The following is a 56,198-nucleotide window of genomic DNA, read 5'->3' as shown; positions in this document are numbered from 1 at the left end:
ACTTTCAAAACGTTTACTTAAGTGTCATAACTTTCAAAAATCGTTCACTTGAGTGCCATGTTAACGTGGACGCCTGAAAAACTGATGTGGTACGCCGGAAAGCTAACGTGGCTCTCCGGAAAAATGACGTGGCAAGCCGGAAAGTTGACGTGGCAAGCCAGAAAAGTTACTATAAGACTCAAGTGAATGATTTTTAAAAATTATGACACTCAAGTGAACGTTTTGCAAGTTATGACACTTAAGTGAATGTCGTACACAAGTTATGGCACTCACAGTGTACTTATCCCGTCAAAGGTCATTCACCACAATGAAATGGTTCAAGAACAATCGGAAGCAATTATGACTTTTATCGACTTAATAATAATAATAATAATAATAATAATAATAAAAATAATAATAATAATAATAAATGTTTGAACAGGACAATATAAACTCCCCTCTCTCCCTTTTCTCCTCACGAGATTTTTAAAAATTTGTCCACCTGAATTGTCCAATCAGCCATGAATTGGAGTTATCTATTTCCAACCGATTCCGAAAATCTAAAACCGATTCCCGAACCTGTTTTTCGGATGGTATGGTCCGGTTCCCGGATAGAACCGATCTAGTTGCACTCCCCTAAAATGGAGATACCACCATGGTGGTTAGCATAATGACAATGGCTTACGTCTAAGTGGTTCGGACTCCTCTCGTCACAAGGCTTATTCTCAAGTTACTACTCGCTCTTAGGAAGTCGTGGTTCCACCATGCTGCGACAATGGCCTAAAAATTAACGGCGGGTGATTTCAAGGCCGGTCCAGATTGTTAGGAACGAGCAGCAAAAATCCGATACCTTCATTTGGAGAGATTGCCAAGACATACCCCAAGTCGGATCCCTTAATTCGGGTATCATTCTGTATCAACTTATCTCAAGTTGAATCTCCATTAACGCCCAACTTCATCGTAGGGGCCGTGTTGCTACACCGCAATGTCCACCTGCTTAGAAAGGTATCCTTTTGCATCGGCTTATCTCAAGTTGAATCTCTATCGACTAACTTCATCTCTACGAGACCGCTCTGCTACATTACAATGCCCACATTTCTATAAACTGAAGAAGTGGATCAAATTCCTTCCTTGAGAAATTTGCAAAGTACCGAAGTTGATTGAGGGTTCCCCAATCAATCATTGACTTTGATACCATGTGTTGGGAGCGCGCAGCAAAAGGCCAATACCTTTACTTGGGGAGATCGCCAAGAGCGAGCTCAAGTTCAAGCCTGTCAACATATCCAGTTAGAACCACCTTCACTCAAAAGCTTAAGCCAATAATTTATGAGCCAACTAGGATACATTAACTGCTCTACACCATATCGATTCTTCAATGTGGAATTTTTCAAACACAACTCACACACACATGCATTCTAACACATATTTCACTTGAAATCCGAAACATACCCGTTGGAATTGATTTTTCAATTTTTGAAATGGAACTTACCCTTTCATAGGTTCTAGGGTCTAGCCAGGTTCCACCTGTATTCTCAATTAAACGATTGTAGTGAACCATCTTCTCCAATGACGATAATTTGCTACTATAATTCACTAGCCACAATTCATATTTAGACACATGAATAATATAAAATATTATCAAAATAAAAGTCTCAATAATATATATTACATGAAGTGGATGCTCAAACTAGTAATTTCATATTACAAACTTATTTTCCGATGTCATGGAATACTGCAGGATTATTTGAAGATATAGAATAAGAAAAATACAAAGATTTGTTCTAGGTTCCAGATAGACATAGAACCTGCTAGTTGAAACCTTTCCCCAATTTTTGGAATGTGGAACTTACATTGCATATCCTAGCTAGAACTTGAAACCAGACCGGTTTCCATAGATGGGGTTCAATTTTCGATTCTATCCTGAAATGATGTTCATTCCTATTAAAAATTTCTCTATCTTTACTCCCACTAGCATCGTGATGAGGCGGTGAAAATAAGACCGCTCAAACCGAGCGATAGTTATGCCTCTCACCGAGCACTCTATCGTCGAGGAGAGTAGAGCGGAGATATTATTAGAAAGTTTTGTCAGCTATACCCGGCAGAACCTTCCTGTCGAACAGTTGGATTTTTGTTAATGTTATCAAACGTAAGATTGACGATGGAGACAAAGACAAAACCCTACTCAAAAGACCTTTTTTTTTTTTATATTAGGCCTTCCTTGATTCTAACGTTGTCTCCAACGTTTTATGGAGGACCCCTTCTCACAGATATAGAGGGAAAGAAAATGGAACACCAATAAAAAAAAACAAAGACAATAATAATATAAATGCTAAAAAAAAAGGAAAAGAAAGGAACCTACCAAAGAGATCATACATTATAATTTCCATAGGAGACACGATGGGTTTCGTGTTGGCCCGTGGAAAATTGTGCGGGGTCCATAGCAACCGACCATTCATTTTTGTCCGGCTATGATTGGATCACACTGACAACTTTGCTATCTCGGCTTAATGATTGGGCCCACCCATTCATCGATGTAATTATTACAATAATACGATTCTAGCCAAGTCGATTCGAAACCTTAACGATTAGTACTGTGTGAGCGGTTCAATTTTACTCGAGAATCGGGTCGATTGCTCGAAATAGATATGGTTCCCGATTCCAAATTTTTGGAACTTGTACTGTGTCAATAGGTTTCGGGTTTTGGATATTAAATCCACCCCCACGAATCGATTAGGATTTGTTTTATCAAGTTGGAAGAAGATTATTTGTCTTTCTTAAATGAGCTTAACTTTCGTGTTACTCTATAATTCTATTTGTTTTGTATAGATATTTTACTTTGAGATACTTTGTTACTCATACTATTTTATTGTAACTAATATTTGTCATCTTTTTTTCATTATTTAAAATGAAAAGGAAGAAGAAGAAGAAGAAGAAGTTGGTTCAAGGTAGACTCTGGAACCGGACCAGACAAACAGGATAGGTTCCTAGGTCGGTTTTAAGACGAACATGGTAGGTTTCAAGTACCAAAAATTGAGAACCGCTTCTAACAACGTAGGTTTTAGGTTTCAGGTTGAAACCTACTCACCCAAGAGCCGATCACCCTTATTAACGACACTTAGTACATGAGTAGCTAATCTCCCAAATTGCAATTCATTAGAATATGATTTGGTGCATATATATCGATCCGAGTAAGTCAATGTCCCATACATTTATCTACAGGATCATGTAATTTACTATACATATTATAAAGTTATGATAAATGAAATCACACATAGAGTTTGGAACTAATTTTTTAGTGTAATCTTCTTTGAAGATTTTAAATACTTCATCCAATCGTAGGACTCGATTCTCAATTCATAAATTTAAAGTTTCGTTTATGACTCAATTTAGCAATTATGTGAGACACTTAAATAGTTAAACTAGCAACAACGACCCGCGCACTGCATGATATCATCCCTCAACTTTTTTTCTATAATGGGAACTTAAAAATTGAAATAGTCAGTGCTATAGAAATATCAAAGTATGCAAGCGTTCATTTACTTGCTTGCCTAGCAAATTTCAAATAAAGTATCTTTGTTCATAAAATGGTTTTGGTGGAGACATGTTCTCATTTTCTTGTTTCAAGTGAAGATACTATTCAATATCAGTGCAAATAAACATGTCACATTAGAGTTGTGACAAATCTCCTCATTAATCATCGTCAAGATGTGACAATACAATTTACATTCCAAGAGGGAAAAGTGTTAAAAAAAGTCATAACATATTACATTGGTACAAATTCAGTCCTAAATCTTTTACATTGATGTCAATTCAGTCCTAAACATTTTGCATTTATATTAATTGAGTCAATTCATCCATTTTTGGCTGAAACTCCGCCGACGTAGACATCGGTTGTTATGCATAGCATAGCTAGCTCTAACGTGGATATTTTTTGATATTTTAAATAATTTTTAATAAATATTTTGGTTTTTCTAAGAATGATCTTTTTTTTTTGCTAAAGATAAATGATTTGAAAAATTATTTTTCTAAGAATGATCATTTGTCTCGTTACAAATAATTAGTCAGTCAAAATAATTTGAAAAATATTTTCCTAAAACAATTGCTTGTATTGCTTACAATAATTAGCCAATCTTAACTTTCAATTTTTTTTTTGTCTTAGACAAAGGGAAAAGTGTCAAAAAAAATCCTAAACCTATTGCAATGGTGTCAATTCAATTCTAAACCTTTTTTTGGTGTCAATTCAGTCCTAAACCTTTTAGAATTGTGCCAATTCAGTCATAAACTTTTTATTAGTACCAATTGAGTCCTTAGTCTTTTGGATTAATGCCAATTCAGTCCTAAGACTATTTGTATTTGTACAAATTGAGTCAATTCGGTCAATTTTAATCGAAAATCACTGGCGTGGATGTCAATTGTTCTATGTGGAACGGCCGGCGCCGACGTGAAATTTTTAAATTTTTTTAAATATTTATATAATTTTTTTAAAAATATTATGAAATTAGTAAAAATTATTTTAAATAATTTAAATAATATTTGAAAAATTTCCACATTAGTATCGGCCGTGCCACGTAGGACAATGGATATCTATGTTAGTGATTTCGAGTCAAAATTGATTGGATTCACTCAATTTGTACAAATACAAAACGTCTTAGGACTAAATTGGCACCAATTCACAAGGTTCAAGACTCAATTGGTACCAATAAAAGGTTTAGGACTGAATTGACACCGATGTAAAAGGTTTAGGACTCGATTGGCACTAAAAAAAGATTTATGATTGAATTGACACTAATGTAATAAGTTGAGAACATTTTTGACACTTTTCTCCTTAAATGGAGAAGACAGCTCGTTTGTGTCTATAGTAAGTAGAGGTTTCTCCTTTGCGTATAGACTAGGTTAACATATGTTTCCATAATATAAATAGTAGATTGGACATAGACTTACCCTATTTACTCATGTTCCATTTATCCGACAATGACGGGCTTCAATAGGGTTTTAGATTTGAAAAATGTCAACCACCCGATGAACGCATCTAGTTCTAAAGTATTTCGCATGTTACGAATCGTATATGAGCAAGAAGGCTATTCTAATAAGTTGTTTTGATGGATTTAATAAATTTTAGGACTTTGATGGAGAACGATTTGAAGGAGTAAATAGTGACTCACTTTTTTTTTTTACTTTAATTATCTTATTCAAAATAATAAAGTTTTGAATTTTGTATTGATCTCACTTAATTTTAATCTTGTATTAGAGTAACCATTTCCCACAATATAAATATAATTATTTTCTTTTGTCTTTAATCATGTAAGCCATGGAAAGTTCAGAGTACATAACAAGTTTTAACTTACACCTCAATTGAATCGTAAAATACCCCATAATGTTCTGAAGATAATTAATATGTGCATTGGTTGGGTAGAACCAGTTTGTAGATGCACAAGCTGATATGTAGATGGAATCTGAAATAAGAACGTCAGTAGCCTAGTAACGCTCTGCTTCTACAGAAGATGAATAAGGTTTTGGATACGGAGAATGTCTGAGTTTGGATGAACTTCTGTAGAAGGAAAACAAACCGTAGAACGAGGGTTTAGGGTTTGGAGGGACCTAGTGAAGGTGAACAGCTGAATAGAAAGCCAGAAAACATCAACATACTTGGAGGGACCGGTCAAGGTGAACAGTCTATTCAGCTTGAAGCATGGAAAGACTAACAAAACCTTCCGCAAAAGTAGCTCCGGCTATTGGCAGCGTAGAAGACGTGATACGTGCTTCTACATCTGCTAGATTAGAAGGCCCAGACTTTTTTTGCCATTTGATTTGAGTTCAAAAGCTTTGGAATCTGCAGAAGGATTACCAGTGAATTCGAGCCTCGTAGAAAGCTGCTAGTCCGAGAGAATGAACCTGGGTTAAGTGGAAGGCTGAACTATTAAGTATCTATATTTGCAGCATCTTCTATCTTTTTAACTCATTCATCATCTACTTGATGAGAGCTACTCCATTTGCATAAATGTTTTTCTTTTGCAAAAGGGCATCCGCAAGTTGTTTAAGGACAAAAAGTTTAATTTTCTTCGAACAACTAATTTTCACCCTTACTTTTGATGATTGTGTTAGCTATTTTCAGTTGGTATCATAGCAGATTAATGAAGTATCTATTGAGATGTTGTCGTGGAGGACACTAGCTAGTTTATCGGGTGCCGCGCCATCGATTCGCCAAAAAAATCGACTTAATTTGATTCGAAGCGAATCAATTATAAAAAATCAGGAGCTTAGTCTGAGTGAAAGTAGTCAAAAGTTTAGTAAGTTGATTGTATATGCCATCAAAGTTCAATGACCATATGATACAAGTTGTCAGTAGATTATGTAGATCCTTTTTCCTCATACGTTAAGTTTAGTTTGCTATTGCTAAAGACTAGAGATGTCTCCGACAAAAAAAAAAAAATTAATAGGGATGTCTCGTTATTTAAATTAAGCTTCGTTTGTTTCACAAAAATAAATAATTTGAAAATAAAAGCTGAACGCACAACTTAAAATCTTTCTTTCCCACCCTTCTCAAAATCACTTTGAGCCCTAATCTTCATATCTCTTCTAGGTTTCCAAAATAGAAAACCCTTCGGCTCGGGTCGCGATTCGATTTAGTTGAACTATTCATCCTATCGACTTAGTTAGGTTTGGATTTTCAAAAAACTTAAACCGAACCGAATCATTGGCACCCCTTGTAAATATGATTTCTTTATCAAGCCATTTTAGAGCACATCAAGCAACTCTCTCTCTCTCTCTCTCTCTCTTTTCTCTTGACAAAATCATATCCATCTCTGTCTCTATGTGAACTCTTCATTTCTTCTGGAGCCATCATATATAAACCTTCCTCTCTCTCTCTCTCTCTCTCTCTCTCTCTCTCTGCGAACTATGAACTCCATATGACAGGAATCACCTTCATCATCATCGTCACTTCATCGCCTGCCCTTCTCATATCATAGCAAGTTAGCAACTATCATGTCCTTCCCAAAACACCACCTCTCTCCCGACGACCTCTCTTCCCACCTCCACCACCACAACCACTTTCCCCACCAACCGCCGCCGCCACATCCCCACGAACCCTCCCCAACCACCAGCTCCTCCTCCGCCCCCAACTGGCTCAACGCCGCCCTCCTCCACAACCCCACGGCCAACTTCCTCAACCTCCACACCTCCACCCACTCCTCCTCCCACGTCATGACCGGCGTCATCGCGCCTCCCCACGACCCGGCGGGAGGGGAAAGGCGCGGGGACGACGGCGCCGCTGCATTGGAGGACTGGCGAGACGCCAAGCACAAGGCCGAGATCGTGGGCCACCCTCTGTACGAGCAGCTCCTGTCGGCTCACGTGGCCTGCCTCCGGATTGCGACGCCGGTCGACCAGCTTCCCAGGATCGACTCGCAGCTCGCCCAGTCGGCTCAGGTTGTGGCTAAGTACTCGGCTCTCGGTGCTGCTGCCGGCCACGACGGGGTTGGGGACGACAAGGAGCTTGACCAATTCTTGGTAATTTCGCTCAAAAGTAATTACAAATGCAGCGATGATTCTAATATCTGAATTTCCTTTTTCTGTTTGACTATCTTTTCGGAGACAAAATCTGGACGCGGTCAATCTATGCAGAACCTACACTTCCAAACTTTTCAGAATACAGAAATCTCAGGAGTGCTTCTGGAGAAATCACTTTTACTATCAGAATCATTATCCATAGCTCTCTGTTGAAACTGATGACTGTGATTAGATATGGCATACATGAAAAAGATCATTTTTTTAATATTACCCAGAAATGGTCTCTCAAATAACAATCATGGGCAAATTTTTTCCAAGTTCCTGGAGTGTTTTTCTTGATGATAGCTTGTTTTTTTTGCCTGGGTTTTGTGTCTGTGTTCTTTGAGTTTGGCATGTGACCGGGTCAATTCAACTGACCAGGTACGAATCATACTGATGAACCAGAAGAGACAATAAATGCGTTTGCGTCTGCGTCTGCGTCTGCGTCTGTCTCTTTGGGTCTCTGGGTCCGTCTGTCTCAGACCATTTTTTTTTTTTTGGTGCAGTAAAAGTACTTCTTTCATACACAATTATTTTCTGACATGAGGGTTCTTCAATTTTGGGCTTATTTGCTTCCCGGTGTTTCTGTCATGGAAATTTCTGACGCTCACTTGTCTCCCTCATTTTTTTCTCTTTTTCTCTTTTTCTTGTGTTTTGTAGTTTCTTTCACTTGGAAATGGTAGTTGGCAGTTAATCTTGCACGTCTGGTTTAGGTGAATTATATGAATCGTAGGCACCGACAGTTTTGTTTCCCTCTCTCTCTCTCTCTCTCTCGCTCTCGCTCTCTCTTTAGCGTATCAAGAAGGAAAGATCTTGTGGATGATGGGTCTTTTCTAGTGATGGTTGGGGAACAAGTGGCTCTGTTGGGTCGTTGCTTGAAATAAGAATGATTGGGATTGAATAAGGATGTAACAGAGACCGTAACATAAAGCATAAAGCATCGGGCCTAATACGAAGGAAAAAAAAAACACCTTAAACTTTAGTTTTTGTCTTAATTCTACCCTTTGCCTCGTAAAAAGCTTTCAACTTTATGTCCAATACTAATTCGTAAAAATAGCCTCTTTCTACCTTTTAGCACTCGCCAAACGCATGATCTGTTTCTATTCAAAGCGTTTCGTTACATCTATAATAGCCTCCGTCTCTCCAGTAGAATACTTGGGATTGGAAGTTCGTGCTTTGAGTTGCGTAAGGGTGAGAAACTGTTGCCGTGTGCCTGAATCCGTTCGTAGAAACTTCCGGGAATGATCTTTCTCATTCGACCGAGAAAGCCCGAAGGAATTGTCCGCTTCCTGTTCCTGAATTTTCATGAGATGTGAACGCTGTAGAGGATACATGACACTGACAACTGCATCTACCAAATCCTCCTAATGCTTCACAAAACTTGATCTCTGGATGAGCATCTGTATGTGTTTGTATATAAGGGTTCTAGGAAACAAAGCAACAGGTTCATGATTACAGTTGATGGAATAGGACAAATCTGTGTATGAAACTGTCACAATTTTCTTCTTTTTAATGCAAGCAATGGCCGAAACTAAGTTCTTTTCCAATACAGGTCGACATTATTGATCATTTTGTTCTCAATATTGCAGACGCATTACGTCCTCTTGCTCTGTTCTTTTAGAGAGCAGCTACAGCAACATGTCCGAGTCCACGCCATGGAAGCAGTAATGGCTTGCTGGGAGATTGAGCAGTCCCTGCAGAGCTTAACAGGTGATGTTCTTCTTCCAGGACTTGTATTTTACTCTGTTTTTCTCATCATTCTGGGTCTCAGCGAGCATGATGACTATTCTTGCCAAGGTAAATGGGCTGTTTATTGCTAGTATTTGCTCGGTTAAAAGAAGATTAGCAACGTTGCAATCTTCATTTCCCCTAAGATAATCTTTAGCAGAGGGAAGGATTTAACGCACACATTCTAATGATGTCTAGTCCCGTGATCGCGAATCAGGTTAGCATCATCATGTTCTGACATTGCTGACATGCCTTATCCCAGGAGTTGCACCCGGTCAAGGAACCGGTGCGACTATGTCCGATGACGAAGATGACCAGATAGATGGCGATCCAAACCTATTTGATGGAAGTTTGGATGGTCCAGACAGCATGGGATTCGGCCCTCTCATTCCAACGGAGACAGAGCGATCGTTAATGGAACGCGTGAGGCAAGAATTGAAGCACGAGTTGAAACAGGTAAACAGTAGGGATCCTGAAATTCCTCTATGTTACCTACGGATGCTTGATCGTAAATCTTTGTATTCTTTCATTTTCCCTACAGGGGTACAAGGAGAAAATAGTCGATATTAGAGAGGAAATTTTGCGCAAGAGGAGAGCGGGAAAGCTTCCAGGGGATACTACGTCCATCCTAAAAGGCTGGTGGCAGTCGCACGCTAAATGGCCATATCCTACGGTACGCTCTATGTTGAGCATACCTAATAATCGTGCTAATCATACATTATTTTGCTGAAATGGAAACAGTGTAACGCGAAAGCAAGAGGTAATTAAATGGCGCGACAGTAATTATGGTTGTGTTCTAATCATCGGACAGTCTCAGCGTCTTCGCTGCTCTGTGAAAAAAAAAAGCATTATTTTGTCATTCCAAAACGTTGATGTTAAACTAGAATGATGTGAAAAGAGACCAAGAAAGTTGGAACTGAAGAAACTGGAACCTGTGAAAGATTGTTGCAAGTGATTTGTAGGTTACTTTCTAAATGCTTCTATGTAAATGCTTAATCTGGCTCTTTGGAAGAATGTAATTCTGTTTAGGGACTTGACAGGAGGAAGACAAGGTGAAGCTGGTACAGGAAACCGGTTTGCATTTGAAGCAGATAAACAATTGGTTCATCAACCAGAGGAAAAGGAACTGGCACAGCAACTCTTCATCACCGTCTGTCTCGAAAAGCAAGCGCAAAAGGTCACCAGACATTACCTCATCAATGCGGATCTTCCTTGACATTCCATTACATGGCATGCTAAGTTTGTAAAAACTACTGCAGGTGAAAGCAGCAGCTATTGATCCCTTGATGCGGACTTGAGCAAGAGAGCAACGATCAAGTTCTGACAGACGATATTTGGCGCTTCACCAGAACGGTTACTTAAAAGAGTTAATTCAAGGAAAATTGGCTAGCGGCCTCATACAAATCTTCATCAAACAGGAACATTTGGAAGACGACTTTGACTCTAGGAAAAGGAAAATATGTTAGCGAAGAGGACGGTTCTCGCCTCGTGACAGGAATTCTGAAGGCACTCAATTGACCATAGACGTGATCGTGATCATTGAGGGGGTATTGAGCTAGGAACTACACGTTTAGAACTAGAAGTAATTTCAGACGGTTTGATGGTATCTACTGCTCGTCTATTTTACTTTTTGTGAATATATGGGCATGGTTAGCTATTCATGTACAGTCGGTATACTGATCTCTGCATAGTTCCTCTCCATTCTGCATGCTGGTTACATTTGTAGCTTTTCTTGGCTCTCCAATGTAGTCTAGATTTACTGTAAGAGGAACATACAGTTGTGTACTGTTAGTTCACTGGGTTTGTATTGCTACTGGAGACAATGCCTGAGTATGGTTATAGACACGACCATTTGTGTGAAAAACAATACGGTATTACAACCCTCAAAGATCGTCGCCGGCTCTTGTGATGATTTAGCCGCTTCATATCATGGTTACACATTTCGTTCATCCTGCATTGATTGTGCATTATGCTGACTGCAGCAGAAAAGTTCTATTCATGTCACTCTCATCTTCATACACGTGAGAATAACGCATCGTGTTTCCCCTCCTATGTAACGAAAAACAACTTCACTGCCATGGCAACTTCTGTCTGTCATGAACTCCTAAACATAAGAGTGATCACCTCTAGCGTGGCTTATGTCACGTGCGAAGTTCTGTTTCTTGACAAACCATGCTCTGAATAGAAGGAAATGGTCATGGGGTCGGTCCAAATGCAACCTAGGAGTTACCTATTTGAGCTTGTCTGTAGGGAATCCAGAAAAGAAAAAAAGGCTGTACTTTACAATAATCGCCAGAAATTTCCTCAGATTTTCTTCGAGATGACCTATGACAAAGTATTGGGTATTTGCTTCAGCCGGCCATTTCCGAGTCTGCCGATGCTCATTGGCAGGATGAATCTGAGAAAGAATGGTGCATTAGAAAAGTCGGACATTGGAATTTTCCGATGCAACTTGGGCAATATAAAAACATTGATTCATTTGAACCGCCCTTCTGTCCTGGTCTTGCGAAACAATTTTCTAATGAACTGCTTGATGATTTCTCCGTTATTTCGTATGTCTCCATCTATCTGTTTTGCAATTATATTTCGCTATTCCCATCATTGGCTTCTTGGCATGCATATGATACACGCTATTATACAATCTAAGCAATCATCTGATGCACACCTTCAGGATCTCGTAACGTTCGCCCCACCTACTCCCAATTCTTGAACTGGATAACTGCAGTTCCCAGTTTTTATATTTCTGCTCTTAGATATCTTTACACAGCTAGATGGGGTTTTTTTTTTTTTCCGGTCAAGGTAACATTTCATTTATATTCGCAAAAAAATAAGAGTCAAACAAACCAGATAGTTCTCAAATAGTTTTAAAACCGAACAAACTCCAGATAACAAGACAAATTATCATAATATAGATAAAAGGTCACATGATCAAAGAGCAAATCTCTGACTTCTTTAAATCAAAATTGTTGGATTAAACAGCTCGGTGGTTTACACAGTGGATAACTTTTTCCTCAACTCATCTTGAAGTCCAAGATTTGAGACCTTGACCTCTCCTGTCCAGAAAAGGGAGATGTGCTGGTAAAATTTAACAGATATGAATTGATGTGAGTGAAGAAGACAATGGTTTCTCATCAAATGTACTGCTTCTTATAAGTTACTGTAGATTCCCATCTAACTTGGAGCTTAAAAACCACATCTTCGACAAAGAAGAGGAAGCATGGATATCTTAGGAGCGACCTATGCCTGAAATTACAACACAAGCCGAGCCAACATTCCGATGGCCCTTGGCAATTCTGTTACGTGAGTTCCACGAACGTCCGAAATCCTCAAATTCTGCAAATTCCCAATGCTTTCAGGTAACTCCGCAATTGACGTCCTTGCTAGATGCAGTTCAGTCAATGATGCCAACTTCCCAATCGAATGGGGGATTTTTCTCAACGAGCAGCATCCTCGTAATAGCAAGCGCTGAAGAGATATGAGCGTGCTTATAGAGTCCGGAAGTTGAGCAAGTTTATTGGATTTCGTTAGGTCAAGGAGAGACAAAGATGCTAGATCGCCCATGGAGCTGGGTATACGGGCTAATGATGCACAATAAGAGGCATCAAGAGTCTCGATGTTCTTTAGAAAACCAATGATTCAGGTAATTCTTCAATCCCTATCTGAGATAGGTCCAACTGAGTTAACGAGACAAGGGAGCCCAAGGATTCTTGAAGTTCAGCAAGTTCTTCACAAAACAAGGCGCGCAAAGTCTCTAGCTTCATTAGACAACCTCTTGCAATGGGAATCTCTTGTATAGCAGTTTGATCTAAGAGAAGCTCTCTCAATTCTTCCATTTTACCTATTGTTGCCGGTAGCTCCTGGAGTCTCCAACATCTCCTGATGTTCAACGAGATGAGAGTCTTGATATCCCCAATAAAAGGATGAATCTCTTTCAAATCCCAACATTCTTCAAGAATCAAAATCTCCAAGCTTTCGAAACCGGACAAGTTGGAAATTCTTCTTAAAGAATGACAATGCGAAAGGTTGAGAACTTTGAGCCCGGTTGCCATCTAAAAGAAAGAGAGGATACCTCAGTGAGATTGGACCACTGCAAAGTGTGATTTTCCACTACTCCTTCATAGTTATCTCATTTATTCTAAATGTTTCTTTTAGCACTGTTTGGCTACCATCCCTTGTAGAAAGAATGTTAGGGATGTACAAGTGCTAACTGTATCTATTTTTGGACAACATTTCAAAGAAGAAACTCATCTAATAATTACAAGTTATGGCTATGCCGTTCTTTACTGACTAGACATAAGCAAATTTTATTATCAGAAAGAAGATAACGAATTCAAATGGGAGACAGATGCATTCATTGGGCGCCATGTGTTCCTTCAATACAAAGAGGAACGGCAAGTTAACTATGAGAAACAGTTTTTAGATGTTACATGTACAAGATTAGAAAAATGTTATGTCAACAAAATTCCATTGGAAGGATGTTAAGCATGACTGGCTGTCATGATATCATGAATTTAAGCTATTAAGGGGCAGAAGCTTCTGGTCAATTAGGTGCCTACGACAACAGGTGATTATTTTACAAGAGAAATGCCTCGTCGACATCTTATCTTGAGTGGGCTCCATCCTCCCCAATCCTCTGAAATCCCACTCCACAACAGGTCGAGCACAACTAATTTCTTCACATGAAAGTTGGCCGCCGTGAAATCCGAAGGACAATCCTCCCACTGAAGCCATCTTGAGGAAGCAAGTTCTGAAAATCTCCGGTGAGATTTGCACCGTTCGCGTGAAGGAACCTCAAGTTGGTCAGTTCCTTAAATTGTTCAGCTGTTCATCTTCTTCCCCTACCATATTTGCCGAGACGAAGGGCCTTAATGTTTCTAGTGCCCTGCAACTAGGAAATGTCGTGGAATGTAAGTTTTGAGTGATGAGATGTCACCCATGGATCGTTTGTTATATGACAAAATAGCCCATAAGAAAGATAGTTAATCATCACAAATGAATGGAGGTCTCAGTGATCATAGCAAACAATTCATAAGTAGTCAAAACTCATTTAAATATAAAAAGAAAGAAAAGACCTCCCAAGAAATCAAAAGAAGAATCCAAACATCAAACATGTGCATCAACAAGATATGTCAGTTTTTCTCTGAAAGTGTCCCGTAAACATTATGTTTGTGTAGTTCATTGTTGCATTTGAAGTTACCAAAAGGCTTTGACCCAAAAAAAAAAAAAAAAAAGACAGTTAACAAAAGGAGAGCATCCTCATCGTAATAGAATACCAGATAAAGATATATATTGGTCATCAAAAACAAAGAAATTGCTCCTATTATGTCCTAAAATCAGGCAAGAACTTTAATTAATTTGAAAGAGCACTTTTGCTAGTTCAAGAAGCAAGTTTTTGGGGACTGAGGACTATCAATATATTACTGTTTCAAACAAGAAAAGCATATTCGCTGACTAAGATAAGTAGAGAAATCTCTTACCTTGTTGCTATCAAGCACATACATAGCTTCCTTATAAATCCATAATCTGCTACGCTTTTGAGGCTTCTTTTGATTTTCTAGACGAACAATTTCTCTTCCAAGATCTCTCAATTGACCATGCATCATTAAATTGCCATATCCATCAATTTTAATCAAGGACATAAGACTCAACACTTCAATCCCCTTTCCCGGGAAAAAACCGCAAGCATCCCACATATAAGTCGGACTTTCTTTAGATGAACCAATAAACAAGCATGCAACATCCAAAAATATCTGTTGTTCATCATAATCCAATGCTTCGTAACTTATCATCAACTTCGCTTGCACTTTCTTATCCGGCACTTTGTTTAATTTCTTTTATGTGTCTTTCCACACTTCTTTTCTCTTTCCACATAAAAATGAGCCTATAACTTCAAGAGCCAATAGAAGCCCCCTAGTAGTAAGTACGACATCACGAGATATATCCACATAACTATTCTACGGAAAATCCTTTCGAAATACATGTCTACTAAATAAAATCAATGATTGATCCAAGAGCAACTCGCTGAGCTGGAACATGTAGCCTGCTCTAGCCTCGTCAAGAATACTCTTATTTCTAGTTGTTATGACGATTATACTTCCAGCTTTAAACCAGCTATCGTCTTTGGCCAAAGCATTCAAGTGAGTACTATCATCCATATCATCGAGAAGAATAAGGACTTTCTTGCTTGTAAATAAAGATTTGATGACACTGATTCCCTCTTCGACGTTAGACACATCATATGAACTTCTTAAATGAGCTGCTTTTGTAAGCATTCCATACCCTTGCACTAAGATGTTTCTCGAATATTTGGCACAAAGCTAAAATGTTTGAAATGGCTGGAAAGATTGTTATACAAGACTCTTGCAAAAGTTGTCTTAACGATTCCGCCCATTCCATAAATTCTGATAATCCGTGTATCATCAAATTTAGCATCTATCAAGCTCATAATCTCTTCCACACGATCATCTCTTCCAACCAACTCTTGGGGAACAATTAATTGAAAAGTTCTTTTCAACTCGCTTATAACTTTTCTGACAACAACTTTAACCAACGCCCCTTCATGCATGTCTAAGAACTGAATTTCAGTAGATGATGGCAATATTTAAATTATTTTCCCTAGCAAGATCTAGTTATGAGAAATTAAACAATGTCTTAGTGGAGAATAATGTACCCGTTATCAACTTTCTCTGATTCCCATCCTTTTAAGGAACTTACTTCTTTGAGCCCATACTATTTGCCCTCTACTTCTCTTGTACTTCGACATCTGAGCCAGCTTCCGACCAAAAAAAAAAAAAAAAACATCTGAGCCAGCTCATGAAGGCACCAGTTGCTGGAAGTGTAGTCCTTAGAGATAATAGGGATCGAGATCTTAGACTCTGTAATACTACAGAGAAGCTCCGGACCGATCTCCTCACCAACACGGAGCTCGTTGTCATCTCTGAAATGCCCGCATCGATGAGGCTAATATAAAGATAATTAGTGAAGCCTTTGCGAGTGTCCTTCCCTTTAAAGCTCAAGAACACTTCGTAGTCATTTCCTTTGGGCTTTTCGGTTCTGCCTTCTTCACCACCCACATGTGGAGAGGTCGTAGAGGAAGACGCCCCGTACATCGAATCTTTTGAATGAGCGGGTTCTTTTCTAAAAAGGGTCGATGGAGCAGAGCCTCGAAAGGAGAAATGTGGAACCTAAGATCGGGAAATTGCAGAAATGTCTCTCAGAACTCCGTTTGGAGCTCATCAGAAGAAAATGGAGCAATTTGTGCCTACGGTGCGGGCTTGAATTTGAAATATGCTGAGTTCTGGCCATCCACCGGTCCAAGACTCTTCATGCTGATCGAACCGCTGCGATGCAAGCTGCATGGAAAGGTCAATGGTCAATTATTGCACGAGTAATTTCCGCGGCATATTTTCTCGAGGATTTGGATCGTCTAACAATGGAATTTCCGTGACATGCGTGACATTACTCAAATCAAGCCGTCCAAATAAAAATGGACGGCCTGATTTGAGCCACGTCATATGTTGAAAGGAAGGGGAAAAAATGTGGGCCGGAATTTTTTTGGGATTTGGAAAATTTTGAATCTCAAATGTGGCTCAAATCAGGTTGTCCATTTTCATTTGGACAGCCTAATTTAAGTAATGTCACGCATGTCACCGAAATCGCAATGTTAGGCAATCCGGATCCCTCAAAGGTGGGTGGAACCTAAGGAGGTGCTTCTTGGCTTGCTTTTTCTGTTACTGGAAAAATAGAAAAGAAAGCTATCAAATATCTGCAAGACATTTGATTAAGATTTTTAACTAAGGAAGCTTAATTATTTTCAACCCACAATCAGATTTTCTTTTTTCTCAAAAGAAATTCCTCTAGAAATGTCTCTCAGAAAGAATTCCTCCAAAATAATCTCCTCAAACTAGATTTCTCCGTGCCACGTCATGCCCAAAGATTTATCCAGTCATCACCCTCTCACTCGAGTCGCTTTTATCTCTCTCCTTAAAATTAATCGAGTTTAACAATTTCCGTAAATTCAATTCTTTCCATTCCACAATTAAAAATTTACCGGTTCTCCACATTCAAATAATAGTTCGCTGGTACATTTTTCCTTTTGATTTTGTTTCTTGTTGGAATTTTTATTTCATATCTGGAAAAGAAAAGAAAAAAAATTATAAAAGTTTCCACGTCGGTGTCGGCAATGCCATGTAGGATGGCCAGCGCACATGTCATCAATTTTCTGGTAAATTGGCTGAATGGATTCAATTGATAAAATGTGAAAATGTTTAGGACTGAATTTGCACAATTGCAAAAAATTTATGACTGAATTAGCACAACGAAAAAGGTTTAGTAAATCTAAGTCAATTTTCCTACCGCATCCAATATCGGGTCTTGTTACGTTTATAATATAGGTAAGGTATCCTCTAACCCTAGTTTATTGTTCTTGATCAATTGATTTTTATCTTTATTTTTCACTGACTCAATAGGACCCAAAGGCCCATTAGTTGTCCTAGCTAGAAAAACAAAATTATTAAGCACTTTGTTTTACAGCGTGATTTGCTAAAAAATGTTTATCTTTTCCAATGACTTTAATTCCCGAAATCACATCCATAGGACCAATATCTTTAAAGTCAAAACAACTTCAAATGAAACATTTAGGGGGTGAATGATAACCATTACTGTTTCGAAATAGATTTACGGTTAGAAATAGTTTTTTCTATTTCTGTTTCTGGATGAGTTTCTGAGTAAAAAAATGTGTTTGATAACGATATAAAATTTCTACTTTTGAAAAATGTATCGGTGGCGGCGACGGCGGCGGCGGCGGCCAGCGGGGGGGCGGGTGGTGGTCGGCGGTGGTGGATATTAGAAAAAAAGTGAGATTTCTATTTCTATTTCTCGGAGAAGTAGAAAATTATTGTTTCTCATTTCTTCTTCAAATCTATTTCTGAAACAACTTTTTGTTTCAAAAATAGAAAAATAGAATTGCGTTACCAAACGAATTTCTGTTCCCGAAATAGGTTCGGAACAAAAATTTTGTTTCTGAAACGTTTTCATGCACCCTCTCAGCCTCCTCACATCAAAGTTCGATCAAGATATGAGTATTTCATCATCGTAAAAAGTAAAAATAACACAACCATTAGTTGTGGCTTTTGGGAAAACACAATCTTCAGCTTCATTAGTTCTAATGCCAATTTTTTTTTAATCTCTCCCTTGAACTTTTTGTCCTATTGTATAGGTTTTTATTTAAGTCCATTCAAAGAGTTTACCTTTTGGACCAATTTCTTATAGCCATCTTGTTGATGAATATGAATTTCTTCATCTAAATTGTTATTTCAAAAGGCAGTTTTAACGTCCTTGACGAATTAACAAATTATATTGAAGACAAAGCCATCATTGTTCTAAATTGTTGTAACCCTTGTTATTGGAGAATAAACATCAAAGTAACCAAGCCCTCATCTTTCTGAAAAATTGTCCAAGAAATTATAAACTTATTGCACTTTTGTCAATTCGGTCATATGCATTTTAATTGTACTAATTTATTCCTATATCTTTTCATGTTTTGTCAATTGAGTCCATCCGGCCAATTTTGACTGAAAATCACCGACGTAGACTATATATATTCTTTTTGAATATTTTTATTATTTCTTTCCTTTTTCCTTTTTTTTTTAAAAAAAATTTATGCCAACGTCGATTGGGTCACATAGGATGATTGGTATCCGTGTTACCGATTTCCAGTCAAAATTGGCTAAATGGAACCAATTGGCAAAATATGAAAAGGCTTAAGACTCAATTAGCACAATGAAAAGATTTAGAATTTTTCAGACAATTTTTCTTCTTCTTTTTTTTACTTCTTTTAGCCACTAATATTGACTTATCTACGTACGGCCGGTTTTAATTTATTCGTTAACACCCATTTAGAGCCTATAGTTCTAGTGTTTGGAGGAAGATTAGCTAATGACCATGTATTAGTTTTCTTTTTTTTTTTTGGGAAGAGAGGAAAGGGGGGGGGATGGGATACCATGTATTGGTTTGCTTAATAGATTTTATCTCAACATCCATTGCCATTCTCCACATATGTTCATCCAGTCTAGACTCGGCATAATTATAACACTTTGGATCATCTTCTACATCAATAACATAAATGGTCCAAAGACTTCTCTTATTCTTTCTATTGTTAAATGCTAAACATCTGTCGCCAACTAAATTTGCTTAATAAGTTGATGTGCAAAATTCCTCTTAAGTGATTAGATGCTTAAATAACTTTGAATTCCAACGTTAGAAAACTGTCAAGTTCAGAAGAGCAATAAACTAACCAATAGATAAGAGCTAAAACACAAGATAGACTACTAGATAATTTCAAATTATCGGTCACAAGATAAATCAAACTGACCAATAATACTTCAGAAAAAGTGAATTTTGTTTACATTTGATGAATATGCGTTGTGCGTCCAATCGACACCCAGCTATGTTCCTTAACCGCCCAAAACTCTAGAAGGAAAAAAGTTATTTCGGGGTTTGAAATGTTTAAAGTAGCTGACATTGACATATTTATGTTTTGGTAATATGCAAGCGGCCAATATTTAGGTAATTAAAAACTATGTCATGGTCGACGGCAAGGATCGTGACTATTTAGGGCCGTGCTTGGGCATGGGCTGAACCTCCGGACTTAACCACCCAAGGCCAAATCCAATTGTTGGACCAAGGTCGGCCCATTGGGGAGTATGGGCCTGACCGGGCCTCGGTACATAACATGACACTGGGCGCCACATTAGGGGCCATGCCTGGGAACGTGCCCAAGTGTGCCGTGCCAGCCCCTAGATCTAGGTTGGCCCATTATTGGCCCATGGGCTGACCTGGCCGTGCTTGGGAACGGGGCCAAGTGTGCCGGGTCGTGCCATGTGGACCAGTGGATCTAGGTTGGCCCATTACACGCATGGGCCTGAGTGGGCCTAGGCATAGAACATGACACGGGTCCTGCCGTGCCAACATTGAATCTCGATTGGCCCATTATGGCCCATAGGCCTGGCTGGGCTTTAGGCACAGAACATGACACGGCCCGGCAGCTTAGGGGCCGTGCCTGGGAATGGGGCGAAGTATGCCGGGCTGTGCGGTGCCCACCCTTGGAAGTTGGATCTAGGTTGGCCCATTAGGGCGCATGGGCCTGACCAGGCCTAGGCACAGAACATGACCCGGCCCGCCATCTTAGGCCATGCCTGGGAACGGGCCCACAAAGTGCCGGGTCCTGCCGTTCCGGGTTCGGCACGGGCCACTACCCATCCCTACCCACACAAGAAAAAGGAAGTTGCGTCCACGTAATCCATAAAGAAAAATTCATTCGATCCGAAGGCAAAGTTTTACTTCTTGTCGCGGTTCGCACTTCATTGACGCGACGCTGACTAGGCTCTCGGCTAAAATGCTCGCAACGCACAACACGTTAGAACAAAAAAGCGAAAGCAAGAGGGAGACGATGACGACATATCGAATCAGATTTCTCCATTAATTTTAGATCTCGGAATCTACAGTTTGTACGGGCACTGCGGATCAAAATGAAAAAGGATCTTTTTAGAGAAGAGGACTTCAGCTGCACGCTACGACCTCCCTCGGCATCTTCGCCGGCAGCAACCGATCCGGCGACACCGGCAGCCTCGCCGAGAAGTTCCTCTCCGGGAACTCCTCGTCCGACTCCCGGCTCCGGTCGTCCTCGAAGTTGAGCGCGTAGCTCATCGGATCGTACCCGAACTCTGGGGCCGCGACGTGGCCCTGCCTCCGGCACCGCCCGATCCGGGCGATGAGGCTCCGGCACTTGTACCGGATCTCCGGCAGCGGGAGCTCCTGGGCCGTCGAGAGCAGCCACGAGCGGGGCGACCGAGTAGCCCTGCGGCGGTTGCCGTCGTCGTCGCAGCCTGAGGCGGCGGCCTCCTGGTAGACGGCGGCGTCGCCGTCGTGGAAGCAGCAGAAGAGGAGGCAAGGGGAGGATGATCTGAGCTTGTGATTGAACAACATTCTGGGCGCGAGAGAGAGAGAGAGAGCGCGATGGACTCGGAGTCTTTGGTCTGGTGTGTGCAAGAGAGTGAAGAGAGTGAATTGGGGATGAGGTGATGAAGAAGATGGAGAAGAGGATGATGGGAGGGGTATTTATAGGGCGAACGGATAAGGACGCCGTCATGTCGCCTGGCCTGGGGCGTGAGCAGCAGAGCAGTGCGAGTGAGGAAGAAAACCGTGGGACGTTCGTGGGCGAGTGGGGGAAGCGGTTTTTTGGCGTTAATCCCGCGTGAGGTTTATTTCTTTTATTTCTTTCTTTTTTTTAACCTCAACTTTATTTTTGGGCAGTTTGGTAATTAGGCAAAGCCGAGGGACCGGATAGCTGCTGCTTTTTTTTCGGTTTGGATTGATGCCTCAAATTATCCCGAAACTTTTAATTTGTTCTATGTAATCTATGAACTTTAGCCTAATGAAAGTAGCTCTTGAACCTTTTAATCCGTTCAACGTGGCACTTGAACTTTTGGTACATATTTAATTAATTTCTTGAACTCTGTGAAAACGTTTAATATTGTTCTTAATTTTGAATTAAAAGTTCAAGAACCACATTACATATTGAACTAAAGTTTAAGGATCATCTATGTCATTGTCCCTTTTGGTTTACCAAAGCTAAAATTAAATAACCTTCTTTTATGGGTTTTATCATACGACCGTTTGGATAGACATGGTAAATGCCAAGAATAGAATCGTGACTTCAAAGTCATGGTTCGTGACCTTAGTCTCGTGAAGCGGCTACAGAGCGGAAAAGATTTGATTTATCCGAAACCGGTAGAATGCATAAATCCTGGGACCGTGATGGATGAGATTAGATCTAGATAGAAAAAGCAAACGAGGGGGTATGCGAATGTTTTTCTCCAATGAAATAAAGTTAAATAGTATCTATTTTTTGTTGATAAAGGGATATTTACATGGGTTTTCCTTAGTATCGTGTTCATGTCGTCGTATTAAATGATCATGGCCATTTGCTTTCTGTCCATACAATGCATACAGCTTTGGTTGCTGGTTGGGCCGGTTCGATGGCTTTACATGAATTAGCAATTTTTTATCCTTCTAATCCCGTTTCATCGTGTGATAGCGAATTTGTGTCTTCATCGATCGACATAAGATTTCGAATATTGTGGACTAAAACGAGTATAGCTTGGAGGCAAGACAGTAGAAGAGAGGGGATGCAGGCGTCGGACTTTCACATGATATCAAAGTAGTATATTCATACCCTTCTATCACCTCTCAAAACAAACTCACTCGTCATCTAAGCGACACATTATTGGTGTATTCGGGCACCTATAAAAATTAGTCATAGTAAGTCGTTTTTCTTCACACTACCGCCTTCTCAAATTTCTTCCAAGTCCAACTAAGGTAGACATTGCCATGGAAACATCTTTCATTCCCCAAACGATTAGCTAAATTATATACTAATATTATAGAGCATTAATACTTAAAAATTTGCTTAAAATTGGCTTAATAATAAACTAATATGGGTCAACAAGTTATTTATACAGTAGAGTTACACGAGCGGGAATTCCCTACATGCCCTTGCACTCATCTCTACTTATTTCACTCATGGGGACAATTGTCCAAAAATTTCTAAACCTATTATACTTTGGTCAATTCGGTTCTAAAACTTTCAATTTTTCCAATTGAATAATAAACATTTGCACGGTTTGCTAATTGAGTTTAGCCTATCAATTTTGATAGGAAAATACTAAGGTGGATGCCGCCGACCTTCTTACATGGCACGGTCGGTGCCGACGTGAAAATATTTTAATAATTTTTGAATTTTAATAATTTTTTTGTTGTCCACCTTTGCGCCCGCCATACCGCATAAGATGATCGGCGCTAATTGGACCGTCACGCCAGCAATTTTCGGCAAAAAATGGCTGGATGAACTCAATTGACAGAACATAAAAAGATTTAGGAGTCAATTGGCACAATTAAAAGGTTTAAAACTTAATTGATCAAAATACCATGATTTTTGGGACAATTTTTTTCTTCATTCACGTGACCCAAGCTCTTCACTTCCAACGGTGGTTTCACAGATCTTGAACCCGGTTTTGCACATCCCTAGAATTGCTTGCTCTCTCCAGTTACAATAAACGAGATTTGTCCCTTGGTGCATGAACGGAACGAGAGTACAATGAATGTTCCCTAATACTCAGTAGCCTACGACATAATCATTATCATAATTAGTACTTAATTAATTGATAATTGAAAATTGATGGGGAGACATGTTTAGTTTGGATTGGAGGCATTTGGCGAGCCGAGTGTCCCGCGTGGTTGTTGAGCTTCGTGTGGTTCTCAAAGTGCGAGTCCGCATGTGACAGCGCTCCACGTCGGTGTGGATTGGAGCGAGCGTCCGGGGAAATGGTTCATGCATCCGACCGTCGGTGCCCGCCGCCGGACGCTTGCTCACCCGACAGTTCGGTATAAGTAATAGGGCAATATGGCATTTGTCTCTAGGGTTGTGTTCGAGTCGGGTTCGGTCCATACGGTGCTCTCGATCTCGATTGGCATGTTCGATACTCGAAACTCGACTCCAGCCTTAATCTGAGTGTTAAATTTGATGCTCCAGCTCAATTTGACAACAAAATTGAGATATTCGAGATTGACTTGACATGGTTACAGTCAATTCACGAAACTATGTGACTCGATCTTAAAAAAAATTGAATCTTGTGGGCATATAAGTTGATTGTGAGGATATCTACGGGTCTCTCTCTTTTTAGGGATTTTGTTAGGAAAATAATTATGAAGTTATACATGAGGAAGATAATTAAGATTTTGGTCCTTTTAAATAATTATTTTATTTTTTTATTAAAACTATTGAAAACCTTTCGTAGGCCGGTGAAGGGCTCGGGCCGCCGGCGAGCCAGATTTGGCACCGGCGATCGTCGGCCAAGGCCGCCTTGGGTTGGGCGACCCTCGGTGATGCTTGCATGTGTTGTGGACCTAGGGATTGTTGCCCGGGTCGCACGACCCCGGATGGCCATCGTTGTGGTCATGCAACCAAGGCAACTGTCACCAAGAGTCGCATGACCCAAGGCGACGATCGTCGTGGTCACGTGACCCAACTTGCCCTTGCTAGGGTCACTCGACCCTATGTAGCCCTCGTCGGAGGTCCTCGACCAAATCTACCCTCCTCTATTGCCCTAGCTCAAGAAGAAAGATGAACACTAATTTAGGGTTCCACTTTTGAAGAAGGGTGAAATTAAATTTTTAGTAAGGTTTTGAGGGCAAATTAGACAACTGGCTACATTTCATTAATGAGCCCTTTAGCATTCCAAAAATGTTGAAATCTCAATGATGGTCCCTACTAGCATTGAGCTTTAGCACTCGTTACAATTTTTGCAGATTTGAGCATTGCAAAATTCAAGTTAATTCTATGAGAATGTACAACAAAAGCATATATTTCCATATATTAGCTTTGATGGTGTGTGAATTTAGCAATTTCGGTCTTAAGGGTTAATACAAACTCAAAACGACAAACGCACAATACTTTTTATCTCAAAACAACAAAGTCATTATTTTAGGTTATTAAAGATCTACAAACATCATTTTGAATCTAAAGTTTATACATCATCAAAGCTAATAAATAAAAATCCAGGCTTCTATGGATGCAATCAGATAAAATTAACTTGAATCTTGTACTGCTCAATTATGCTAGTCGGGGTCATATCTTCGAGAAATTTATCAAAAACTTCATAAATATATTGTAATTGTGTCAATTCGATCTTAATTTTTTTTTTTGTCAATTGAGTCTTAAACTTTTTACATTTATGCCAAATCAATCCATCATGCCAACTTTGATTGGCCGATACCGACATGGCATTGACATGACGTTTTTTAATAATATTTTAGTAATTTTTTTTGTTTTTTATCCATCCTTTTTTTCTTGTACTTTTTCTTTTCTCCTCTTTCTTTTTTTTTTTTCGCCCCTCCTTCCTCCAGCTAGCAAGGGCGAGGTCGGTTGAGCCTTGCCCAGCCATGGCAGCAATGAAACTTAAAATTAAATTGGCACAATTGTAATAAGTTTATGACTATTTTGATAATTTTTCCCACGTCTTCTATTGGAAAACTCGAATGACTCACATGTTGTATTGCAACTGTTTGTTCATGAAGTAATGAGATTGTGCATGACATCATTTGCTCTTGTATACTCAATGGACGAGTACTTTTTTTGGCCACATGTCTCCGATATTGAGATTGAAATTGGATTGTATATGAAACGAGGGAGATTGCAAACAACTTGCACTTCGTTCAAGTTCATACTCCACGTTGACAGATTCAAAACATCTGCTAAAACAGCTTACATAATAACACAATTGGTATTGGCATATCTTACAGGTACGGCAAGCTCATTGCATCATCCATTTTCAAATTTGCAAATAACATGTTTGGTAGAATTAGTATAGACACCCACGACACAACCAACATTGTCTTCAACGTGGAATTCGTTTCTTTAACTTTGTCGTAGCTTGTTTGACACATGTTTTGGTTAGGCCTTGACAGCTCCGACTTCAACGTCCGTCGAATTGCCATCATCCTCCTTATGGCTTGACTTCGACATTGCTCCGGTGAAAACTTTTTGACACGCTTTGAATTCGCTGTATGTCTTCGTCACTCGGAAGCAGATTTTCCACCAATTCGAGATCTCGAAATATACATGAGTACAGGCACTGTGGAGCCCAACTTGTCGATCGAAAATCAGAAAGGATCTTTAGAGAAGAGGACTTCAACTACACGCTACGACTGCCTTGGCATCTTCGCCGGCAGCAACCGATCTGGAGACACTGGCAGCCTCGCTGAGAAGTTCCTCGCCGGGAACTCCTCGTCCGACTCCCGGCTCCGGTCGTCCTCGAAGTTGAGCGCATAGCTCATCGGATCGTACCCGAACTCCGGGGCCGCGACGTGGCCCTGCCTCCGGCACCTCCCGATCCGGGCAATGAGGCTCCGGCACTTGTACCGGATCTCCGGCAGCGGGAGCTCCTGGACTGTCGAGAGCAGCCACGAGCGGGGCGACCGAGTTGCCCTATGGCGGTTGCCATCGTCGCAGCCTGAGGCGGTGGCCTCCTGGTAGACGGCGGAGTCGCCGTCGTGGAAGCAGCAGAAGAGGAGGCAAGGGGAGGATGATCTGAGCTTGTGATTGAACAACATTCTGGTCTGGTCTGTGCAAGACTGTGAAGAGAGTGAAGAGAGGGAATGGTGATGAGGAAGAAGATGGAGAAGAAGATGAGGTGGTGGGTATTTATAGGGCGGACGGATAAGGACGCGGCCGTGTGGTGTGGCGGCGGGAGCAGCAGAGCACTGCGAGTGAGGAAATAAAAACCGTGGGAGGTTCGTGGGAGCGAGCGGGGAAGCCCTTTTTTTGCGTTAATACCGCGTGGGGTTTCGTTTTTGTTTTCCTTAACTTCATATTGGGCAGTTTGGTAATTAAGCAAAGTCGAGGGACCACATAGCAACTGCTTTTTACCTATTTTTCTTTTGTTTACCAAAGTTGCAAATTTAAATAACTTTCTTAATGGGTTTTATCATTTGACGGTAGGAATCGAGAGTAAAACGCCAAGAACAGAATCGTGACTTCAAAGTCATGACTCGTGACCTTAGTCTCGTCAAGCAGCTACAGTGCGGAAGACATCAATTTATTTGAGATTGGAGAATGCATAATCCTGGGAATGTGATGGACGTGACTAGATCTAGATAGAACATGAAACGGGGGAACGCGGAGTACCCTTCGCCGTCGCGTGATGGCGAACCATATCTCTGTCGGTCGGCATAAGATTTGGAATAGCACGGACTAAAATGAGTATGACTTGGAGGGCAAGATGGCAGGAGAGAAGGGATCGAGACGTTGGATATTTTCAACATGGTATCGAAATAGTATATTCGAATCCCTCAATCAGCTCTCACGTTACAATCATTTTGCGAGTGCGTTTGGTAACATTTTTGTCCTCGGGAACAATTTCTATTTAGAAATAGTTCTTTCTATTTCTATTCCTTGGACAAGCTTTTAAGCGAAAGAACGCGTCCGATAACTGCACAAAATTTTTTAGAACAGAAAAAGAATTGAAATGTGATTGGCACGACCCTAAAAATTTCCCTCCTGAACTTTTTTTTTCATTTAATTATAAAAATGTCTGGAGAGATCTAACAATTCATGTTTGACTAAAACTAGAGTTTTGTAAGAACTTAACTGATCAAAATATTCTAGGATAACCTAAGAAAATCCAATGTAATAGTTAGTAGGAGTGTCAAAAAGACTGTAGTTGGCCCTACCTAGCCTGATTCCAACTCCAAATTTTTAGGATTTTTCGGTTCGGGTTGGGTTGAGTAAGGGGTAAATGATTTCAAGGAGTGGATGATTTGGGTCAAGTCAGGCCGATTAGGGTCTTTTTTTTTTTTTTTTTGTACTTCTTCTTTTTTCATTCTCACCTGCATTCCCAAGAATTCTAAAAGAGCATTATAATTAATCAAAATATAATATTTAAAAATTCAATCCAAAAATTGATAATACATTACTCTGCCTTCCTCGTTGACTCCCACCACACCCATATCCGATAATAAAAAAAAAAGAACTTAATAAAACTTAAGTGTTAACATAATTCATATATGTAGATGCAACGCATTCAAATAAGAATTTAAACGTTCTTCCGTTGTTGTCAATTTTTTCATGTTGTATACGAATTTTAGACGCATCTTCCATAAAAGGTATCCGAGGGTGTTGAAAGAAAAATTTTAACGTATAAATTAAAAAGAAATCAAACCAATTATCTTGATTTTATTTCGACATTGTTTTGATGACAAATATACTAAGGAAGCCACAAATATATATGGTCTTTTGCAAAATAAGAATAAAAATGAAAATAAACTAAATCCTAAACCATAAACCCGAAACTCGAAACCCAACCCAACAACTTAAGTATATGAGTCGGGTTACACTAAGCTTGTTTATCTGAAATAACCTTATTTCTCTTTTTGTTATCGGAAACAAAAAAGTATTTTTTAATTATTATTTCTATTCCAAATCTATTCCATGACTACTGATCTATTCCGAGGAATGGAAAAAGCAACTGACGCACACAAATAAATTTCTATTTCGGAGAATAAAAGGATAGAAAAATAGAGAAATACCCCAGGTTCCAAAAAGGCTCTTCACATTTTCTTTCGGGTTCGGTCAGCTTCAAGTTGTGATAATGCATCTTAATAAAAATATGAAAAAAAGGGAGTTTGATGGTGTTGGGCTAATTGTCGTACACTTCAACTGGCTCACTTTCCCGATCTATATTAAGGGTACACTCCCCCGTATCGTGTTAGTGCATTCAATATCTTACTTTGTACTCTCGATAAGACTTGAATCCCATATCATAAGGAGATAAATAAACTCACTCACCATCTAACCAATACGTTATTGATGCATTCATGCATCTATTAAATATAGTGTTGATGGGGCAAATCAACCGAAAGTTTGAGAAAGCATGTCACGTAAATGGACCCGCACACGCAGACATAAGGTTCTTCCATCGGGTGTTCGACCTAAGTTACTCCGATAGTTAAAACTAGTAATATTGAATCATTTGTTTTGCACCACCGCCGTCTCAAACTCGTTCCGACTCCAACTAAGGTAGACATCGCCATGGAAACATCTTCCATTCCCCGCACGATTAACTAAACTTAATATACTCATATTTATGGAGCAATAATACTTAAAATTTGCTAAATACTGGCTTAATAAAACTATTTCACTCGTCCCAACTTAATCTTATTCATGTGACCCTAGCTCTTCACTTTCCAATGGTGGTTTCGTGGATCTCGAACCCGGTTTTGGCACGTGCCTAGAATTGGTCGCTCTCTCCGGTTAGAATAAACGAGATTTTTCCCGGTGGTGCATGAACGGAACGAGAAGAGAGTACGATGAATGTTCCCTAATACTCAGTAGCCTACGACATAATCATTGTGATTAACTAGTAATTAATTAAAAGGAGATTGGGCGGGGGGAGTCATGTCTTGGTTTGGATTCTTGGTCATTTACGAGGCGAGCGTCTCGCGTGATTGTCGGGTCAGCGTGGTTCCTCAAAGCGGGAGTCCCAGCATGTGACAGCGCTCCACGCGTCGGTGTGGATTGGAGTGGTGACCGAGCGTCCGAGGAAATGGTTCATGCATCCGCCCTCGGTGCCCGCCGCCGGACGCTTGCTCGCCCAACAATTTGGGGTAAATAATCGGGTAAACATCGGCCTTTTGTCTCTCGAGATGTATTCGAGTCGATTCGCATCGATACAGTGCCTTCGAGTTCGGTTTGACTCCATCCATCTACACGGTGTTTTAAACTCGACTTGAGCTTAATCGAGTACTTAAATTTATGCTCGAGTTCGATTCAACTAGGAAAATCGAGATACTCGAGCTAGACTCCACGCGATTTATAACAGCTCAAGCTTTATATTGAAAAAGTTGGAATCATGTGGGTATATAAGTTAATTTTGGGAATATATATGTCTATTTGTAAGGACTTTTTTCTACGGAAATTATATTAAGTCATATATGTGGAAGATACATAGTGAGGTTAGATGTGCACGGTTAGTTGTTCTATGAGTTTGCTTAGTGTTCAAGGAATCATGTCAGCGGTTCTCTATCATTTCGAAGTACTTCATGGCAAGATTTATAGGATTATGTTGCTCATTCAACAACTCAAATAATATGATTTCTTCCAATAATGATATATCTCAAGGAAAATATTCCATGCGTAGTCATTTTTATTTACCACAAGAAAAGATCATGGAAAAATAAATTTGAGCATATGGGAACAGATTTTCATGGCTCATAAGGAATGTCAAAGTTGTCCATTCTCAAACTTTTATCATGAAATTTTACTTGGAGAATAGAAGGTCATTGGGGGTACTATTAAAGGTGTCAAACAAGTGGGTTGGATCGAGTCGAATATGATCCGATCCATATTAATCCATTTAACCCGTTTTGACACATTTTCATTTAGTACAAAGCTAACGACCCTTACCCATACTCAACCATACCCGATCCAACCTATGTTATTTAAATATTTAACCAAATCATGAAATATCTCGTTTCTTCATTTTTTTTTTTATACAAAAAATGATAGTGCTAACACTTTCATGTAATACAAATTTAATGAAAATTTTTTACTTTCTTTTTTTTTATTTGTGCAATTATTTGCTAAAAAATTAAAAAATAATTTTAAAATACTAAATAATTAATTTTTATTATTAAAAAGTATTAAATTTTTTAATTAAAATTTAAAAAAATTATAAACTGATAAATGGTGGGCTTGTCTAGCTAAATGGATTCTAAATGGGTTCAAAGATAAACCCATTTACAATCCACATATAACTAGGAAAATCCGTTAATAACCCATTTTGTATAACTTGATTAACATATATTTAACCCATCCTCTAGGTACTATATATGCCTAGTATTACATGGGTTTCATTATTCACTATTTTCCAGACACTAATGGCACACTTATGCAGGAAAAGGAGCCCCATAAATTTGGAATTTTTTTAACTAAGGACCCAAATTGCCCTTATTTTCTTAAATAATGGCTTGAAATGAATATTTTTTTAAATAAGGATCTAAAGTGCCCTCATTATTTCTAATGAGAGCATGACCAAGGGCATCTTCGTGATTTATCATTTTTTTCCTTTTTTTCTTTTTCCATTTTTTATTTATATGTGGCGGCGAGGACCCGGCGACCCTCATCGACCACAAGCGAGGTGACCCTCTCCTAGAGAGTGAGGGAAGCCCTTGGTAGATTTGTAAGTTACGATTAATACCCTTGATGCAGCGACCCTAGATAACTATTTTTAGATACACGAATCATACATTCATAAGATAGAAGAATTAACGCACCTTGTTTCGGATTTATAGTTCTTGATGCGGAATTGTGACAATTCGATGCTCAAGAGCTTCTCTTCTATGAACCCCTTTATCACTGGTTTTAATGAGGCGGCCCCTCACGTATCGCTCATGACGATCATTTATGTGAGGTTATGTGGATATTAGGATTTAAAGGAGGGACTTGAGCTCTATTTATAAAGATTGAAACCTATCCCCTCATTACAAATAAGGTTTATCTCCGCCTATACTTTCTAGCCCCATATCCAATTAGAATTAGGAAATCTTTTATCTTTCTTTATTAGACCAATTAATATTTACAATAACAATTAATAAAGCTAACATTGAATATCAAAATATATTCTAACAAGATTAAGGGAGGGGTCGCCTCGCCCAGCCCTCGCTGGTGTCCGGCCATCACCTAAGACTGGCCACCGACGAAAAGGAAGGCAAAGGCGGGAAAAAAGTGTGATGTCCTAAGGCGTCACTCTGCTAACGAGCTCTATTTTAATATGATATTATACATAACGGAGGGCGCATGCGGAAGTTTAATAACTAAAAAAAAATCAGGCGGCCATACAAAACACACGTGCATGCGAACACCGGGCGGCACGACGCCTAAGAGTGTCTAGCCTTTCATAGGGTTCGCTAACTTGTATCACACACCGGAGCACAAAAATACTAATTTTAAATAATAAATAACCGTTTAATTACATTTTTCTTTACTCAAACGACCACCTAAATATATTGGGAGGATTCGACAGCTAAACATCTACCCCAAGTACTACTACCAACGGCATGCTCTGTCACTATCACCATCATCCAAAGCCGTTGGTACCTGGATATTTGAAAAGACGGCAACAACTAAAAAGTGAGCTGAAACTCGGTAAGTAAGACATCTAACTGAATGACTAAACTATCAAATTGTAACAAAATCAACAGGCAATTTCATAGCAATAGTCATCAAAGTACGCAATGCAGATTCCACATGAAACAGGCAAAAGCAAGGCTACGGCTCAGCCAAGATCAATCAATATCCCCTAGCAATCAGAATATAACTTATAAATTGGAGTATGCACGAACAACTTTCGTAATCCCTGGCTAAATGCCCAAGAACCGTTCCTCCTCAAATCTTGTCCTTTCGACTACAAACGTCACGATCAACCCACAATTCTCTATTACTAGAGATCTACTCTTCGATACCGGTCATGAACTCAATTTGCAAGCACCAAAGAGCACAATTCCCTTATAGGACTCTCGGCCAACCCGCCCTTACATGCACTTTCATGTCAATTCACTCTGCTCCAACGATAATTTCGACAATTAGTCCTCAAATTCGAACTACCCATGACTAAGACATCGTAGTTAAACCAATAGCATCAATAGGCGACCCACAAGTTCCATGGACCATTCCCTAGAGATCACGACCATATACCCATGTATCCAACTTCAATTCATGCTAACCCAATGAGAAACAAGACGATCGGACTTTATATCTAGTCTCCCAAGACCTAACAATGCTAGATCAAGTGACAGATCGAACTAGCAAAGTCATTCACCCCGATATGCAAACCAAACTTCCCTTTGCCATACTCAATTCCAAATGATATTCTCATGTCCAATCGATCGGCAAATAGCTAGTCTAGTAGATGGGTTAGAGATACCACTTGTCTCAAGTCCTAAGCATAGCGAAACCGAAGTCGAATCGTCGTCGATGAAGCCGCGGAACTCCTTTCTCCTTCCTTGGCCATGCGAGTCACACTGTGCAAGAGAGAGGGATGGGTGACATCGAGGGCGAGCTAGTCATGGCTGGGAGCTCGAGGTTCATCGTTGTCGAGCCAAGGAATCGCCGGCCAAAGATGAAGGATTGAGAGCTTGGTTGGGGGAGTACCGAGCAAGAGGGAGAGGAGAGAATGAGAGAAAGCGAGAGTCTTGAGGGTTCTTGCCACATAAAAATGAGGAGAGAGAAGAAGGGGCCCCTTTTATAGGGCACTAGGTTGGTGGGCTTAGGGGCAAGCTTCGCACTCCAATCGTGAACCAATTTCGCACAGGACCATTTACTCAATCTAAAACTATCAACTAAACACAAATGGTCCGTCTAACCTTGTCGTATTCGACTATATTATTAAACCAGTCTAATCCACCGCATAAAATAATTAAATCCTAAATCACTAGCTTAAATACTCCAAGCTCAACCATACACTAAACCGTCCGTTAATCAATCGGTTAGAAATTTAGGTCTTCACAAAAAGAGAGAAAAAAGAAAAAAAAGGAATAAATAAATGGCTCTTGGTCAGATCATTCTTTAAAACAATGAAGTCATTCCAAGCCCTTATTTGAAACAAGATCCACTTCAAGCCATTATTCGAGAATTTTATTTGAAATTTTTCTCATAAGTTCTACAAAATGAATAGATCAATTCTAATTAAAGGATCCGCCACTACAAAGTTGAGAAAAATCTTTATCGAAGTACATTAATTGATGAAGAAAGGATACAAAACATAACACAATGCTCTCTCTACACAAATTACACAAGGTGTCTAAAGTTGCAGAAAATTATTTAATGTAATGGCTATTCTGATTATAATAATGGAATAGTGTGTTTATGTATCACATACTGCCAAAGATGTCCCCGCGTTTAGGGTACGCAGAAAAGAGACATTTGAAAAGTTGAGGTAAATCACCCATTAATAAATATTTGTGAAACTGATAGAAATACACGACAAAGATTTATAATTGAAAGAAACTATATGGATATGTAAGAAAGAGAGAATTAGTTCAAAACTGGAACTTTTCTTGGAAGATATTGGCAATATGGAAGATATTCAAAATTTTGAATTGAAGCTTTTGAAAGATAATGTAATTGACAAAAAAAAAAGATGATATAAAGTTATCAAATTACATACTCGTCCATGGATATAATATCTGTAAAATAAGTAATTGAGGTTATTTGAGGTGAAAAAAATGATTGAGATCTCCCACAAATTGGAGGTTATCTATCGTTACTTTATACTATGCTGTAGATGAGATAAATACTTATCTTTTATATGTAAATTCAGAAAAAATTACTTCACTTGTTAATGACATAACATATTACCATGCAAAGGTTCTCAGAATATTGTATTAGCAGAAGTGCAGACGAGTTTTGCGTATGTAAAAAACTGACTTTTAAAAGAGTTTGCAATATCTTATTACTTAGGATTAATATAACGAAAGATTCCAAACCGATACACCAATGACAAACCATAAACTAATTTTTTGACCACAAAAAATCCAAATAAGTACATTTGTGACAAAATTCCCCCCAAAACTAAACCCCAAACTAGTACGCCTATAACAAAATTACTCTCCGTTAGTTTTCGTTAATTGGATTAATACCACGAAAAACTCCAACCTGGTACACCTATGATAAACGGATGGTAAAAATCCCAAATTGATATACCCGTCAATTGTCACGTGTCACCTAACTCAACAATTTGACGGCAAAATTTAATATGAACGAACATATGGTAAATTTGTCATAGATATACCAATTTGAGGTTTTGCGTGGCAAAAAAATTAGTTTGTGGTAAATTTGTCACTGGTATATCCGTTTGAGATTTTTTGTGGTATAAACCATATTACTTAGTATTTGGATTGTCAATTGATTTGAAAGATATTATTGCCACAATCAAAAAAACAATGTGGAAAGAGAAAATTGTTTGCAAATCTGTACTTTTTAAATAATTCCGTTATAATATGAAAAAGAATCATAGTTTTCTTTTGGGTCTAAACAAATAGAATCGTCGTTTACGATTGAAATACGTAAGAAATAGAATAGTATTATTAATCTACATATTTGTCCATTGATAAAATATTTGAAAAATAAATAATTGAGGATATTTAGCGAAGTGAGAAGAACATGTAATCTCTCAAAAATAAAATGTCCTTTTTATTTTATGTTATAGTATATATCATATATCGAATACACATACGTATTCGACTAGTCTTTCTATTCTTTTAGAAATGTGAAGGGGCAGATATGTAATAGTGATTGCATCTCAAGCCAGCTCAGTCGGCGCCAACTTTCGGACCGGGCATTCGGACGTTTATAATTAGGCAAGCGCTGGGTCGGCCTCGTCCTCGACCGTCGATTTTCATAAGAACCCGGCTCGTGAAGACCAAACCGGGTCTGACAAGAAAACACCGAACCGGGACGCCGGCTCCGAGCCACTCATATTCTGCTGATTTCATTTGCTCACGCCCGGTGTAGACTGCTCTCGAAGCGTCTCCTCAACCGGTGGAAAGCGGAAACAAGCCCGAAATTGAAAATCTGCCGAGCAATTTGCCAAGTTCTCCTTCTCCACAATCTCATCGAGCATCCGGAGCTCGACCCTCGACTTCTTCTGTTTAGATGGTGAGCGGCTGCTTCTCTGTGGCATTTCATCGAAGAATCGAGTTACAGTCTTGCTGTGTGGCCAGAGATTGAAAGAAGTTACATTTTGATGCTCATAGTATCCTGCGGTTTCTCTTGTTGTGTTGCTCGTTCGCAGGAGGCGGCGCCGGACCAGCAATCTCCGTCGCTCGACGATTGCCTCAAGCTATTGAAAGGCGAGAGAGACGAGCAGCGCCTAGCTGGCCTTCTCCTGGTGACGAAATTCTGCAAAGGGGACGACCTCACTTCGCTGCGCAGGATTTACGATGCCGTCGGGACGCAGTTCCTTGACCGCCTCCTCAGAACCGGTAATTTAATGGCACCCTGTTTGTTTCGGTTCTGGTGTTAGCGGGAGTAGCACTGCCATGACTTGGCTAAAAGAATTACTTTTCAATTACCTATTGGACCTGCGAGATGGCATGTTCAAGTAAATATCCGCATTTTGGGAATTGTAGGCAATGCTTCAAGGAATGCTTGAGTTCCACGTGACTTGAATTAACTCTTGTCAACATAAGTTTAAGAACATGTTATCTGCGATAATGACATGGTAGATTTTAACTGTGCTGAAAAGATTTTTCTATGGTACCATGTGTATATGATGAGAGAAGGGGTTGGAATATGTAAAGGTTGTTAATTTTTGTTGTGACTTGCTTCTTTGGCAAGCAGTGAAGTTAGGCCACGCTTATCGAGAGATGCTATAAGCTCTCCTGGTTTGTTTTATGATGAAGAGAACCCTTTGCGAATACGGGGATTTGCTTAAAAAAATTGAATGGACTATCAGTTTGCATTTGTGGAGCTCTTTCTCCTTATTAAAGCATCAGTTAGATGAACGGCCTGGTGAAATTGGTAGTAACTGTATGGGCATCAATTTCAGTTAGTTGAACCTCCTGGTGCGGGGGATTTCTGTTTCAGTTGGCTACTTGAAGGTCTTGTCTTTGAGTATGTCTGACAATTCTGTTGATGGAACCATTGTGGCAGACGAACTTCCTAGAGTAACCTCTAATTGCTGAAAGACCTCTGTAGGCCTTCAGTTTAGTTAAATGCCTAAAGAATAGAAGCATTGAAAGAGGACTGGTCTTGTAAAAACCTCTTCAATATGTTTATGTGGATGCTTTTGAGGATCTTCAAGCACCTTCCTCAGGTGAGTCTAACAAACGTTGGTGTCTGCTCTGTAAACTTGATAAATATTGGTGAATACAAAATTCCATCATAATTAGACATTATGGTCCTTTAAAGTCATGTCTAGAAGTACAGGCTTCTAAAGTGACTTAATGAGTGACTAGCTGAGTAGTTTTAAGTAAACAAAATGCAAGTTTTTACAGCCTGTACTTCTGAGTCTTTCGCTGATTTTTTATGGAAAAGTGTAGCTACTTAAAAAGCCAGTACAGATGAGTTTAAAAGCTCATACTTATATATGTGAACATTGGTGAGTTCTATTGGACATGTGTAGAACATAGATGACGCAATTTATGATGATATAATGTCTATTTGGTCTGTTAAGGACCGCCAGTGTCTCAATTCTGACCGGTTGTAATAAGTTTTGTCAATCCTGGACCATAAGTTTTGTGCAGGCCTAAAACTCACTTTCATATGCTGAGTACTAAAAGGTTGATTTCATTAAGTAGGGCACACCAAAATCATATCAATTGGAAATACTTTCACGGTTGAACTTTCTTTCTTTGCCTAGATATGGTCATAAGATTTCTCTCCTCATTTTATATTCTCATAATTTCTCCAATTTGGGAAGGAATGGGACAAGGATCTACTGATGGCAGTGACAATCACGATGCATACTTGCAGCTGTCGGTAACTGTTTTAGCTGCATTCTGCCGTGTTATTGAGATTGCTGCTTCAAATGATATGGTGTCAAAAATCCCTCTCATACTTGAGATTTTGTCAAACAAGTAAGGTTCTCTTTCTTAACTTAATGTTTATACATTTTAAGATTTTGAGTAGAGAAGTTAGTGGGCTTCTCATAACCTTGAAGATGTATTTGGAGCTGCTATTTAATGTTAGTCATCAGGATCGAGTGTTAGGTCTTTGCAGAACCAAAAAAAAATGTAGAACAGAGGCAGCTACTTAGCTAGCTATGATTTTTTTATTCTGGGTGAAACTTGCAGTGGTTGATCCTGACATTATTCTTTCCTTTGGATTTATACGATTTCACCTATTCCAATACTTTTGGTGCTTTGTTGATTCTTAATATATCAAATACAGATCTGGTTCCTCTATACTTGAAGAATGTTATGAATTCTTATATCTAGTGCTCTCTGCAAATGAAGATGGAGTTGTTTCTTTCTTTGAATCCAGAGGCTTGAAGGTGTTAGCCCCTCAAATGTCTACATTTTCAGATGGTAAATGTTCTCACCTTGACTGGATTTTGCAAACAAGTACTTAAGAATAGTTGTGACTGCCAATGTTCTCACCTTGACTGGATTGTGTTTCCAGTGGGGACTTTTGTAATCACCAGTGAAATTTTCTTGCCTTTTTTGGGTTTTGCTCTGATTGATACCATTTGAAAATATTTCTACAATATTTTGTCCCACATTTTCTGGGCAAAATATATTATGTTGACTGATATACTGAAAATGGATCTTCTGTCAGAGTTTAATTGAACCAAAACTTTTGGCAGGTTCTCGTCCAATGGAGCTAGCCATGAAACTTGTGCAACTGTTGCTGGGAAAGCTGTCTCTGGGCTTTATTAGCAATGCTTGTCTTGAGGAGCTTTCAATAATCGTGAGTTTTCATTTGTATTGAGTCCTTTTTTATTGAGTTTGTATATCTATATGATTCTGCTCTTAGATTTGAGTAACAGAGTAATTTCTTCTGAAAGCAGGTTGCTGCTATAGCGAGGCAATTTGCTGTCCTCCACAATGCATTAAAATTTGAAGCGCTGCATATACTGTCAGCTATCTTCTCTTCAGAACTTTCGGTTTGTATTTTCCTCTACAAATGTTTCTTTTATGCTTTCCTGAAAACAATAATTCCCTTATGTGGTTCTGTGTCCATATGTTTTCATTAAGGGAGTAACTGCGCGTGTTGAATTAATGATGGAGGATCTTGTACCGTGCCCTGTTTATTATTTGATGTGAGGGTTGAATGCAGAATTCGGTGCTTGGTTGACTGTATTAGATTTGGAATAAATGCACAAGAAGTTCTGAAACTTGTGTCTTAAATGCAAATTATGGCCAATCAAATCCTTAATTTTGAAAAGAAATTTTAATTAATTAAGTCCTTTTGTTGATTCTGTTAGTTAAATATGAGGATATCCCGGTGGCACTTAAATAAGTAAACTTCTTTTCCAACCTCTAGTTGGATGAAAAGATCCATTTCTTCAAGAAATGGATTTCTTGTTGATCAGATTTAACAAATTTCAAGCTTTGTTTGTAGTTAAATACTCATGTATATGTCATTAAACTTATTGGATCTAGAAGTCGAGAAATCTTTAAAATTTTTGCAAGAAACACAAAGCCTAACTGAACACAAGTCTACTTGTTTGAGTTGATTAAGATGGACTCCATTGTATTGTACTCAAATAGGTATGGATTACAATCCCAAGAAAAACTGCACCTTGATTTTATGCTGTCCTTTTAATTTCAGTACTCCAAAAAAGCCTCCTGGAAAAAAAGAAAAAAGAACCTCACAAAGCCTCCCAAAAATGCCATTGGGTCTCCCTTATTGGTATCACGAATTTCCTATTGCCATTTGTTACGATGTAATAAAATGTTTTTTATTGGATTTTAAAGTTAAAAGAATCTATTGCTGAATTGAAAATTGAAAAGACCAAAATGAGTATCATGTTTCAATTTGAGGAGTTTAGTGCATTTATCCCTAAAGTTTGAAGATTTTTGCATTTACTTGTATTTTGCGTGATTTTAGATTCTCTGAAAATGCTTTCATGCCTTATCTGTTAAACTTATCAAATTGAACCTATCTGGTGTATTTGTCCTTGGAAGGACATAATTGAAGACAATAATCTTTATGGCCATCTTTGGTGTTATATGTCTACCAATTAAGTAATATTTCCATCAGCAGTGTGGTGTTCTTCAGAGTGATTAAACTGATTCTGGTTGTGTTGGGATTCGCAGGCATCGCTTCATGAGGCACTTCGTGTAATGCCAAATGGTATTTGGTCCGATAATTTAAGGATCGGCATCACAGCAATCCTGCAAAACCGCGTTGGTATGTAAGCAAAGGTGATTCCCATGTATATTGCAAGAATTCAAATGCTTAGGCGTAACCAACTAATTCTCACTTCTAAGTTATTGTCGACTGCACTTCCATTATAAACTGCAAAGTTATTTTTAACTACCTAAAGTAAGGCAGGGATTTATTAGTAGTGAAGCATGGTAATTTAGAACTTAATGGTTATAATTCTAGGTTTTCTGCAGCAAGGTAACTTTCCTAGCAAAACTGTAAGGAAAGAGATGTCTAAATTAAACGTTAGTTTTGGTGGAAAATTAAGTTGACATCTGATTATTTCACTTACCAATGACAATTACTTTTGATGATGTCCTTTTGGGTGTCTTAAGTGAGGAAAAATTATGGTTTCTGTTGAAAGCATGTTGATATAGTTCCTTTTTCTATTTAGCTCCTGCCGACAAGCTTCATGCCCTTATTTTGGCTGAGTCTGCTGTCTCAATAATGGGTGAGAAGTGGTTCATTAATCAAGTGAACTTGCCTGATGCAAGGGAGCCCATTCCAGTTGACAGGTGATGCATGTTGGCCCTATTGTTCTCAGTTGATCGTAGGTTTAGTGGAATGCTTGATGTCATGTTGGCATCTGGGTTCGTTTTCTCACTAATTTGTTCCTTGTTCTCTTTTAGGTGTCTGTTGCTGGTCTTAGAATCTTCTAGGGTTGAAATTGCTGTATTGCTGAATGATGTGGCCTACTTGAAATATGAAGCCTCAAAGAGTTCGTCCTCCTCCAATGTGGATTCTATCCTTTCAAAGCAGCGAACTTTGGCTATTGCCTTTTCCTTGATTGAGAAGATAATTAGACTAGTTGCAAATATGGCTGCAGATGAAGGTAAGTAGCTACATAATGGATACTGATAATTATCATGCATGTCTAATACCATGATCTTGTGGGATCTTTATGAACATTGTTCTTCAATCTTACAGGAGATCTTATTGACGAGGATACCTTCACAAAGGTGATCCACGGACTTAATGAGACGATTGGTGTGGTTCTGGAGTACTTACAAGATGCAAAGGTGGGGGTTCGAGAACATTTAAATTATCTTCCTATGGTTGGGTGTTAATAGCACTGTGACCTGTGCTCCGAGTTGCTTTTTATCCTGCAGGAACATGGAGAGAAAAAGGGAGATGATCTTCTTGCGTCAGTGCGAGTTGTTGGGAGGTATATTTTTCCATCATTCTCATGGTACTCTCAAAAGAACATCTTCAGTAAATCAAGATGAATGCAAGTAATACAGACTTATGTTTCTTTTTTCCTCTGGCCTAGTTTCACAGATTTCGATGTTCAAGGTAGTTAGGTAAATTGCGCCTTGACCCCATGTACACCATATATCCATGCTACGCCATGTAATCCGTGGACTCCTAGATGTCCATATTATAGTAGCTTGCTTGTCTGTTCTCATTTTATTTCATGGACAAGATATAACTACCTATGCGTTTTAAATATCTTAAGGGCTTGTTTGGAAGTTAACAGTCTCTTCATTCTTGGAGTGCTCTGCATGACCACTCTAAGAGGTTTTGATATATCCTCCAGGTATCCCACACCGGTTACTTTTCTTAAACAATCCTGGTATGACCTGACTCAAACAGGAGAAAAATCTTAGTACGATGTGAATAAGAAGAGTCTAAATCACTCATATTGTATAGAAGAATGTCAATTGATACCAGGTCACTGGAGGATGACTAATCCTAAAGAGAAACCAATGCACTTTGATGTTCATATTGTGTTGCTCCGTGAGATTATGTAAGAGTTAACTGGGATATGATTTAAGTTTCTTATATACAAAACAATGTGCTAGACAGTGGGACCAAATAATTTGCTTGAGCAACGCATGGTTGAACGACAGCTCCCATAATCATTTATTCTAGTGAGAATTCTATATGTTTATTGTGTTGGGTTTAATCTGCTTATACGGATCTTCTCAGCTATCTTGCAGAGACACCTGTTGCATGCAAAGAGAAAGTCCAGGAGCTCCTACCTTTTATGCTATCAATTGAAGGCAATGATGAGCCTAGGTCTGGATTCACCGCGTTACTTTTGGTTCAAGTCAAAAGGAAAAATCCTCTGCAATAACATCTGTTTAATTTTGTTCCAACAGTCCATTCTATTCTGTATGCTTTTTGCTACCTATGCTGTGTCAAACAACGATGAAGACCGAAGGATGTCAAGTTTTAGCCTCCTTTGGAGGGGATAAAGCTGTAAGCAACGAGATTCTTATCCCATGTATTCTGAGATCATGTTACTCCGTATTTCTGGCAATGGTGTAAAGAAGGCACATTAGAGTCAATTATCATTGGTGGCATGGCTCCTCTTTTGTTAATAATTATTTATTGGCGGAAAATTGCTTGTTTAGAGTCTATACCGGGGCAGCAAAATAAATGATTGTCCACGTAATGGCCATTTGTGAGTCTGGGAATCTGATCAATAGTTGTTTGCAGTAATTATTGTCCTTCAACTTTGCAGGTTGTGGACTGCCTCATTAAAATGATTGGTACACATTCTTACAAGGTAGAGGATACTGACAGCATCTTCCTGGCTTGTGATACTATCATGAACCTCCTTCTGAAGGTACTGTCTGCTCACTACATCAGAACATTACTCTTATCTTTGTGGAGCAATGACCATTTCAACTCTTTACAACAGAAAGAGAAGGTGCCATTATCACTAAAGGACCCCATCTACATCAATTTGTTGAGAACATTAGTAAGCTGGGCAGGTAGAGTATGTGAACTCTTGAGGGATGTGTGTTCACTTGCTTGTTGCCAACCCTCTTTTTCAAATTCTGTTTTTGCTATTTGATGTAAATTCTTAATGGACATACTTACTACTCTCTTGGCACCAAAGCTTTCTCTTTTTTCTTTCTGTCTTTGCTTTATGTTAGGGCCTGGTGGTATCTTATCCCAGCTTTTCCATTTCAAACTTAGCCTACCTTTCCAGTTTGATGCATAGGCAAACTATCCACACAAGGACTGAGGAAATCAAGTGCAATTAGTTGCTCTTGGCCTGGTCCAAGAGATTACAATGAGTTGGAATAGTACCTCAAACTTCAAACCTCTTGTTCATGACTTATCATGGGTTTCATGCGCATTCCCTATTCAGCTAAACCCTTAGGATTGTTGCTAATGCTTTTTGTATCATGCATAAAAGCTACTCCTTTGCTGATACTATAGTGTACCAACAAGAATTGCTCTGGCTTTGCTATTTATGTCTGTAAGAGCTAGAAATGACTGCGGAATGGTCTTTTTTGGTGCTTCAATTGTTGTTAGATGATGAGTATTGGCAGAAAATATTTACTAGAATTAGCCTATTATGTGGCTTTTGGATGTTTTTTGTGTCTTTCTTTTCTCCTCTTTAATTTGTAGCGGTTCAATTAAATGCTAGTGTAATGTAAAATGTTCTCATGCATGTCGTTAGTGACTTATCATGGGTCTCTTTGTCCTTACCTGTGAAAAGTGTTCAGACATACTAGAAGGATTTGTGTGACAGAAAGAAGCTGATGCTGATAATAGAGATAAATAAATCAGGGAAATACATAATTATCTTGTTTGTTTTTTTTTCCCACGCTATTTTTTTAAACCTGACTATGATACTTAAAAGATTTTGTAGGACCATAGCCGACTGTTCTAAAAGCTTAAGTTGATAGAAGAATGCGTGGTTTAATATTTATATATTCCAACACTCCCCCTCACGCTTACTCTGGTCTTTTTGTCTAGTACTAAGCGTGGAAATATTCATTGGGGAGGCAAATAAGGGCCTGAAAAGATTTGAATTTAGGACCTCCTGCTTTGATACCATAAAAGATTTTGTAGGACCACAGCCAATTGTTCTAAAAGCTTAAGCTAATAGAAGAAGGCGTGGTTTAATATTTATATATTCCAACAATACTAACATGGAAAACTAATGATTTTCCACTTGAATTTGTGGCTGTGATTCAGAGAATACTGATGACCCAACTGTGACAATGATGGCATCAAGCATATGTTCGCTGATATTAGATCATTCTTCAGAAGAGGCTCTTCTAGGTTATCCAAATTTCAGTCGCAGCGATCTTCATAGCTTGTGTCGGCTCATTGTTAAAAGTCTCGCTTCAAATGAGACGGTAAGGGTGCTCAGAGAATTTCTTCTGCTTGTCATGGTTAATGTAGAGTTGATGCTGGCAATGACAGCAATGTTTTCTATAGTGCAATCCTACCTCCTTATGCTGTATGCTGAGATCCAATGACAAGACCTTTGTTCTTTCTTTTTTCTCATTTTTGCCAATATCTAACACCTCACACACTACATCTTTGATTACTTTCTGAATTTATCTCAGGATATGGTTGATGAAGCTAGAGCAGACTTGGATCTTCAAGAGATTATCTCATCGGGTAGGTCTAAGTTGTAAATTCCTAATAGATATGTTGGACATGTGAGACCTTCTCAGTGATTCCAATGTTCAGCTCAAAGATTTGGATCCAACATCAAAACCCATCGCTTTGCTACTTTAATTTTGTTAAAGTTCATTTACCATCTCTTCAGAATATTGCTAAAACGGCAAATTTGATTGCGCACACTCCATCTGTGCAGGATTTTCCCGGTGGTCACATCGTTTTCCTTATATACAAGGCACGGTTGAGAGGGAGCTTGGGCATCGTATGTGACTCATGGTTCACTTAATCTTAGTACATGTGGAAGTGGTTTATCCAAATCTCCCAACATCTTCAGATTGGCTAACTGGAGAAAGAACGTCGTTGGAGAGGAATACTTGACCAGCACTAACATAATACCTGGCCATACTCGTTTTTCTTTGCATCTGTCTGGTCCCATCTTAATCAGGTATCCAATGAAATCATCCTATGCAGTTCTTTAGCGTAAAATCACATCCATTTTCTTGGTGCATTGAGCAAATGTAACTCTATGTAGCATCGAATGTGTAATCATCAAGAGGCCAAGAAACATGTAGCATCTCTTCTTTCAATGTAATTTATCTGGATTTCTTTGGCAAATAGCTTTAGAATCTGTAATTTCATATATGAAAAGAGTCCTCTGTCTAGCAGTTCGGCTTGGATGAAACTGCATGCGGAGGGGATCATTTTTCCAGGTTTGGCAGCTCAAGCTTTCTGGCAGTGCTCCCGTTTTGTTGTACTCGGCGTGCTGGGAGTGCTAAATTGCATTCTCCTGATGTATAATTTAGTTGTGAAAGATGCATTATGTGATGCTACGTTCAAGATGGTGCCGTCGTAAGTCTATATCCGGCGGAACGTAATACCGGATAGTTGTGAGGTTCCCTCCTCTATTCCGATACCATGTAACAAGCATACGGCTATAATAAACCTAACTAGTTAGGTCAAATCTATAACTCGAGAATGCATGTAACAAGGGGGGTAGATGTTAGAATTGGACCAAGAATGCAGTTAGCAAGTTAGGTAACATTTATAGGCTTTGAGGGTGCTGGGTTTGGGAGGTTTGGGGCGTTCAGGTAGATCACAAGGTCGGTCCCTGTTGAAAGAGGGGAAAAAAAAAAACAGAGTTAGGTCAAATTTGCTAGATTTCATAAAGCTAAAACGCTTAGTGGGATCGAATCTAATCCTATTGATTGTGTGATTGAAATCGAATCTAATCCTATTGATTGTGTGATTGAAATCACCTTAATTAACATTTAGCGGCAGAAAGCTTAACGAGGCTCAATGATCTAAACTAATACTCGTTTTTCAAACTAAATGTATATTCGTTCAAGCGTGTTGAATTGCTCTGAGGAAGATATGTAACGAAACTTAAAAAGAGTTTTGCAAATCTAATCTAGCCATGACTATGAGGAACGAAATGAGGACATACCTCGATCTCTTATCAACAATATACATGATAAAATTCGTTTCGTGCTAAATAAGGTGTGTTCATAGTCATTTTCCTTAAAAGCGCGCAACGAATAAAAAAATCCATGCCGTTACAGTAGAATTCCGAAAAAGAAATTGTAAGTTTTCATCAATTGTATTACTTATGAAGAGCATGTTAAGATGACGTCGTTTCAAATTTCTAGTTTTTATAAAAGAATATATTGTCAACGCTTGGTGCTATTCAATGAGACACGAACATAAAATTTAGTAAATCTGTACGGGTACGATGGATATTCTTGGCATAGAAATGATAACTATCACATGACGTTATAAACCGGTTACTATAGAAAGATATTAGAAAAAAAATAAAATAAAGATTGAAGTATTTTTTATCTGAATAAAATATGTATGTGCAAGAGACATGTGCATGCTACTTCACATAAAAGCATGAGTGTCTCAAGGATGTCTCGACCAAAAGTCGCATGTCTTTCCCAATAGGACAAGTTATTAACCCTGAAATGCTAAATAAAGTATATAAAGTGTTAATTATGAAAGCCTTTTAAATTGGGTTAATACTACGAAAAATCCCAAACCGGTGCACCTATGACAAATTTACTCCAAATCATTTTTTTGACCACCAAAAACTCCAAACTGGTATACCTATGACAAATTTACCTCCCGTTAGTTTCCGTTAAATTTTATCGTCAAATTGGTGAGTTTGATGACATGGCATTTGACGAGTGTACTAGTTTGAGGTTTTTACCCTTTATTTTATCACAAGTATATCAATTTAGGGTTTTTCGCGATATTAACTCAATTTGACGAAAACTAACGAAGGGTAAATTTGTTACATATGTACCAGTTGAGGGTTTTTGACTGTCAAAAATTAGTTTGGAGCAAAATAAATAACAAGTGTACCAATTCGGGGATTTTAGTGGTAAAAAAAAATAGTTTGAGGTAAATTTATCATAGATGTAACAACTTAGGGTTTATCGGGGTCAAAAAAATAGTTTAGAATAAATTTGTCACATATGTACTACTTTGAGGTTTTTTATGGTAAAAAAATAGTTTTGGATAAATTTGTCGCAGGTCTATTAGTTTAGGATTCTTCGTGGTATTAACCCTTTGAATTATCTTTAACATTGAACATTAGTCTGCGAAAATCACATAGGCAATATACTATTTTATTATATATTTTAATAGCGAGAGAAAGTACATTCAAGCGACACGTCCTCGCAGAATGTTAAACATTACCAAGCGAAAAGGGTAAAATATCAATGTGTTCACCTATCGATTTTTTCTCCTTTCGATAAGATTCACTTACGATACAACTTTTTAATCATCGACAAAGATTGATTAGAATAATTACATATGATAATATTCTCATTGTGTCGAATGCACGGATTTAGCACTAATAAATCAGAATGGACTAGGCAATTTAGTCATTGACAATGTCCACTATGAACCGCTATTCTCAAGCGACTCCTTCAGCAGTTTTAGGTAAGAAACCGCTTGCACAGCAAGTTCTACTTTCATGAAATTATAAAACAAGCACCCGCATTTTTCTCTAATTAAAGTTTCGCCCCTCAATCTTTTTTTCTTTTTCTTCCAAACCCAGATTTATTGTTCTTTCCGTCTCATTGCAAGATACAACTCGAAAGTTGACTTTCTGAGAGGAGAACAAAAGATGATAATGGACGAGGGGTGGTCCGCAATTGCTGCTCAGAAGTACCTAAACAAGAAGACTTCTTCTTCCATTATTATATTTTGTTTGGCCAATCTCAAAGAATTTATTGCCAATTGCTCCTCCATAGAATATGATCATAAATGAATTTGTCAACTTTTCTTTTAACTTTTTTGTAAACTCGTCCTTCATTTTTGCGAAATTTGCAGTCGCGGAGCCGCTGCAATCCTATCCATGCGAAACTTGTATTGGCTTTTTCCATCTTTTTACTACCAAAATGTTTGACTCGGTTGACTTATAATTAGAGAAGTCACCCTAACCCTTGCATAGGACAATCAGCTTATTACGAACCTCTTTAATTAGTCTTGTCTTGTTTTCATAGTTTGTTTTTTGGGTTTTGCATCATTATTTTGCTTTACAGGAGCCTCCAGCACCTGTTTGGAAATCCGGCGAGCTACCTGGATACGTTTCTTATTTTAATGTATCGATTCTCGCATGTGCTGCATCTCCAATTGCCAAATTATATATTTTTCTTCCTTGATGATTGGGAATACCCTTTAATCTCGAGGTCCGGGCGAGGTCTTTAGACGAAGCATTTTAATGACTTATTTAGGTCCGATGAATGCCATTATTGTCATCATTATTAAAGATTATTGCATTTCTCATTTTTTTTTTCTTTGTCAAGTTTGTGGGCCAAATGATAATTGGACTGAACAAAGTGGAGAAAAATTACAATTTTATTCTCGAAAAAGTACGTGCTGAGGCTTTGCAAAATGTAAAAATAAATGGATAGTCCAATGTCAAAGAGAGCGAGAGAGAGAGAGAGAGAGAGAGAGAGAGAGAGAGAGAGAGAGAGCTCGTATTGTAACTTGCCAAAAAATTCAGGGACCACTTTGCAATTAAAGAAATACTTTTTAAGGTGTCGGCTGGACTGTCTTCAACCACTCTCTCATGTCCTGACTCCGAGAGGTGACGACTTCCTGTTCTCGAATCAGTCTTCCTCTTCCTCTTCCTCCTCCTCTTCTCGTCTACTTGAACCCCCGCGTACTGAGCAAAAAGAAGTGAAAAAGAGTTTCTCCATTTGCAGAGCTAGAGCGAAATGGGTTGTGGGAATACCTTCTTCTCGTTGCTGATAACCTTCTCAGTGGCGCTCATCACCTACAACATCCTCATCTCCGCAAATGCTCCCCTCAAGCAAGAACTCCCCGGCCCTTCCAACCTTTCTTCCGGATTCTCGGTGGACCCTGTGATCAAGATGCCACTTGATAGATCGAGAAGATTCGGGGGCGGCGGCGGCGGCGGCGAGAGGCGGCTGTTCCACACGGCGGTCACGGCTTCCGACTCGGTGTACAACACCTGGCAGTGTAGAGTGATGTACTACTGGTTCAAGAAACACCAGAACGGGCCCAATTCGGGCATGGGTGGGTTCACCAGGATCTTGCACTCGGGGAAGCCTGATAAGTACATGGATGAGATCCCCACTTTTGTTGCTCAGCCACTTCCGTCTGGGATGGATCAGGTAAGAGTTTCCGCTTTTCTGTTTTCCCCTTCTGAAAGAATGACTAGCCATTGCCATGGTGTTTGAGTGAGTAAGTTGTTTTTTGTTTTTTTCTTTGTCTGATAGTAAGCTGGTTGATTGTGCTGTGAGATGCTTAGTTCTGTGGAATTGTCTTGCATTTTTGTCTTGCGTGTATGTCTCTGTTGGATGGGATAAGGAAGGTAATTAGAGATGATGCGGACACTGGCAGTCGTTCTGCGGATTTTAATGAGAGAACCTTGCTTTTGCGGTTTGCGAGCTATGTTTACTGGAAGTGAGAAAAGCAATGCGGAGCCTTTTTGCTTGCTGATATCTTTTGGCAAGTAATATGACGAGCTCCACATGAGGATTTTATCTGTGAAAGCTTTTAAGCAGTGACTCGAAGAAATTGAACCTGATATACCGAAGTCCGATCTAGGACGATTGTGCCAACTGTGTTCATCTTCCATAAACTGCATGTGTCAATGATTTATTGCATCTTAGTCAGATTGATAATGCTTGTTGACATATTGTTCAGAATCCAGCTCTGGGATAATAGAAAGAGATTCATATGGTTTGACAATCAGAAAACGTGATGTTCCATTCTATAAACAAAGTGATTTCACCAATGTCGGTGGTCTAAGTTAAATTAAAAATAGTCCTGCAGAATATTATGAAACAGAGAAGATGTAGTGGTTGAATTGAGGTTCCTTTTGCTGACAATAGGAACGTACTTTTGGTTAAACACGTGGGGCTTCTTTACCAGCAATGGAACAGCTAGAAAGTTTGTGTATACATTGAGATCATAAGACTTGAAGGACAATCTGAAAAATACATAACAGAGTTATAGAAGATAAAATGTAAACGGAAGGAAATTCTTCCTCTTGGTAACCCCTCTTCATGGTTTGGCATGTCTCTGGGAATAGAACTCTGCAACTGCTACCACTGAACTTTATGTGCTTCTTGGGCTTAGAAATTATATTAATAGGACTATGACAATTCTTCTGTTGCCAGTGGCAGGGAACGCGTATACTCAGACCCAGTAATAGCTAACGTAATCAAGTTGCCCAGCTACTTTTGCTAGTATGTTATGTCAAGGAATTCCCTTTATTCTTCTTTCCTTCAGCCAACAACCCGAATAAATTTGAGAATCTGGTTTCTCCAATTCGATTTTGGACTCAGATTTGACTCTCATCCGTGCGGGATAGGCAACTTAACCTTATGATCAGTCTTTTCTGTTTTTCCCAAATAGTTGGTTTCTGAAATTTAAAATGTCTGCGCAGAGTGTAATTTAAGTTGAGCTTCCACATTCATTCGGCCAGAGGTAACTCTGTGGATGGTTAACAGTGAACTTGAAGTTGAGAATAATCTCTGTTACAATAAGTAGATCGTTTGCCTATCCTAACATTGTGGCATCGCATTTATATTTTCAGGGTTATATAGTCCTCAACAGACCATGGGCATTTGTACAGTGGCTTCAGCAAGCTGACATTAAAGAAGAGTATGAGCTCTTGATACTGTGGCATTTCTGAATCAACACAGACTTTCTTCTTTATTCTTTTGTGCAATTGGCCTTAGCCTTGCTGTTCTTACCTTTTGTCCAGTTACATACTGATGTCAGAGCCTGATCATATCATTGTCAAGCCAATACCAAACTTGTCAAGAGATGGACTTGGAGCTGCATTTCCTTTCTTTTATATTGAGCCTAAGAAGTATGAGGCTGTCCTTCGGAAATTTTTTCCTGAAGATAAAGGGCCAGTAACCAATATTGATCCGATTGGAAATTCTCCTGTCATTGTAGGAAAGGTCTGTTTTCTGATCCAGTGTCAGAGGTAGCGAATAGTGTTACTTCTTATTTGTCTTGGTCTTCCATTCTTTTGTAAATATAATATGTTATGACTTTCATAGTTCAGTCACTTGGAAAAGGAGCATATTTAGACCTTGATTAGTTCAAGTGCCCTTCGTTTTCATGTCAGGTTTAGAATTTCCTTAGTGAGTTCCTATTGTATGTGAAGTTTTGGTACTAATAGTTGTCCGAAGGTAGTGCCATCGGTGACTATGCATTTTTTCCTTTTATTTTCCTCCATTAAATTTCTTCTTGTTCTCTACAGGAATCTCTTAAAAAAATTGCTCCAACTTGGATGAATGTTTCCTTGGCAATGAAGAAAGATCCTGAAACAGATAAAGCATTCGGTTGGGTGCTTGAAATGTGAGCTCTTCTCAGCCATGTAACATCGTACTTTTTTCAAGTTGAATACTCAATTTGGACTTACTTTGAGTTCATCTCTTATGTTCCATGTAGGTATGCTTATGCCGTATCATCGGCATTTCATGGCGTTGGTAACATATTATACAAGGATTTTATGATTCAGGTTTACATATAATCATCTCTTTGCTTGTACTTTCTTAATGATTTTGCTGTCCATGGCACAAGATCTTGGTTGGAGTTGGGACTGCTATGTCTTGATGGCATGTTAATGATCGAGTATTTGAAATTTGATGTCATATTACTAAAAAACCTGCTTGCTGTTACATTTGATTACGAGTTTAGACAAAATATATCTTCGATTGAAAGACATAAGAGAAAACGTACAATGGTCAATAATTATTGGGTAGTTGAGTTGAGTATTTGATTCATTAATTTTAAATTTTCAACAGGTAACTATAGTAAGTCAATGACGTTAAGTCTTATTGATGCAGGTTGCCTTGCCAACTAGGTTAGGCATTTCTGCTGTTCTGTGTTGCCTGTATGACTGCTCATGATTGTAATGACAAAGTCGGATACCACGTTCTTAAGACATCTTACAGCCCCTTGCTTTAATCTGTAAATCTGTCAATTTGCTATGCTACACCAAAATAACACATATAAATAAGTAAACTTATTGAAGCATTGTTGAATAATGCCAATACCGCAACTGAGATGATATGTTAACAGACACAAGTGAGAGATCTTTTGGTTCAACATAAAGCGGACAAAAATAGACTTGACGTTGAAATTTACGCAAACAAATTACCGTTGCCCATGCAAAGAAAATTGCACATCTTAAGATTTACTTAAGTAGCCCTGAAGGATTATTTTGTTCCGACTATTTTTGCCAGATGAATTGGCTAACCTAAAATGTTAAGAATGTCACAAGCAGTTGCACTCTACATATCTAATGTGTGAGGGTGTACTAAACTGTCTGCAGCAAGGAATATCATCGAAGATTCTGTTTAACATGTGAACTTACGACTAATGAAACTAAAGCATCTTGAAGTAAAGTTCCCCATAGTTGAGATTCTTAATCTTGGCAGAAAACGGTTATTCAGGTTACCAATTTCAGACCATATCGTCCAAGATCCCAAGGAGAAGTCTATAAGAACTGGAAATATGAAGAAGAGTGATTTGTTTATTTCCAAATTCCGGTTTGTGGTGGCTTTTGTTATCCTGTGCTTTCAGTCATTGATTGGGTTCCCTCATACTGGTTTTTAGGTCACTGGCTTAAAATTAACGTCTCCCGGTCTATTTTCTAAATTTACCTTGCATCTTCGTACATCTCTCTTCAAAGGAAGTCTTTGACTTTGGAAAAGAGATAGTTAATGAGGAGGTATTTCATGTTGTCAAGCGTGATATTAATGCTTATAAATGATATGAGAGAAGGGCAAATTCTTATTGCGTTTCTTTTTGTTCGTAACTATTTTTCTTATAAGGTAGGATTCATAACTACGATATCATACTGCAGTAAACTGGTCGTGGTCATTGAGACATGCATATTGTCACTAATAAGTTAGCTAATTAGCAGGTATTACCATCAGTAAGGATCAGCTTTTTCTATTTTTAAAGGTTGTTGGATTGCATTACTAATAATTCCCATCACTGTTGTTGTTCTTTGTTGTTATCTATTTTCATAGATCGCTTAGTCATTTAACCAGGGAAATATACTGATGTGTTGATCACTTTCTATTTTGTGTATTCAGCCTCCATGGGACAAAGAACTTGGGGAGAAGTTCATAATTCATTACACTTATGGATGTGACTACAATATGAAGGTGATTTTGGTCACTGTTTAACTTATAAGGAAATGAGGGGAAACTGCTGAAAATGATAGAACAAGCGCACTTTTTTTGGGACGGGTGTATTATTTTGCCGCTTGCATCATATCTCAAGTTCAACTTTGGTTTGGCAATTAGGGTGAGTTGACATATGGAAAGATTGGAGAATGGAGGTTTGACAAGAGATCTTATGATAGGGTTGCTCCTCCAAAGAACCTACCATTACCTCCTCCCGGTGTTCCAGAAAGTGTGGTATGTATTATCCCTACATGTTGTTCTAGGGTGCTTTTTGTTTTTTCCCCCTGGAAACCTCCATGTATGTCTAGGTTATCTTTGAAAGATTGCTTCCCCGTTTTGAGAGCAAGGATCATTAAAGCCAAAAGATCTAGAAGAGTATAGTTCAAACAAAGGATCACTGAATTTACAAATCTAATTCTATTTTCTGATCAGGTGTCTGTTGATGGAGCTTCTGCTTCGTGATGTCTTGTGTGATTTTTAGAGCCTTCATCCTTTGCAACTAACAACTTTGGAATAGGGATTAGTTTCATTGAAGCCTTTTCAGAAATTAGAGGATTCTTGCCACCGATAGATTGAAAGCAGAATAGTCAGGAAAGCAAATGTCAGTCAATTTTTTTTGTGTTTGGAGGTGTAGCAACAGATTCTAACTATAAGCTTTTTCGCTCAGTTTTCTAGTAATTTCTTATTTGCCAGGAGATCCCCTCGGAATGTTATGCACAATAAAAAAAATGATAACCCGAAAAAGATGCCAAAGCAATGAGTTACACTATCCCGGAGTTCTGCCCAATCAAACATCAATCTAGCTAGGCACTATATAGATCTGCACAATGCCTGTAGAAAGTGATCCCCAATAGATTATGCCAAGAATTTTTTAAATCCTAATATTGAAGCTTAATGTGAGGCAATCCTTGGCTATTCTATAAGCAAATGTTGCATAGAGGTGAAGTTCACCAGCTCAATGATGGTTTGCTGTTGGAGTTGTTCTTTCTTTTGTCTTTTATTTGCTACTTTTTTTTTTTGTTATCCCTTTTTATGTCCTTGGTCTTCGTGATCTCCAGTGAAAACTTCGATTTCTGGCAGGTGACTCTGGTGAAAATGGTAAACGAAGCGACTGCGAACATTCCAAACTGGGGATCCTAAAACATCATATGCCTTTTGCAGCCACCGAAAGGTTCACCGGGGGTTCATCATAGTAGAGGTTACACGGCTAACAAGCACAGTGGAGTGAGAATTGGTGTCGTGTTAACATCCTACGCACTGTTGAGGGTGGGTGCTTACTTTTTGTTGATTGCAGGAATGCAAGGTTTCGAATCATCCTCATTCTGCAGATGAGTACGTGCGCTGTAAAACTTTTGTATTATCGTCCAATGGTATGGAATGTCATTAGGAAGCATGTAAATGACGCCATATACACAGGATTCACTTCAATTTCCTTTCTCCACAAGATAAAATGTTCAACTTTCGATGAGGATGCTTGGTGACACGGTAAATGGTATGACTCTGGGAAAACAAAGCACCCAGATTGCTTTTATTGCTTTTGAGTTGTGAGCTGATGCAATGGTCCATCTTCGCTGAAACATGGTCTAAAACATATATGTTCGAACAAGTTTCGACTAGTATGATCTTGTAGATTGAATCATTCTCCCTTGGTTAGAGAAAACTTCGTGCTTGAACTTGGAAGTGTCTAAAAGCCGAGTTTGTTTTAAGGACGTTCTTTGAGGAAAGTGTTTCGTGTTAATCACTTTTAAGATGAAAGGAATCGGATAATCAATCTCCTCAAGTCTGGTCACATCGTCGTTGCGATGACGTCCGGTTGGCTCTTTCTTTTTCTTCCTTAGCAAACACCTTCACGCTACTGATGTCATCATCGTTGCTTAGTTCTTCAACATTGTTGATCCTTTCCTAACAACGGTCAGTCAATGTCTCGTGATTCAAGTTCTTCGCTCATTAGCATGGATCGTCTTCTAATTCTTGAAGATCTCTAACCATCATATTTCCAGGGAAGAGAAGCTTGATTAACTCTTTTGCAACTAAAATATTTTTTAGGGTGCATCAGTTTGAGTGAAAAAAAAAATTATTTTATGCACTTTCATGCTTTCGGTTTGCTAAAAATGATCGATCGACGATATATATTATATAACTTAGAAAATAGAATTTCCCAATCTGAAAAGGGGCAAAATATTTTCTTGAAAAATGATATCTCGGAAAGCATTTTCCTTTATCATGAAATTTTCTTCGAAGCAAACTCACTTTTAGTTGTATTGAAATCTGGTCAACATCTACCAAGTTTACCCAAAATGTGCTTTTGTGTGTTCATGATCCTCGCACAAAGCTCCAAACTTGGAATTCGATTCAGTGTTTGCTCACCATTGTTGGTGAGGATTATAGGTTGATATTTAGCAACTTCACTTTGGTACGAAAGAAAGACGATGCCGGAAGACAGTCTCGAAGTAGCGAGCCAAATTTGATTGGGAGCATAAACACAACTCTAAATCAATTTTAACTTAGAACGGGACTATTCTGTTGTCCCGTATGACAAAAATCGGAACATTGTTTCGTGCTAATAAAATGTTAAAGTCAATAGCCGTCGGAACCCGTTGACAACAAAATTTTGATTGGCAACTTGTTTAGCAGGTAACATTTTTACAAAGTACAAGCACTTATCAGATCGTCTAAAATTATCGACTTCTTCAATAATGTACCACATTTACCTACATACCTCATCAATGTGTTGAAATTACTAGGTTTTAGAGAAAATTATGGACTCTAATATGAATATCTTAACGAGCATTTATTCTTTTGTCTTGAAATTACCAATTGTTCTAACAACTACCAGTTTCCAATGCGTTAGAGTTACAAACTCTTGGAGGAAACTATCGGGCTTCATTTGGGTGATTCATCAACTTTTCACTTGTTACGTTAGCAACTAGTTTTATCTTTATTAACTTTTATTTACCAACATTTATTTGATTGCTTCCAAATTCCTAATGGTTTCGGTAATTCACTAACATTTATTGGCCGAACTTACGGATGTGTTATAAGAAATTACCAACTCTTTTTTGGATCATTTTCCCACTGTTTATTTGATTGTTTGAAATTACCAACCGTTCCAATACTTTGCCAACATTTACTTGTTAAGATTACCATGATGGTAATTTACAAGTTTTTATAGAAAAGGGCAAAAGCCACCAAAAATCTCAAACTATATCTGTTGTGACAAATTTGCTTTAAATTATTTTACACACAAAATCTTAAACTTATACTTGTGTGACGCATTTACCCTTTATTAAGGTTCCATCAATGCGCACCGCTAAAAATCTACCTATATGGACGCCGGAAAGCAAACAGTGTTGACATGACATTAAGTGAAATAAAAACGACATTATTTTGTC

The 56,198-nt window shown here is 38.7% G+C and overlaps 4 protein-coding genes across 8 annotated transcripts; 3 read left to right on the top strand and 1 right to left on the bottom strand.

The window, feature by feature from the left end:
* The first annotated feature begins 6,744 nt into the window (after positions 1-6,744).
* Positions 6,745-11,119, top strand: LOC115743533 (homeobox protein knotted-1-like 3). 3 transcript variants are annotated; one of them, XM_030678361.2, is made up of 7 exons: positions 6,747-7,488; positions 9,117-9,237; positions 9,518-9,711; positions 9,797-9,928; positions 10,296-10,432; positions 10,515-10,543; positions 10,579-11,119. In XM_030678361.2, exons 1-6 carry the CDS (start codon positions 6,964-6,966, stop codon positions 10,516-10,518), a joined length of 1,113 nt encoding a protein of 370 aa, XP_030534221.1. In that variant the 5' UTR covers positions 6,747-6,963; the 3' UTR covers positions 10,519-10,543; positions 10,579-11,119. The 3 variants fall into 3 exon arrangements, with proteins under 3 accessions (XP_048133880.1, XP_030534221.1, XP_030534220.1); XM_030678360.2 differs by having other exon boundaries at positions 6,748-7,488; positions 10,515-11,119; XM_048277923.1 differs by lacking the exons at positions 10,296-10,432; positions 10,515-10,543; positions 10,579-11,119 and adding an exon at positions 10,139-10,287 and having other exon boundaries at positions 6,745-7,488; positions 9,797-9,942.
* Positions 11,120-20,715: 9,596 nt separating this feature from the next.
* On the bottom strand, positions 20,716-26,540 carry LOC115743514. Of its 2 annotated transcripts, none has more exons than XM_030678327.2 (2): positions 26,425-26,540; positions 20,716-21,288 (listed from the first exon to the last, which is right to left on the bottom strand). In XM_030678327.2, the coding sequence occupies exon 2, from the start codon at positions 21,238-21,240 to the stop codon at positions 20,815-20,817; it is 426 nt and encodes a 141-aa protein (XP_030534187.1). In that variant the 5' UTR covers positions 21,241-21,288; positions 26,425-26,540; the 3' UTR covers positions 20,716-20,814. The 2 variants fall into 2 exon arrangements, with proteins under 2 accessions (XP_030534187.1, XP_048133567.1); XM_048277610.1 differs by having other exon boundaries at positions 20,716-21,153; positions 26,362-26,445.
* An 8,804-nt stretch (positions 26,541-35,344) lies between these two features.
* LOC115743518 (neurochondrin) lies at positions 35,345-44,775 on the top strand. 2 transcript variants are annotated; one of them, XM_030678335.2, is made up of 18 exons: positions 35,345-35,524; positions 35,661-35,850; positions 37,290-37,446; positions 37,760-37,896; positions 38,175-38,278; positions 38,379-38,474; positions 39,631-39,724; positions 40,134-40,254; positions 40,369-40,571; positions 40,667-40,758; positions 40,849-40,904; positions 41,669-41,758; positions 41,842-41,941; positions 42,207-42,311; positions 42,387-42,459; positions 43,679-43,842; positions 44,056-44,110; positions 44,310-44,775. In XM_030678335.2, the coding sequence occupies exons 1-18, from the start codon at positions 35,522-35,524 to the stop codon at positions 44,381-44,383; spliced, it is 1,914 nt and encodes a 637-aa protein (XP_030534195.1). In that variant the 5' UTR covers positions 35,345-35,521; the 3' UTR covers positions 44,384-44,775. The 2 variants fall into 2 exon arrangements, with proteins under 2 accessions (XP_030534195.1, XP_048133566.1); XM_048277609.1 differs by having other exon boundaries at positions 38,166-38,278.
* A 3,486-nt stretch (positions 44,776-48,261) lies between these two features.
* LOC115743519 (hydroxyproline O-arabinosyltransferase 1) lies at positions 48,262-54,272 on the top strand. The gene is made up of 8 exons (XM_030678336.2): positions 48,262-48,759; positions 50,190-50,257; positions 50,361-50,562; positions 50,868-50,965; positions 51,059-51,128; positions 52,714-52,785; positions 52,927-53,040; positions 53,887-54,272. Exons 1-8 carry the CDS (start codon positions 48,340-48,342, stop codon positions 53,944-53,946), a joined length of 1,104 nt encoding a protein of 367 aa, XP_030534196.1. The 5' UTR covers positions 48,262-48,339; the 3' UTR covers positions 53,947-54,272.
* Positions 54,273-56,198: the final 1,926 nt, after the last annotated feature.

The sequence above is a fragment of the Rhodamnia argentea genome, chromosome 4, assembly GCF_020921035.1.
Source record: "Rhodamnia argentea isolate NSW1041297 chromosome 4, ASM2092103v1, whole genome shotgun sequence".
NCBI classification, from domain to species: domain Eukaryota; kingdom Viridiplantae; phylum Streptophyta; class Magnoliopsida; order Myrtales; family Myrtaceae; genus Rhodamnia; species Rhodamnia argentea.
The sequence above is the reverse complement of the archived record's forward strand: the minus strand, read 5'-3'. Positions and strand labels throughout refer to the sequence as shown.

What these genes read in the sequence shown, in the direction of transcription:
- LOC115743533 (XM_030678361.2), top strand. Translation starts at nt 6,964, where the DNA reads ATGTCCTTCCCAAAACACCACCTCTCTCCCGACGACCTCTCTTCCCAC. An exon ending in AGGAGCTTGACCAATTCTTG is followed by an intron (nt 7,489 to 9,116) that starts GTAATTTCGCTC and finishes TCAATATTGCAG; the next exon opens with ACGCATTACGTCCTCTTGCT. An exon ending in GTCCCTGCAGAGCTTAACAG is followed by an intron (nt 9,238 to 9,517) that starts GTGATGTTCTTC and finishes GCCTTATCCCAG; the next exon opens with GAGTTGCACCCGGTCAAGGA.
- LOC115743514 (XM_030678327.2), bottom strand. Translation starts at nt 21,240, where the DNA reads ATGTTGTTCAATCACAAGCTCAGATCATCCTCCCCTTGCCTCCTCTTC.
- LOC115743518 (XM_048277609.1), top strand. An exon ending in TTGAGGAGCTTTCAATAATC is followed by an intron (nt 38,279 to 38,378) that starts GTGAGTTTTCAT and finishes TTCTGAAAGCAG; the next exon opens with GTTGCTGCTATAGCGAGGCA. An exon ending in TCTTCTCTTCAGAACTTTCG is followed by an intron (nt 38,475 to 39,630) that starts GTTTGTATTTTC and finishes TGGGATTCGCAG; the next exon opens with GCATCGCTTCATGAGGCACT.
- LOC115743519 (XM_030678336.2), top strand. Translation starts at nt 48,340, where the DNA reads ATGGGTTGTGGGAATACCTTCTTCTCGTTGCTGATAACCTTCTCAGTG. An exon ending in TTCCGTCTGGGATGGATCAG is followed by an intron (nt 48,760 to 50,189) that starts GTAAGAGTTTCC and finishes TTATATTTTCAG; the next exon opens with GGTTATATAGTCCTCAACAG. An exon ending in CAAGCTGACATTAAAGAAGA is followed by an intron (nt 50,258 to 50,360) that starts GTATGAGCTCTT and finishes CCTTTTGTCCAG; the next exon opens with TTACATACTGATGTCAGAGC.